The sequence below is a fragment of the Medicago truncatula genome, chromosome 7 (assembly GCF_003473485.1).
Source record: "Medicago truncatula cultivar Jemalong A17 chromosome 7, MtrunA17r5.0-ANR, whole genome shotgun sequence".
In the NCBI taxonomy this organism is placed as follows: Eukaryota; Viridiplantae; Streptophyta; class Magnoliopsida; order Fabales; family Fabaceae; genus Medicago; species Medicago truncatula.
This window is the reverse complement of record NC_053048.1, coordinates 39,367,697-39,438,581: the sequence shown is the minus strand read 5'-3', so window position 1 is coordinate 39,438,581 and position 70,885 is coordinate 39,367,697. Positions and strand designations below refer to the sequence as shown.

The following is a 70,885-nucleotide window of genomic DNA, read 5'->3' as shown; positions in this document are numbered from 1 at the left end:
TTATTTATCTTCTAGCCAAATTCCAAATTATCATGGTTCTTTTCTTTTATTTATCTCTCAATCAAACTTCAGATTATCACAATTCTTTTCTCCTGAAACTTAAAAAGAAAAAATTGATGGGTAAATTAAATATAATAATGAATGTGTTTTTTTTTTTGGTGTAGTGCTAATGAATGTGGTAGCAACACATCATAAACATAAAAACTTTGTTTTATTGTTTTTTCAAAAAAGAAACTTTATTTTTTTGTTATTGATACCGACATTTTTTTCTTTTTGGCAAAAAATACCTCTGTTGGTGGAATAAAATGAAACAAAATTAGAATGTTAGTGTACATACTCATCGTGAGAGAATTGTTTTGGTTATCTAAGTACATAATAATTAGTAAATTGTTGAAAACAAACAATTTATATTATCCTTGAATTTGCAATGTTTATTCCAAGCTTCTTCGTGGCAGCAACATATTTTAGCTGAAAAAGGAAAGTGCAAGAACCACTTAAAGAATTCATATAATTAGTCTTAATCCATAAGGAAGGGTTGTAGGGGAACATAATATTATTGGATAAACAAAGGTGACTGTTGTTAAAAGTGTATTATTTCTTAAATGTACCAATGAAGCTTCTATCTAATTTTCTTGTCCATTACTAGAAAAATGACAGAAACAATTGGGTCCCTTGTTGGCTGTTCCCTATTTTTGCCAGTTCATATTTTAGCCGTTGAACTATTCTTTTATAACAAGTCTTGTACATATACACGGTGTGTTGTAGCTGTACTTGAATTCAACACATCAACCAACTACTACATTTTAACACATTGTAACGTTAGCATTAATTTAATTCCATTAAAACCCCTCATTAATTATTTAATGTTTGATTTATAATTTTTAAAACGGATACTATTGGAATGCTTAGGAGCGTTTGTTGGGTCAAATTTGAAAAGTATACCTTTTTTCTTCATTTATGCTTTAAAAATTAAATAAAAGTGTGACAAAGAAAGCAAAAATAAATTAATGTACCACTATATAATTCCTCTACTCTTCACCACCTTTCACATTCTCACATTTTGGTTCTTGATCTTCTTCGAGGTCTAGTAACCTCGTAGAGACAAGAATTCCACCATTCAATTCTTAAGAAGAAAAAAAAATCTTTTTTCAATTTTATAAGTAGGGATTTTGTAGTTATTATTTTTATTATATAGTTTTGAGAAATGGAGGTACATTCATCAGTTGTAGCCAAAAGACTATGGAATGTGTTGAGGATCACATTCTTTATGATGAGAAAGAGTCTTGTATCAAAGAGAAAGATGATTATGGACATGAATTTGATGATGAAGAAAGGGAAAGTGCTAAGAAAATCTTTGAGCAATCTCATGTCATCCCATAATCGTCACCACCATCATTCATCGAAAAATGGTGGTGGTTTTATGGTACATGATTATGAATTCTCTTGTAGTAATAGTCCAAACCCTGCTTTTTTCAACATGTCAAAACGTAAGCACCATTTCAGTTTTCCTTGTATTAATGCTCCTAATGTTATTGATGAGGAACCTTTACCTTGTCAATATCAATTGTCACCAATTGAATTTGACATTGAAAATGTGTCTAAGGATGGTAAGGCTATGGTGCCCAAGACTCCTGAATACGCATTCAATTTTAAGTTTGATTCATCTGAAGAGAGAAAAAGCCCACTTCTCTCACCTTTTTCTGTGAGGGTCTCCAATTACTCAGCATTGGGGGATAATGATGAGATTGGAAATTGTCAAGTTGACGATGAGGCTGAGGATTTCATTAGAAGGTTTTATGAGCAGCTAAGAACACAAGGCCGTATGCAATTGCCTGGGTTTTAAAAAAACTTTGCGGCCACAATTTAGACGGTGATATCAAGGATCCCAAAGTTAGACGCGCTACATTTTATCGGGACTCTACAATATCAAGGATCACAACTTCACTGTAATTATTATTATTATGATCTCGATTTAAAACCTTGTAAAATTGGTAGTTACTACAATGCCAAGAGAAGAGATGTAAAGACAAATTGAATAATGATATATAAACTCCCTATCTGCATTTCTGAATGCTGATAAACATTGATCAACTAGCTTCTTGTATAGCATCTCTAAGAATATGTTCTTTAAAATTTTACATTTTATTTTGTGCATGTTTAAATTGTGTTGTACTGTTTATGATGCATAGTCAATTTTCATGCGAGTTCGTCTATGTGTGTGAATCTGTTATCAAATGGATCATTAACATTATTTATTTATTTCAAATTCATTGTCGATATTTACAATTTAATGTAATTCTGGTCATATACAAATCCAGGGACGAATTTGATTAAACTCTTACAATTTCATAAATCATTTTGAAATATATATCCTACATTTTCAATCAACAATTTGTGTATTTACATTGTCGAAAATAACAATTTGTGTATTTATCTATTTGGTTTCAGTAACACATGAGTATTCAGTATAATGAATGAATGAGATGCATAATGTTCTGTGTGCATCATTGGTGCACGTTTGGTGTTCTATGTTTTATTCTATTAACAAGTTTATCTGTATTCTTATTTTGCCCAATCATAGAAAAGTGTTTTGGGGATTTAAGACCCCACCCACAAGCTCTTGTATCTGAAAAATTCCAGCCAGCTACCATCAGTACTTTTCACGTGTTGGTAACTGCTGGTCTTCACTTTTTCTAATGAGAATGTTAGTCTTCAACTATTAGGTATGTGAAGTTCATCTGTTACAATGGCAGCAGTTCCGGGACAGCAAGTCTCGTATAGCAGGAGACGGACGGAACAAAAAATCAATAGCCAACCGAGGTTTAAGGCTGTGGAGAAAGCCAATAGCAGCCAATGTTAAATGTAATGTGGACGCGACTATTTTTAAGGAACAAGGTTGGTACAGTATGGGAATGTGTCTATGAGGGGAAAACGGAGAAAATTTGCGGCAAAAACAGCATGGTTTAAGGGCCCTCTACAGGTTTATGAGGTGGAAGCGAGATAATGGGGTTTGGTGACATAAGTTTAACTTCATCGTCGTTAAAACTTGCTGGTAAGGAATTGGTTGAGACCACAATTAAGTTATTCAAATTGGACGATGACAGTTTCATCTTAAATTGGGCAGTTTAAACCAGTTGAACAAGAATTAATTTCCAGTTGGATTTTGAAAAGTTGAAACAACAGTTGGAAGGCAATTAGCCGGTAATTGTGTAGTTGATGCAGCAGCAGGAGTGTAGGGAAATCGTACATCAGAGACACATAATGGGGGGAATTATTTTTCCTTTTGTTGGATTAGACCCAACCTTGCACTTGCACACTGCCCTTTCATTTTGTTATCTCATACTTCTACTACCTTTAGATCGAGACACACCATATGAAAGTATTTTTTTAGTGGAGATTCAAAACTTGTTGTTAGTCACAATCACATTATAAGAAGACTCATGATTAGTCAATACTGGACCCAAAATATACAAAAGCAAGCATACAAAATGTGAAAGAAACTATAAAATCATATCGTACAAACCAAACCATTACCACCTATTTTCAAAATACGGGCCTGACTGCCAATGATGGGCCTCCGGCTCAACAGGCGGAGGAGGATACACAGAGGGTTGCGGCGGTGGATAAAAATTATATTCATAATAATTACATCCTCCGATCAACGGATACGAAACAGACGGAGCCGGCCGCACCGCAAATGGTCCCTCACAAACCGGTGGATAACAATACGGGTACGGCCTCTCAATTTCCGGTACATGATATTGCACCGGAGCATAATCATCCGGTGTCAAAACAGGATACCCAGATATTCTCCCATCGAGAATCTGAGACGAGTTCGTATTTCCAATTCCTGTTAACCTATACGAAAAATGGAAGATCCCGTTGGATTTACCATCACAACGAATCTCGTAGCTAACAAACCTCTCAGCACCGTCGATATCACGAATCAGATCGGTTAAAGGAACACGGCATTCTCCAAGGAATTTATTGCCGAGGATGAGACCGTCGTGACGAAACTCGAAGGATAAGAAGAATTCGGATGGATCTGGGTGACTGGAGAGAAAGGAGAGATTGAAGCGTGTTTGGTGGTTCCATTCAGGGTTTGTTCCGTCGTCGTCGGTGTCCCTGTGAGTTGGTGTTCGTTGCTGTTGTTTTGTGAGTTTGGTTTTCGGGTTGGTGGTGGAGATTGAAACTTGTGCGTAGAGGGTTAGTTTTTGGAAGAAGTTGAATGCGTTTATGTCTTTGCATGAGATTATTTTTAGGTCTATGAAACTGTTTGGTTCCATTTTGTGTTGTGTTTGATTGATTGATTGATATGTTCTTTTTTTATTGTGAAAACTGGGCGTAGATGCATAGGTAAGAAATTAATGAATTTGAATGGAAGTTTCCTTTCCTTATTGATATGCACATGGTCCTGTTAGAGGTGAGAGTGATTCACAGCCGTCAATTACGAAGGTCGTATTGTATTACGACCGGTATCGGTACGTGGCTCAGTCTTATGATTGCTGTCCACAAAAATAATTAGGAGTAAAAATTATCCTCTTAAAAAAATCACTATAATTTCATTTTCAATAATTGTCGATGTTATTTTTTTAGACAAATTATATTGAGTGTACGGGTACACCAAATCATTAAATTCATATTGAAACGAGTTGTTTTTTCGAAGAAAATGAATTGTCGACGAAATAAAATTTTACATTTTTTAAATTTTTGTTACACATAACAAAGAATGTTTATTATTTTTTATAAGAAAATGTTAAAAATTTAATTTGATTCTTATAAACAATGAAATGATGTTTATTCTTATAAAATATAAATAATGATGTCTTATCATAGGCCTATTTTTTTTGTCTGGCCTGACCTGAAAGCCTATTTACAGGCATACTTAATATTAAAGTCACTAAACATTTTATTTTATCTACTTTTAAATAGGCTTAATAGGTCTCAAAGCCTATTTCAGTGTAAGACTTGTCTATCACTATAAGGCCTTAAAAGCCTATTTCACTATAAAGCTTTAAAGCCTATTTAAAAAAGTCAACTATGAAGCCTAACATGCATAAACAAGCCGGCCTATTAGGCTTCATAGGCTTTTTTGATAGCCTAAATCTGACCTATTTACTTAAATAGGTTTTTTAAAAAGCTTAAGCCTAGCCTTTTTAATAAACAGGTCAGGCCAGGCCAGACCAAGCTTAAACAGGCCAGGTCATAAGCCCCTGTAGGCCGACCTGGCCTATTCCCAGCCCTATTTATAGTTTTCTCTTCTATAATGATGGATCATTGGTTATTATATTTCAAGTTCATATTATGAGAGTTCAAAATCGAACCAATCTAATAGAAAACCCGTAAATTGAATTAATCTAAACCTAAACCAAAACTGTAAAAAATCGTATTTAGTTTGGATATATTTGAATCAATTTTTTTACTCAACCGCATGGTTTAGTTTAATTTATGGTTTTTTATTTTATCAACCGAACCAAACCGTAATATAAGAAAAATGTTAATTGAACCTATGTCACATAAACAAATACACATAGAAACTTTTAAAAATTGATATATATTTTTTTCTCTTAAGTTTTTTCTTTGTTTTTTATTTCAAAATTATATATATGTACTACTTGAATTTTTCTAAAATGATTAAATCTTAGTGTTTTACGTTTGTTGCGTAATAAAATTACTTTTTTACATTTTTAATTTCTTTTATATTGTTTGGTGAAAATAAAATTATTATAAAAAAATTATTTTTTTTATACAATTTTTTTTTTTTAAACATGCTAAACTATTTTTGAATTTTTTAATTTTGGATACTAAATTTAAAACATGTAAATGGATACCGGACTTCTATATTTCAAAAACTGAAAAAAGAACTATCGCAAACTCTTGTAAAAAAAAAAACTATTGCAAACAGGATCTTAATCTTCCTTCCCGCTGGTTCATTTAAAAAACCAAATCGCATTTCAACTTTCAATGCATTTCGCGCCGGTACCAAAACGATGTCCTTTCCCACCGCCGCCTCACCTCCAGCGGCGTCAGAAGCCGGAACCTTACATCACGACGACGGTGACTCTTACAACGTCAACGACGATGACGCTTCGTTCGATGCCATTCGACTCGACGACGAAGGCTTCCCCTCACAACAACTCCCAATCGAATCCCCTTCGCCAAACGGGTCGGAGAAAAGCAGTTTCGCCGCCGATTTCTACCGCTGCGGATCCGATTGTTCCTCTCTGTTGACGCCAGAACGAGATTCGTTATCTTCGGGGAAGAAACTGAAGCAGGCGAATTTGTTTCAGATTTGGGGATTCAAAAGAAATGTTGAATTTGAATCCCCAAATCAAGGTGGTTATTGTGATGTTGTTGGTGAAGGAAGTGTTTCTTCTGAGAAGAAGAGTGTGAAACGTGGAAATTGGGGTTCAATTTTGCGTGATACAGGGAAAGTTGTTGAGAATTCAAAATCTACTGGGAAGAGAAAGAGTTTTCATGGAGAGAAGAGGGTTACTCGTTCTTGTCCCTTTTATAAGAAAATGCCAGGTGAAATGAAATTTCTTCTATTTTATTGATGCATTTTAGTTACTTTCTAGTTGTAAATTTGTTTGAATACATATTTTCTGTTTTTGTAAGTTAGTAAAATTCAAACTTTAGGAATTAATCAAAAAGGGAATATCAATGTGTTTGAAAAGACTTTTCTTTTATAATTTCATCATAAAAAGAACCGACAAAGACACAAACATCAGACACGATATTGACATTGACACTATGTAGACATTGCTAAAAAAACATTTGAAAATAGACGTGATTGGATGTAACCACATGTGTTTGTGTAGTTTAAGTGTCGACACTGACACATGTAGGACACTCAGACGCAACATCACTCTAAAGGGTTTATGCTGTATAGCTTAAAAGTTTAATCTTGAGTGGTCGATTTTGGATTAGACTTGTGTAAATGCCAAAAGTCCAAATGCAATGAGTGATGAAGTAAATTGATTTGACAACTCAGATTGTCAATATATATATATATGTTGATTTTTCTTTTTCTGGTTTGTTATGATAAGAAAAAATTGTGTTGTTTATAAGTTTAGTCTATTTGCTAATGCAGGGACAAACTTCACAGTTGATGCTTTTCGTTATGGATGTGTTGAGGAGTGTTCAGCGTACTTTCTTAGTCATTTCCATGCTGATCACTATGGTGGTCTTAGCAAGAAATGGTCACATGGGCCTATTTATTGCTCTCCTCTTACGGGACGGCTAGTTCAAATGTGTCTCTATGTAAACCCTTCGTAAGAACTCAGAAACTCTTCTATCTTTTATACCTTCTGGCTAGATTACTCACTTACACGAATAAAAATTCCAAGTGCACTTGATCATGTCTTTTCCATTTCAATGAAGTGATTAGCTTTTTATGATATTTTTTGTATAGGTACATCTGCCCTTTGGAATTTGACACTGAATATGTGATTGATGGTATCAAAGTGACTTTGATAGATGCTAATCATTGCCCTGGTGCAGCTTTGATTCACTTTGAGCTCCCAAATGGACAATGTTATTTGCACACTGGGGACTTTAGAGCTTGTAAACTAATGCAAGACTATCATCTTTTTGTAAATAAACGTGTGAATGTACTTTATTTGGATACTACATATTGCAACCCAAAGTACAAGTAAGACATTGGTCGTGTTACAAAATTTGCACAGATTTGTCATCTGGTTACAACTATGATCATTGGCTCTTCTAACATAAATTGATGGTTCTTGGTAACAATTTTCTGCTTCAGGTTTCCTTCTAAGGATGATGTACTCAACTATGTTGTCAAAATTACAAATAATCACCTCAAAAAGTATCCCAGAACTTTAGTGGTTGTTGGAGCATACAGTATTGGTAAAGAATGTGTATATCTTGCAATTTCTAAGGCACTTGGGGTATGTGCGATTTTTTCCTCTAGGAAATTTCTGTGTAAATAGTTACTGGGCCTCTTCATGGGTTGTAAATTGTTTTTTCCCCCAAATAATATTAAAAGTGGCTTTCAGTTTTTAGGTTGTCTTCTCCTAGACTGTTTGTTTCATTCACACATATATGTGGCACTTTTCTGATTCAGGTAAAAATCCATGTGAATGCTTCAAGAAGAAGGATACTGCTAGCTTATGATTGCCCTGATTATTCAGATAGACTCTGTACAAATGGAAATAACACACTTCTCCATGTTCTGCCCATGTCATCTCTGAGAATTGAGGTTAAATTTTGTGCCGATATATTTTCCTCTCAAAAGTCTCTTTTTTTCTTACATTTCTATTCTGTCATCTCTTAAATCACCATCCATGTTTTTCTTGTTACATTAGACTTTGAAGGAATACTTGAAGACCTACAAGGAACAATTCACATCAGTATTAGCATTTCGTCCAACAGGTATTTTACCAGTACTTTTAATGAAATTTACTTTTTGATTATCTTTGTATATTTTCAAGATGTCTACAGAGAAGGTATTTGTGCTGATAGAGTAGTTATAAAGTTTGTGCTATTTATTTCGTATTATCAGGTTGGACTTTCAGTGAGAAGATAGGCAATGATCTGGCACTAATTAAACCTGTTTCCAATGGAAATATCACAACATATGGTAAGATTAGCTGCAGTTCAACTGCCACACTTGATATAAAATATGAACTTAGGTTTAGTGCTTTAGTTATATATCAACAATGCATAATTACTGAACTGCTTGGTAGGTCATGTTTCTGACTGAAAAAAGCTTATCTGTTGTTTACTCTCTGCTGGTCTTTCAGTACGTATTTATCTAGCTAGCAAACTACTAATATTGCTTATGAGTCCCTTTTCTCTTCTAGGGGTTCCCTACAGTGAGCACTCCAGCTTTACAGAACTGCGAGATTTTGTTCAGGTCCATAACTGAATAATGATTACTTTATTATGCACATTTGATAGGTTTTTTTTTTTTTATGGTATTTGTACATTTGCATTATTTTGTTAGTGAATTCATCTTTTTATCTTCCAACAGTTTTTGAGGCCTGACAAGATAATTCCTACTGTGAATGTTGGAAATGCTGCTAATCGAGAAAAGATGCAATCTTACTTTCGAGACTGGTTGAAGGGCTGAAGTCCTCAACTGTTCTTTAAAAAGATCCAGTTTGTAATATGAGCTTTTCATTGTAAAACCAATCTGTGGGGACTTCAAGTTTAGTGCGCTTGAAGGTTGTAATATGAGCTTTAACAAGAAATCCTCTTCCCGTACTTCATCAAATGACTGCTGTTTCCTAAACTTTTCTGGTTGAACTTCTGTATTCTCCCCAATTGTTCTCTCCGCTAAAAAAATTCTTGGAAGATCCTACTCTACAAGATATGCATCAATTTTTTGTCCACCAAAATAGGAAAATATAAAATGAAATGCTGTTCTTAGGCAGTTAGACAACTTTCCGGTTATGAACAAATATCTTCTTTTCACCATTTTATATCAAAGAAACGACAGCGTGGTGAAAAAGCTTGGGTAGTATTTATTGGAGTTACAACACGATTCCAATTATTTAATCCCAAATGAAGCTCAAGTAGTAAATGTAGGAGTTGTATTATGTAGAACTTTATTTATGTATCCCGCGGACCGTGGGAGCCTTTGCTAAAGTTATTGGTATTGTAATAGAATTTTGAGAAATACATACGCCATTGTACTTGTATGATTTATGGTATTGGATATGATGATGATTCACTTTTTTTTTTTTTTATATGTCGTGTATTCATATTTATCAAGCCAGTGAAGTAGTTCATCTTTTGCACATGTGAGGAAAACATCACCCAAATACAATGCAAATTTTGTTATTATTGATTTGCATCTTGTGAAATCTCCTTGGAAGGATTATCACAATCAACTCTCCCTACCAATTTTTATAATGTTTGTGAAGTTCTGTCAATAGGAATATATAGATGGCTGGAACATTTTAGAAAGCTAAATAAGGAGCAGATTGTCATGATTTTTTCAGGATAATTATAGTTTACTCTTTTGTGATTTGATCCTCTTGTAAAATTCTATCAGTAACATATATACTTGTTATATAACATTGAGCCTTCAATTACCCAGAAAGAGAGGAAACGAATGAAACCGTAGATAACAAAAATATCGGTTAACTATTAACGGATTTATGAAGTTATGAAACAACTTTTAACCTTGTTATAAAACAGAAAAAGTGGCATGCTTAATTACTTCAATGGCGATTTGACTAGTAAGAGATTCAGACTCAACCATGTAATGTTTATTCTAGAAAACAGATGAAAATAATATGAAGTGACATGGAACAAATCCATAAAATGATTGAGTCAAACCATGTGACTAAATTTTAGTTTATGATTAATTACTGTATCTATAATCTATATCCATAACAATAATATTACTTTAAGCTATCGCTTGATGAAAGTATTCTGTGAAAAGTATTCTCCTTGAGGGAAAGTCCAGGTATCAACATATGGTGCATTTGTTTCTTTTTTTTTTTTTTTTTTTTTTTTTTTTTTTTTATAAAAGGTGTGTTTGCTTCTTTTACAATTCTACTATGTGAAAGAAGTGCTTTATCCAAACATCTTCGAGAAAATGGGAGGAATGTTTGAAACTGCAAAAAGGGTGGATTGCATTCGAGGCCTTGGATTGATAATAAACATCTCGGAGAAAAATTCAAGTTTTGATTCATTGACTCAAAGAGAATGTAAGTTACATTGAAGCTATTTATAGAATAAGCTAGATAACTAGATTACTTGAATAGAAAGTAATCGGTTATAACTAACTTCTACTAAGGCTAAATTGTCTTCTCTATGCTTGATGAGTTGACTTGGTGACTTGCTATATCCAGACTCCGATGAAAGCTTCTCGTGAGTTGAATCAATAATATCCTTTAATTGACTATGAATGAAGGAAAGATAGGAAACTAAGATGAATTCTCAGTCTTATCACAACCAACCTAAGCTAAAATTATAGGAATTCTTATCCATGAATAAAAATTAATACACTACAAGAAACATTACCTTTTGTCAGGGGCAAAATCCTTGAGAAAAGGACAGAATCCCTGGGAAAAGGGACGTTTGTGAGGGAATTTGCTAGGGGCGGAAGCATGGGCAAAACCACTCGTCGCTAACTTTTTGCCAGGGGTTACACTGGCAAAACCATCTCGGTTGGGGTTCTTGAGAATTATAAAAGCACTACACTATAACAGGAAGATCATGAAGGCATGTTCAGTATAGAATTTCTATTTGCAAAAAATGATATTAGTATACGTTAGCAGATTAGCAAATACAAAATTACATACCATCCTGCACAATCAAAATTAGACCAGACAATCTCTTTATAAACAATTTGTCCTGCAATGTTCCGAATCACATTCACTATCACAATGCCTAACCTGCTCATAATCGCTAAAATCTGCAACTATAATGGGGGACAATGTTGGATTTTGTTTTAATGTCTCACCTGATATTTGCTTGAATGGGAGAGAAAGAAATAGCTGAGAATACACAGCAGAAAAAGATGTTAATGTGAGAACAGAGTTGAGAATGCAACAAAAAGTTGAGAAAAAGTTGCTTAAGAACCCCAACCGCAGCAAAACTTGCCAACTGCCACAAATCAAACATTGCAAACTTAAACATGAACTTATCTCGGTAATTGATAGATCCTGACATTGCAAACTTGAAATTTGTCTAATACACATGGTCATGGTTTTTCTTTTTATTGTATGAGTGTAAGAGACAAAAAGAACTTTAGGTCTAATTGTGCATTTATACTACAAAATGAAGCCATGACATATTGTTAAAGCTTAGTTCAACTTAATACTACCAGTAAGCAGAATAATTTCAATTTTAAACGCCTAAGATTTATAAAAAAATATTCAAGTAACAATAACATTCACGAAGGTATAAATTAAAGGAAGAAAAGCAAACTAATGTATCAGGAACCTGCCATTCTCAATTCAGGCTTAACCTTCCTTTATCACACAATCCAGGGAAAATAGTTTGCGAAAAAACACAAATAAGTGTTAGAGAGAGTAATAAAAAGGAAAGATATAAGTAATTTTAAGATAATGTGAATCATAATAAAACAAACGGTCCCTATTTATACATGAGAAGTCCTAAACAAGAGGGTAATGAATTCACGCATGCAACAATGATTGGGAAAAGAGTAAAACTGAATGAACAAACTCTATCGTACAAAACGGCTAAACATTAACACCAAAGGCAAACTTGAAACTGAAGTAGGAAAAAAAATTACATACCTAAAACACACGGCGCATCATAACACACACTAACAGAGCATCACCTTCTCATCAAAGTGCCACTCTCCATTATCTTCACATCAAAGTTATATACCTGCCACATTCTCAATCCCCTCCACTCTTTTTTCTCCCTAATTATATTGAAGTAATCAAGAACTACATCCAAAAACAGCCAATAAAGCATGAAAAACGATGAATATTATGATGAATACCGATCTAGATCAGCAACGATCATGACAATCACCTTCTAGTGAATGTTTTGAAATCTATCTAATTGCTTTTACGGATTGAACATTCACCTTCTGCATTGAAAAAAAAGATACATTGAAACAAAGTATATATTATGATTGTCATGAGATAAAATTAGAGTTAGTTGAGCAATAGAGATTTGAAGTATGTCATGAATTAGTTGGATGGAGGAAATATCAAAGTTACATAAAAAAGCGATGAAAAGAAAAGAATTAAAGAAAAGAAAAAGGTATGCTAACTAAGAGTTTTTCTACTTGCACCCTAGTTAATCATGGTTGCACCCCAAAATGACAAGATTACCTTTTCATAAAATTTGATTTTCAAAAAGTCTATTCCTTCTTTTTTGGTTACACCCCAAAACCCTTCTTCCAAAACCATAATTCTGCGAAGATTTTCAAAACCATACTTTCTCACGTCCATTCATGATTTCAAAGAAAATTCGAAGCAAATCATGTTAGCAAGTGTTGTTCTTCAATCAATTGTGTTTTTCCTGTTATGGGTTCTCAGTTCTGATTTTGTGTTTTCCTTGTTCTGCGATTCAAAGTTCTGCGATTTTGTAAACTCAATTTAAGTAGATTCATGTAAACTCAGTTTAAGTAGGTTCATGTAAACTCAGTTTAAGTATGTTCATGTAAACTCAGTTTAAATAGGTTCATGTTAACTCAATTTAAGTAGGTTCATGTAAACTCAGTTTAAGTAGGTTCATGTAAACTTAGTTTACATAAACTTAGTTTACATGAACCTGCTTAAACTGAATTTAAGTTAACCTTGCCAATGTAAATTAAAACCTTAATCGTACAAGGCATCAGTGCAGTTGAAGGAAAAAAATTGAAACTAGCAAATAGAAGAAGAAATTCACTTACTTATATCCAATTGAGTATGGATGAAAAATATTTTGATTCACTCTTTAATTTTCATGGAGATTGATATTGAACATCAAATTGTTTGATCGATCGCTTTGTGGGGTGAAAGAGGGTGAAACTCACTGACAATGAACAAAATTAGGCTTTTAAGAAAATTTATATAGAAGGGCAATTTTGGTATTATAAATTTTTTTTAAGAAAATTTGGGTGTAACCAGAAAAACATGGGGTGTAAATAGAAAAACTCGCTAACTAACCACATGATTATGTGAAATCAAAGTTACATAAAAAGCGATGAAAAGAAAAGAATAAAAAAAAAAAGGTATGCTAACAAACTAGATGATTATGTGAAATAAAGCAATTTAGGAGTGATGTACTATGCAGTATGTCGCGAACCAGGAAAAAAGCAAGAAATAAAGCGATTTGTTGAAATAACATTAGGGCCGATTTGTTTTGTTCAAGAAAATAGGAGATTAGGTGTGATGACCGATTTGTTTCAACAAAAAAATAGGGTTAATAGGGAAATAAGAGATTAGGTCGGATTTGTTTTAAAAAAAATAGGGTTAATAGGGAAATAGGAGATTAGGTCCGATTTGTTTCAACAAAAAATAGGATTAATAGAGTTAAACAAATCAGAATTAAGCATTAGGGTTAAAACAGTAAATTTAATCAATAGGGTTTAGGTTAAAATTAGGGCAAAAATAAGCTTTCGGGTTAACTTTTATAGATAACTAGATCGTCTACCCGTGCTGCCGCACGAGTCATATACATTGTAAGTGTAGTAGACAAAAGCAAAATTTTATAATACAGTGCCAACTTATAATTTTAATGTCATAATTTTAAATACAACTATAGAAGGAAATTGTATAATTGATTCAAAATATTTTTAGTGACAATAGGTTTAATAACAGGTTTAAAATAGTAAATTTATGCAATAGGTTTAGGTTAAAATTAGGGCTAAAATATGCTTCTGTGTAAACTTTAATATATAAGAAGGGAATTTAGCATCAGGGTTAAAATAGTAAATTTATGCAATAGATTTAGGTTAAAATTAGGGCTAAAATATGCTTCTGTGTTAACTTTAATATATAAGAAGATAAGAAGATGTATCGAGAAATTGAGAAGTGGGAAAATTCAATAAGGTTAAACAAAGGAATTTAGCATCAGGGTTAAAATAGCAAATTTATGCAATAGGTTTAGGTTAAAATTAGGGTTAAAATATGCTTATGTGTTAACTTTAACTAGACCATTGACCCGTGCTAACGCACGTGTCATTTAAAAAAGATAATATTCACTGAAAAATAAGACACTGTAGTTCGCGTGAATCTAAAAATTGTCGTGAATCAAAGCAAAATGTCAATACCAAAGACTTTGTTATTGTTCCATAATTCTAGCACGTAGTTCCTGTTACTATAAAATAACATATAATTTTGAAAGGGAAATTGAAGTTCGTTGACATGCAAATAGTTTCAATAAGTAAGAAAATGAACAGTACACAAAAAAGTCCTACACATTACGGAAAACTTCTCTGTAGACCACATTTGATGCAACATCGATATCGTCGTCGTCGTCATTAATCAATATTTTTAAACTACCCCTCGAAGTAACCCGTGATATTGCGACGTACAATTGTCCATGTGAAAAAATAGGAGACGGTAGGTAGACACCAACATGTTCTAGCGACTGACCATGACTCTTGTTAATAGTCATTGCAAATGAGACAGATATTGGAAACTGCCTTCGTTTAAATTTGAAAGGAATTCTATTATCAGATGGTGTTAGCGATGACCTTGGAATAAACACCTTCTCACCGATATTAGAACCAGATATTACCCGTCCTTCGAGCTGATATGTACCCCCTTCTTCAACCATGGACCTGAACTTTGCCACCAAATCTTTTCTAGCTGTGGCGTGAATACGTCCACCCTATTGACGAAAACAACAACATTAAACAGCTGGTTAAATTACATAACTAAAAAACAACGATGACATTAGTTTAATTTTAAAGCTAAGAGTGCAAACATGTAGAAACCTTTTCATCGACCAGTAACATGTTCATGAAAATGATGCTAGTGGGGACCTTCTTCTCTCGAATCAACCAAATGTGAGCAACTCGCACACACATCTTGAGATTCCTTCTTCCTCCAGAAACAGCTGAGATTGGAGTGTATTTGGCAGACATCATTGGCTTGTTTTTTCCTTTCCAAGAAAGAGGATGCTTATTTAGATTGAGATGGTTTGGCTAATAGGTTATGATATATTTATAGGAAAAAGGTGCAATACGTGTTAGTAGGATATGTCGGTTGAGCAATAAAGAGTATTAGTTATCAGGATAAACACAAAAAAGTGGAACAAAATTAGGAAGTGGCCAACATTTTAGGATAAAGATTAATATGAATAAAATGAAATTAATATTGTTGATGGGACACTTTGTTTTACTTAAGAATTGGCATGTAAATAGGGAAAGGGCGCAGAACAAAGGGATGTAGTTGAAGTGGAATAAAATTATGCTCAACATTTTTGGATAAAGATTAATATGAATAAAATGAAATTAATATTTTTGATGGGACATTTTTTTTTACTTAAGAATTACCATAGTTGACTCACCAAAACATATTTTAGAGATGTGGATTAAATCTCTTACTTACTTGAATGAGAGAAATTAGGATTAGGATTTTAATTTGTTTCCACCCAAAACATATTTTAGAGATGTGGATGAAATCTTTAGTAGTTACTTGAATGAGAGGAATTAAGATTTTTAGTTTATTTCCACCCAAAACATATTTTAGAGATGTGGATGAAATCCCCTAATTATTTGAATGAGAGAATTAAGGATTTTAGTTTGTTTGCACCAAAAAGTTACTTTAGAGATGTGGGTGAAATCTCTTAGTTACTTGAATGAGAGAAATTAGGATTAGGAATTTAGTTTGTTTCCACCCAAAACATATTTTAGAGATGTGGATGAAATCCCATACTTATTTGAATGAGAGAAATAAGGATTTTAGTTTGTTTCCACCAAAAAGTTACTTTAGAGATGTGGATGAAATCTCTTGGTTACTTGAATGAGAGAAATTAGGATTAGGATTTTAGTTTGTTTCCACCTAAAAAATATTTTAGAGGTGTGGATGAAATCTTTAGTAGTTACTTGAATGAGAGGAATTAGGATTTTTAGTTTGTTTCCACCCAAAACATATTTTAGAGATGTGAATGAAATCCCGTAATTATTTGAATGAGAGAAATAAGGATTTTAGTTTGTTTCCACCAAAAAGTTACTTTAGAGATGTGGATGAAATTTCTTAGTATTTGAATGAGAGAAATTATGATTAGGATTTTAGTTTGATTCCACCCAAAACATATTTTAGAGATTAGGATCAGTAATTGTTAGTAATAATGTTACTAAAAGTGTCACCAAAAGGTAGTAATTGTTACTAACAATGTTACCATAAGCTATGCTACTAAAATGCTTCAATAACACAGCAATGCTACTAAATATAGTTTGAGGAGCACAAACACAAATATATAAATCAAAAACCAAAGCAAGCAAGGCTAAATTATTTATGAAATTCAAGGGACATTTGCTAAATTCAAAGACAAAAAAATAGATGCTTCCAAAACTCTAAGAAACTAAAACTTAAAATTCAAAGTGGAAAGGTGTTGGACAATTTATCTAAACATGGACTAATTGTAAATAACATCAAGGTAGATGGTATCATGTGACCCAACCATCGAAGCACCCCCTCTGATCTTCACACCTTCACGGAGCCTGCGAGCTTCCACAAACCTATTCCAACGCCGTCCTATCTTGAAGTGTTCATAAGGAAAAGTTGCAAAAGTTAGCTCACACACCCATAAGTTACCGCAATCGTCGATAATATTCACAGTTGTCTTGAGTGTATCAAGCATCTGCGGAACATTGCCGGTGTAAAGTAGAATCTGCAAAAGTAGAAATCCATGTAACTTATATCAACTAAACGGAAAAGGAATAAAAGAAGTTAAGGTGGACACGAAAAGTGTATCATACCATGCAACCTTTAGTAACATCATACTCAGTTAATTTTTTTTCGAAATCAAGAACCATGTCAGTGATATTGTGACGATAAGCGAGAAGAGATGTTATTGGGGGGAGATAGTCATCGAAAGTTGCTTGCAAATTCATCTTGTCAAGAAGAAAATGCATAGGGGGATCAAAAACGGGTAGGGGATACTCTTGTGAAACCTATCAGTCAACTGTGTATCAAACTGTCCGTCACCAACAAAAACCAAGGTAATTTAGGCACCAAGATCGATTCCGTAAAAGTCACGAATCGCTTTCCATCCCTTTGTGAGAAAAAATGCTCCGTTTACTCTGTCGACCAATACTTCAAACTTGTTGGACTTAGGATCAGTCAATATTGCATAGCGCCCAATTTGATATCCAAAATCACCGCCAAACATGTTTGGCAAGCATATTGCACCCTAAAAAAATAACAAACAAAAACATCACAAACGTTGAAAAAATAGAATGCAAATAATTAAGAATAGGTATATTTCGCAAAAAACACATACAACATCAATGTCATATTCAACGATATATGATCTGTATTCAGTCTCAGCTTGTTGATTGCTTTGTCAAGATCAGAAAGAGGGTTTTTCACCAACAGACCTACAAAAGATTAAAAGGGATTGAAAGAATGATTTATACTTTACAACAGCGAGGAATAAGAGCAAAAGTCTATATATTTAGTATAAACCAGAGTGGAATGAAGATATGGTTATCAGTGAGGCAGTGGTATGACAGCAAAGTCTGAATGTTTCTGGAAGCCATGTTGATTAAGAAATTTCGGTTTAAGAGAAAGGTATGGTTTTAGAAAGAGATTTCGGTTTAGGAGAAATGATTAAAATATATTGGTGAGGGTTTGGAGGAGGGGAGTTAGGAGATATGGTTTATGGAAATCAATTAGATAGGTTTTAGGAGGAGTGAAGTTAGGAAATCATGGTTAGGGTTTGGAGGAGGTGAATTAGGGAATATGGTTAGGTTTTGAATGAGGGAAAAGTTGCTAAAATAGTTTTAGGAGGAGTGAAGTTAGGAAATCATGGTTAGGGTTTGGAGGAGGTGAATTAGGGAATATGGTTAGGTTTTGAAGGAGGGAAAAGTTGCTAAAATATTAAGTTAAAATATTAGGTTAAAATTAGGGCAACAAAGCTTTGTTTAGGAATAAGAAGATAAGAAGATATATAAGATGTATCGAGAAATTGAGAAGGGGGAAATTCAATAAGGTTAAACAAAGGAATTTAGCATCAGGGTTAAAATAGAAAATTTATGCAATAGGTTTAGGTTAAAATTAGAGCTAAAATATACTTCTGTGTTAACTTTAATATATAAGAAGATGATCTGGCCGATTTGTTTCAACAAAAAAATAGGGTTAATAGGGAAATAAGAGATTAGGTCGGATTTGTTTCAACAAAAAAAAAAAAAAAAAGGGTTAATAGGGAAATAGGAGATTAAGTTCGATTTGTTTCAACAAAAAATAGGATTAATAGGGTTAAACAAATCGGAATTAAGCATTAGGGTTAAAACAGTAAATTTAATCAATATGATTTAGGTTAAAATTAGGGTAAAATTTAACTTTCGAGTTAACTTTTATAGATAATAAGAAACAACGATCATGAAAATCACATTCTAGTGAATGTTTTGAAATCTATCTAATTGCTTTTTATGGATTGAACATTCACCTTCTGCATTGAAAAAAAAGATACATTGAAACAAAGTATATGTCATGAGATAAAATTAGAGTTAGTTGAACAATAGAGATTTGAAGTATGTCATGATCTTGCCATGTGAAGTTTGTTTGTGTTGTTGTTCATTATGTTTGTTCAAGGTTGCAGTGAATGATCTTGCCATGTGAAGTTTGTTTGTGTTGTTGTTCATTATATCGTTGTATCCAATTCTCTACTGGTGTGTTTGTTGTGCGACACTGTTTGTTCAAGGTGTATGAAGGATTTTTCAAAGTGATAACTATACTCTGCCGAATAATAATAATTTTTGGTGATATGATGAGTCTGCTTGAGAGTCAATTTTGTAGTTATCTTATTCATTATATCGTTATATACAATTCTCTACTGGTGTGTTCTGGATTGTTGTGCAACACTGTTTGTTCAAGGTTGCTATGTGAATGATCTTGCCATGTGAAGTTTTTCTTTGTAAACACATATTGTCCTGGTTGTTATGATTTTGCCATAGTCCACAAGCATGAAGGATTTTTCAAAGTGATAACTCTACTCTGCCGAATAATAATAATTTTTGGTAATATGATGAGTCAATTTGGTAGTTATCTTAGAGTGCTTTCTCATATCTTTAGAAGTTCTAGCAAGACTTGTTGGTTTTGTATACTCTAATCAAATTGTTTTTCTGGATTTTTTTTTTAAGGAAAAATCTTGTTTTCAGAGACACACTGGCCGAAGCTTTGGATCAACTTGTTAATAATCCGGCTGCAATACTTAGCGATGAACGCTATAAAGATACTTTTTATAGTGTCTTGGAGGATATACTAAAGAGTGAAATCCAAAAATTCGAATCCTGTTACGACTACATTTGCAAAGAACCTTCTTGGAAGAGAAGGCCGGGGGGTCAACTGGAGGGACCTAGTGCTACACGGCCCAGGCTGATTGGAGAGGGGTCTTCCTCGCAGGCAGCCCAAGCCCAAGCCCAAGGGGCGCTAAAGGAAAAGATTCGACAGATGTTCAATACGGCTTTTGAAAGGATTCTTCCAATCCTAAGCCAAGCCCAAGCCCAAGCCCAAGGGGCGTCTTCCCAACAGCCAGCCCAAGCCCAAGGAACAGATTCAACAGGCGTTTGATACGGCTCTTGAACGTATTCTTCCAATCCAAAAAGACCTTCTGGACCGTTGTCCCCCCAACAACGATAATGACAATCTTCAGTAATAGGTATCTTGTCATCTCTGACGAGGAAGATTACCAAGTCAGCATTGAAGAAGAATTGAATTGTGCAGGGATGATCTATCTAGGGAAGTCGCTATTACAATAAATGGTCGTTCATCTGTAGTATGTCTATTTCTCGTCTAGTATACTTGTTTGGCTGGTTAAGCGTGAAATCTGCAACATCATCTTGCAGCTTGCTTCTAGATGACGGTGGCAGGGCCATTTCTTTTTTATTTTGTTTTTATGCTATGTGATTACTGTGTCTAATAGTGCTAATACTTGGATTTTGTAAGCAGCAAGTTTCCAGACCTGCCTATTTCCTTTTGAATATCATCAACTCTATTTTTGTGTTTATTCCTTGGTGTGATATTTTAAGTCTTTGCCTGGTCATGCATCTGATTGTTCCAGGCAATATAGTTTGCCGTGAATGTCAGGAGCATTTTTTAGTGTCACTTTTATGTTGTTATCTGCAACTTAGTTTAGAATTTCTGTTTGCCTTTTGGACCGTCTATCATCTTGTAGTATCTATTTTTCTCTTATAGGCAAGGCAGTCAAACTTGTGTTTTATATACTTTGGGATTGCCATTTTTATGATTTTTTTGCTTAGATTACGAACCAGTGGAATCGCTGTGAAAATTTAAAATCAGAGAATTCTCTCTATTTTTTGTGTTTTTTTTTTTTGGCTTACAACATCCAAGTTGCAAAATCATTTTCAATGATTACAATTCTCAGACAACCCCTTCTCCCTGTTGCGTCTCTCCTTTGCGACACATCTTTTCCAATTCTCTCCTTTGCGACACATCTTTTCCAATTCTCTCCTTTGCTTAAAAATGTACAAACAATTTAATTATTATATTAAAGTTAATTCCTTTATGACATTTAGGCCCCGAAAGGGTTGGCCCCGAAAGGTTTGTTCAAGATAATGCAACTGCCTCAAAGCCACAACTTGAATAGAAAGAAAAAAAAATGTTGTTAGTCTTGTGTCCAAAACACAGGTTAGTTGATATCTGTTATCCAAGTATCCGGATTGATACATCTTGTCTTCTTATGGTGATGAGTTTACATCTTGTCTCCTAGTTCGGCATCTCTCACAATAGATTCCTATATATATTATATTTAAATTTGAGCTTAATTGGACATTTGGTCCCCTAAATAATTATGTATTTACATTTTGGTCCCATATTTTGGTCCCCATATATTGAGGAAGAAGAAGAGATAATTAGATGATGAAAAACAAAAAAATTAGGTGCTGACAGTTCACTGTAGGTATAATGGACATGCAATCAAACGGTTAAAATGATATCAAAAATTTTAGTCATTAAAAAACTAACGGATGGGACCATTCTGACCGACGGAGCAAAACCAAGGGGACCGAAATGTGAGTTTTACAATTTATGAGACCAAAATGTAAACGCATAATTATTTAAGGGACTAAATATCCAATTAAGCCAAATTTGTATTATGCTCTCGAACTAGTCTTGTCTTGGTTCCCTGGCCTGGACCCTTGCATCAGCGAGCCTGGATCTGCTCCAGTACTCAATATGTCCAGTTTCCCGATGTGTGATACAGATGCATGACAAGTGGCAATTAAAATTTCAACGGTTCAGATTAAAAAGTATAAACAATACACCTTTCAGTTTTCAAACTAATAACAGTGTTACGCTGACCATTCCGCAACCCAGTTACTCGCTCCGCCGCAGAACCTTGAGTCGCTCTGCAGCAACACCTTGATAACTTCATCTTTTTATATAAAATTAAGTTAAATTCCTGCGATTCCTTTTGAAACTGTGTGTTTGAGGAAAGATTGTGAGATGCTTCCAATCAAAGACTTAGAATTGCAAAACCCAACCCACGACCACACCATTCTGGTAATGAATTGACAAAGGAGATAGAGTGATTGGAATTAGGAAATTGGTTTTCAGTGGAGACGACAAGATGGTGAGGCAAATCGAGAATTTGTTTAAATTTTAATCTGAACCGTGGAAATTATAATTAGCACGTGTCATGCATCTGCGATACTAACTGGGAAACTGGACAGGTTGGGTAATGGAGCAGATCCGGACTCTGCATCAGCCATCAAGGTTCAAATATAGTAAAAATAAATAATAAACCATCAATTTGGTTGGATGAAAATGCACACAGCATAGCATTCAGTGGAACAGATGTACCGCTAGCAATTTCATTCCTCAAACAGGCACTCAATTGCTCGGAAAAAAATGCATTTCATTATGTCATGAGACTTATGACAATGGATCACAAATAAGATATTGATTATTGAACACATGGCCTCACATGAAACAGAAGCAGAATAATTGCACGTCTCTTCAATGGTGATGCTAGCTTATACTATCAGAAATACAAAAAACAAAGTAGGCTGCTGGTCAACCTTGCACTTCTACTAGAACATTAAAACAAATTACTCAATAAAAATTAATGTATTTGGTTCAAAGTTTGTACCAAATACACCAATTTATGTTGACTTATTTTTACTTACATTTTGAGACGCAGAAAATATTTTTTATAAACATTATTTTCATTAGTGACATTCATTTGTCTCGTGCATGTATGTTTTTATAATAAATTATAATTTGTATATCATAATTATTTTCTTTTTTATCTTGAAAATATAAAATAAATAAATAAATAAATTTATGTACCTTCAAAACAATATTCTTTGGTGAAAAGAATAAAATGACATACTAAAATAAAGATGAAGTTGACAAATAACAGTTTTTCACTTTTCATATTGAATGAAAATAGGTAAGAGGTTTTTTATATTAAAAAAAGTTTTGTTTAAAAAAAATAATGTAATTGACACATAAAAAAGAATGGTGGAGGTAATATAAGAGATCATTTTCATGGAATAATTATTATAGGAAAATGTTAATAAGTGCTCCCGGGACACCGGTTAAGGAAACCAAATATAGTATAAGTGTCTTGAAACTTGTGTAGTCAAAGTTTAAAAAGTATAAATAATGATGTTTTCAATGCAAATATTTCTTTTTTTGTTTCCTTAACTAGTGCTCCGGGGCACTAGTTAACAAGACCCTCACTTTCAACGTAATTGAATGACATAGTGATGATCATCATAGTTTGGTTCTGAATATGTGCGTAAAATTGTGAGTATTAACGTTCGTAAATTTGAAGCTGATTTGACTTTGTATAATTTAAATATTTATCTAGCGAATATGAGAATTTAAGATGACGACACTTCAAAATTCCAAACCAAAACCACAAAACCAATTCAAATGGATTTTTTATTTCGCTATAATTAATTGATTGGGACAAACAAACATTTGTGTCACCGATTTTTTTTTTTTTTTGAAAGGATTTGTGTCACCGATAAATATTCAAAGTTCAAACATAGCCCAATTAAAGTTGCTTAGTCCCTTTCAAAAAAAGTTGCTTGGTCGGTCATCAACGAAAGAAAAAAAATTGCTTATTCGGTTGGTCCACACACACACACAACCTCAATATAGTTCTATAAATGCTAATAAACGTTGGCTTTACCCTTATTGTTACGGTAGTGTCTTCTGTAGCATCTATATCCCATTTCTTTTTCTTCTTTTGGCTAATATTCTACATTCAATTTCTTAATCTTAATTATGGCAACGGAAGGAATCCTTCACATGAAGGGTGGTGTGGGGGAAACAAGCTATGAAAATAACTCCTCACTCCAGGTATAATTTTATTCTTTTATCTATATTTTAACATAAAATGAGATGAGAGTGTAATTCATGTATTTGTTCTTGCTAATAATTTTTTTTTTAGGCTAAAAGAGAACAATAATAAATAGACTCTTACTAATAGTAGGTATGTGATATTCAAATAAACTAAGAGTGAGTTTGGATGAGGTAATTGGGAAATCTTAAAGAATTCAGAATCCTAGGCAATTTAAATGATGTAATTAAATTACCTTTCGTTTTTCAATACCTTTGTTTGGATGGTGTAATAAAAAATTTCATTGTCATATTTTTGGGCAAATTTTATAATTATTAATTTTTGTGGGCCAAATTTGGGGTCAATTTGTAAATTTCAAAAATTTTGTGGGGCCAAATTATAATTTTTGAAAAAAAATAGGGGTCAATTTATAATTTTTTGGAAATTTATTGGGGTCAAATTGAAAATTTGAGGACCAAAATGCAAAATTTGAAAAATTATAACAATGAAGAATTTTGAAATTATCTAAATTTAACTTGAAAAAAATACTTCATAAATTTCCATCATTTTGAAAATTCTTCAAATTATTATCCAAACAATAAAATTCACCTCAAAGTATTTGAATTCCCTCAAAACATTCCTCCATCGAAACACACTCTAAGACTTTGTTTGCGAGTTTGGAGGGGAAGAGAGGAGAAAGTTTGGGAAAAAAAGAATGAGCAAGTGGAAGAAATAGAGGAAAATGGGAGAGAGGGTTAACTTTTCTTCATTATTCAAAACCCTCCTCATTTGGAGGAACTAAAAAATTGCATTGGAGGAGGATTTTGGGGGGTTTTGGAGAGTTAATAATAATTCTTTAAATTTAATTTATGTTGTTATAATATTTTTAAAATTAAAAATAAAATAATCATATGCATTAATTTATCATTCTCTAAAAAACTACTCTTTCAAAAATTTTGTAAGATTTATCTATTTTTCTTCATATTTTGCACCCCTCAAAGTCTTTCCTTTCCTTCCCCTTCAAACTCGCAAACAAAGCCTAAGGATCATGCTAACTTGGGCACAAGATAAGAAACTAAATATAGAAATTTGATCTTGGAAATTGTGCATGCATAATCTTAAAAACTTAAAAATTTATCTTTTCAATACAACATTTATTTTTTAATTCCACTTTTAGATCCTTATCATGTGCCCTTTATGCATAAGTTAGCATTTTTCATAAACTAATTATTAATTTTGTGCAGAGAAAAGTGATAATGGAAGTGAAAACCATACTTGAAGAAAATATGATATCGATAGTGTCCAACAAAAGTATAATTAAGGGTTGTTGGAAAATAGCCGATTTAGGTTGTTCTTCAGGACCAAATACACTAATGGCCATCTCTAATATCTTGAACATCATCAATAAAACTAGCTTGAAGTTAAACAATGGGATATCACCTGTATTTCAAATTTATCTCAATGATCTTTTTGAAAATGATTTTAATACCATCTTCAAGTTACTTCCTGATTTCTACCAACAAAAAAAAGGAGAGAATGTTGGAGAATGCTTTATATGTGCAACACCAGGAAACTTTTATGGAAGGCTCTTTCCAAATAATTACATCAACTTTTTTCATTCCTCATACAGTCTTCATTGGCTTTCTCAGGTTAGTCTCCCCATGGAAATCATGACAAGAAATATGACACCCATATTTCTATATGCTAAGAAATATGGCACCCATGGAAACAAAAGAGAAAAGAATAAAAATTTATTGTATTAATGAATGTAGAAATGACATACAAATAAAAATAGTATTAATGGCCTCTTTGCATTGCTGGTGCTATATTTCGAATGATATGCAATAGGTCTCTTTGCATGTACACATAATTTTATCTACAAGAAAAATGTATAAACAATTTAACCATATTTAAGTTAATTCCTTTATGACATTTAGGCCCCGAAAGATTTAACCAAGAATGGAGAACCACTAAACAAGGGAAATATTTACATATCAAGAACTAGTCCTCCATCGGTTTATGAAGCATATTTTAAGCAATTTGAAAGAGATTTCAAGTATTTTCTCAAGTCACGCTTCGAGGAATTAACATCGGATGGGGTGATGGCACTAACATTTATTGGCAGAGAAACAACTATCACTTCTGCTCAAGGGGTAATTGGCATGGTACTCAACGAGATGGTCAAAGAGGTAATGTGTTGGTGGGGTTTGATAATCAATAAGAAAAATATATTGAAAACCCTAAAATAAAAAATCTTACCGGTCTCAAAATGGAATGTTGTTGTTTTTTAATCAATAGTTTAGAAACATGAAAATGACCAAAAAAACTTCAGTGGCAACTACTGTTGGCTTCAAAACAGAAAATTGACGGTAATCAACTATTGTTGGGTTTTTTTTGTCATTTTCATGTGATTCTAAGAAACTAAAATTGTTTGGTACATTAAAGTTTCCGCATAAGGATTTGGAAAGGTGTTCCACCATTTAGTGTATTATTTGATGTATTGCACACGATCTTACCTTGTTTTCATACAAGTGGTTGTTTGTAAGATTTGAATCCGAGACATTTCAGTTACTTGACAACAACCTTACCGTTACGTCAAACCTTCCTTTTCTTTTACATGATAGAAACTATAACTAAATACATCATAGTTTTGTTTATTTATTTATTTAAGTTCTATAGTATTCTATAATGACTATAACAACTTATCCTAACTTTTAAAGCAATAATTATCCTTTTTAAGTTTAATATTTGCTTTAGACAATTACTATAATAACTTATGTCACCATATTCCCAATTTTTCTGTTACTAATAATATTTTAGAGTCATGGCAAATGATCGAGTTAGTTATAGGTGTTAAATTAGTTGGGATGTCATAATTCTTGGATGATGCTTTGCACTCTATTTGCCTTTTGTATTAAGATTCATTATAATTTGTAGGGTTTGGTTGAAGAGGAGAAATTGGACTTATTTGATTTTCCTGCATACCATCCTACTGTAAAGGAAGTAAGTCAACTCATTGAGGCAGAAGGATCTTTTACCCTTCAAACAATTAAGACTTTTAAAATGGGTTGGGATGCAAACCTTGAGAAAGATAATGTTGATTATGTTGTAGATAGCAAAATGAGAGGGGAATTCATAGCCAAGTATCACAGAGCTGTTTATGAACCTCTTTTAATAGCTGGATTTGGAGAAAACATTATGGATGAATTGTTCTCAAGGTTTGCAAAGCTGATAGCTCAACTCATTGAGATAGAGACATTGGAGTTTACTAATATTGTATTGTTCATGACCAAGAATCCTTAATATTGTAAGATGAAGGTTGTACTTTATCCAAGAAGAATATCATTAATATGAACAAAATTTAGAATAAGATGGTAAAATAAGGCTGCCATAGTTTGATGTTTGTCCTTTTGATTCTCGTATTGTCTTATTATATGGTTTGATTGTTTTCTCTATATCTTATTTTGTATTATTTGGCTTCTGTTATGCTGTACTACATCCCACTCTTACCTTGTGTTTGGGGTTCAGCCAATCACTAATACATGTTTTAATCGGGGTTAGATTAGATATAGGGATACAAATACTTGGTTAGTAACACTGCCAAAATTAACGTGTGAATGTGTGGGGATCAAGAGGTTCGAACTTTTTTTTTTTTAAGAGGTTCGAACTTTATAAGGTCAACTTATAATTATAGTCGTATATACAATCGAACAACAAAAACAACAATTAAGCATCACAAAATATCAACAAACAGCTAACTAGGTGAATTTACATGTTGTCTCCTAGTTCAGCATCTCTGACAATAGACTCATTTATTTAAATTTGTATTATGCTCTCTTGTCTCGGTTCACTGGCATCAAGGCTTAAACTACATCTGTTTTACGTCCCTCAAATCTAGTAAAAATAAATAATAAACCATCAAATTAGTTGGATGAAAATGCACACAACATAGCATTCAGTGGAAAAGATGTATCAGACAAATTTAATATGAGACCCTTTACTAAAATCTATATTCGACTAGAATCTATATTCTAAAATCTTAGATCATGCTCTACAGGTCATGCTCTACTTCCATGTTTTGTGAAGGATAAACAATTTCCAAGCCAAGAATCTATATTCTAAAATCTTAGATCATGCTCTACAGGTCAGTTAAACAATCCAGTACCTTAACACTAGGTGCATAGTGCCATATATCCCTCGAAAAAGGCATTTCATGTCATGAGACTCGTGACCGTGGATAAAAAATGAGATGTTGAACACATGGAACAGAGGCCGAATGATTGCATGTCTCTGTTCCATGTGATGCTAGCTTATACCTTCAGAAATACAAAAAACAAGCAGACAGGTCAAGACTCTACCAAAAAAAAAAAAAAACTACAATAGACAAACTTTTCCCCAAATTCGTGTACCAATTTCACGTCTCCAACTTAACTTGAGAATCAATCAAAGAACAAATAAGCTGAATGGTCTACATTGTACACTAATCAACTGTAAAATAGAGGACAAAGTACAAACATTGAACATAGCTATAAACTTAGGCCCGGCAGTTGTCTACAACTATAGGCACCTCCATGCTCAACAACTGAAGGCAAAATATCTTTAAGCTATAATGAAAAATTATATGGTGTGAACTTATCTTACTATCATGTAATGAGTACATAATCAAATTTTTTATATATTTTTTTCGACCCTTCACTAGCTACCGTACCCAGTACTACATAAAACTTATGAGGGATTGTCATGCTATCAAATAAATAACTTGGAGAGTGTATAAAAAGACTGCAAGCTAGGACTCCAAAACAACCTCAGACCAAATTGAAAACAATGGCAGAAAGGACTTTAACCTGGATAAATCACTAATGTATTTGGTCCGACATTTCGAATTCCAAACCATAGTTTGGGATATTTGAAATGCAAAACTAAACATGTACTGATTTCATGCCCTCAATTTGACTTGAAAGTCCATGAAAGAATTGCCAGAGTTATTCGTCTGAAAATGTAGTCAAAGAACACAGCCCATGAAATTTGATTATGTTCATTTACTGTCAACATTGTATGTGTTGTTTATCAATATTTGTTGTCTATGAAGCAGTCATATACCAAGCTAGCCCAATCTAGATTCTATAGCATGAGCTTTTCAAACACTACTGGATTGTACTTTTTTATCTTCACCCACATCACACATCATATATTTTCTTCCAACAAAAGCAGAAATAGATTGGACACAATCACACATTTACGCTATTGTGAGTCTTAACCGTCCGGTCTTTATCAAGAAGTAAACATTTTAACTACGTGTTTTGAATCCATTTTGTCAAGTCAAAATATGAACCATCCAATTAAGAGTGAACAGCCTAGACAGCATGACTGTGTGAATGTGGGATAATCCCAACTACAGGGAATCCAAGTCCCACAAATACATTAAATCTTAACTCTAATGACAAGATTAGTGAGACACATGGAAATAATATAGCCATTTCAGAAATGCACAGTTGATTGAATTCAAAAGCATCAATGCAAAACTGGTAAGCCATGATACACAAATGTAAAACAAATAATCCAGCAAATGAACTATCCAATCCAAGTCCATCGAGAAAATGAGAAGAGCAACACAGTATAATTGGTGAAACTATATCTCACTACACTATATCAAGTACAGTCAAGCTAATCGGCTCCATATCAACCAACCAAAATGTCTAAGTAACAAGCAACTAGACTGTGATCTCACTGATTAATTATCATTAAATAAGCATTTGATGTATATTCACAAAGTCCCTACATTTCTTAACGATGATAACAATTAAAAACAAATTGGAAGTAACTCTGTTCACAGTCACAAATCATAACCTAATACAAAAATAGGCACCAAATAAAACTCAAAATAACAAAAAGAACCTCCTACTCAAGCCTGTGTACCAGCCAAAGCTTTCATCTGAATATGATTAGAATCCGTAGGCGACGAAGAACCAGCAGTGGGCAAAGACTCGTAAGATCCCACTCTTCTAACACCACCAACCGCGGACGCAACAACAGCATAAACAACCAACACAACAATCATAACCAACATAACATAAACCACAAAAGCAAGATCAAGAATAGCAAGCGCTCTAAACTTGGACTCATCAAGATCACATTTAGTAGAACCTTCAACACCATTAACAACATCAAGAAGTCTATGACACCCCTCAGGAATAAAAGGGTCTGCATAGAGGGTTAAGCCAGTTTGCAGAGCCCAAAATCCACGCAGACAAAGGGAGGCAGCGAGTCCGACGTCTGCGGGGAAAAGACGAGGAAAGAGTGTAAGAAGTAAACACATAAAGGAAGCAAGAGCTGAGAGGTTTGATGAAACGGAGTCGCATTTGGCTTCAAGGGAGGAGGTTTGAAGAGAGGAGAGATTGGTTTGAAGAGAGGAGTGGAGAAGAAAGAGAAGAGAGAGGAGAGAGAAGGAGAATTCATGAGGGAGACGGAGGGGGAGGAGGAGAGAGAGGGAGAGGAGGAGGAAGAGGAAGAGGAGGGAAGCGGATTGGAGAGAAGTGAGACGGTGTACAGGGGTGGAGCCTTTGATTAAGGGATCGTTGTCGGTGGCGAGGATGAGGTGGTGGAGGATGGCGATGGAGAGAGAGAAGATGATGAAGTAGAGTTGAATAGGGCGGAGACGAGGGTGGGAGGTGGTGGGAAGTGGGTGGTAGGGTTTGGATGTGTAGTTGTGTGGGGATTTGAGATAGTTTAGGGTTGTGAAGATTAGGTGGTAAAGACCTAATAGAATCAGTGATGAGGATGTAAGTGCTTGGTATAATAAGCTACCCATTTTCTGATTTTGATTTCTGAAATGGGTTTTTGGTGATGATGCAGTGTTTGAAGAAGTTATTATGATTGGTGGATTTTTATTATTTTCTCCTTTCTTTTTCAAGAGATCATCGGAAAGAGATGGATCATTCTTTTGGATCCTGATTCGTGATTCCGATCTTCATTTCTTTCTGTCTCACTCAATTTCTTCTCGTTTTAGGTTTTTCACAAAATGGACAATATTTACGAATCTCGGTGTTTCTTAGGAAAAATATTTATTTATTCTTAAATATTTACAAAATATGGAAATAAAGAAATAGTGGTATAACTAATTTATTTTTTTTATTAGTCTTTAAAAAAACTAATTAAATTTTAATACTTTTCGATTACTATCCTTGTGTTAGTATTCTTTCTCTTTATTTATTTTGACCAATAAAAAACGAGAATAAGAAATTTGTCTCAAAAGTTATACTATTGTACAAAATTCATTACATTGGTAGAATAACAAATTTTTTCGTCATAAAAAAAATGGGACACTAGTAATTCAGAATTTGATTATCACATAAATATATTGTCCTTTTGTGCAGTTCATTAATCATTTGAGTGGTATAACAAATTAGTTGAAACTTATTCATTACTTTATAACCATATTCAATCACTCTAAAGAATTACTACCTCCGTTCCTAATTATAAGACCCTTTTGAGAAGAAAAAAATTGTCCCTTTTTATAAGACATATTTGGTATTTCCAAGTACATTAATTATTTCTTTACCAACATACCCTTATTTATTTTACATCTTTTTCTTAAGGATAAAATTGTAAAAACAATAGTAATTATATATAAATTTAATACTACAACCAACTTTCTTAATCTCCGTAATTTTTGCAAAAGACTCCTATATTTAGGGACTGAGGTAGTAATTAGTTAAAGATGAATAATGGTTTTCAGCGGACTTTTGTGCTACTTTAAGCACAATATCACCCCATTCAAACTATATACGTAGGTATGACTTTTTTTTTTCTTTTTTTACAATAAACGATATTCATTCATTCAAGTTGATAGAGTACACCGATACAATATAAATCCAAATTCGTTAAAAACAAAAAGGATGAATCTATGAACAAACTCACATCTTCCATGTTAATAGCATAAAACGGCAAGATACTTATGCCTACAAATATGACTAATATGATTATATTCAAGTCTCCGGAATCCTCATGTCTCCGGATCTGCAACGTGGACGACGCCAAAGTCATTGTCATTGATCGGATCTGCACTTGCTTAAAGCTAATCAAACAAACACGCACTAAGATGGGAAATCAAAACAATCAGAGTCTTTCAGAGACGACGAAATCACAAAAACAAACAAAAGAAAACAGAAAATATGTGAAATCACTTGTTCAATTAAGGTAGAAGAAAAAACGAATCAAAGGGATTATTTTTGGGTCACCTCGATCATCATCTCAATTGTTGTATTTAAACGTTAGTGTTTGTAGATACACATCATCTCCATTATGGATTTCGGCCAAACGTTATCATTCACATAGCGTTTTTCATCGATTTAAGTTCTTCTATCTTTTTTTACGTAACTTTCATGTTTCTTTCAAGACAAATACCATGAAGGTCACTTAGATCATAACCTTCTATTAAAAGGTGGGATAATGAGAGTTTACAATGAAATAAAAGAAAATAGGAGATTTAAAGATGAAGATTTGAGAATATTATACAGAAAAATATATGAGGTAATCCAATCCCAATAATCCCATACATATTCTCATGACAATGTATAATATTATTTTGTTTTGAAAGATGCACAGTATAAAATTGTAATTTTTTTTTTAAAGACGTATAACCTTGCAAGTTGTATCCATACTTGAGCTTGATCATATTATAAATCTTTGACAAATGTATAATTAAATTATCTTATGTATTATATCATAGTATTTCATTATCTTAAGAAATGGATTGTTCCTGCTCAACTTAGACACTTACTATTGACTGATGCTCTATGCGTGACTCACATAAGGCCTTGGTGCTGTTAGTTTATCCTGTTTTCTAGTTGCTTGTTTTTCAATTCATTCGATCAAAAAATATAGTATGTCATTATAAATATCTTAATAAACTTATATTAACAAAACAAGACTACATTTTGGTCAAGTTTTTTTCCTATTAAATTGGAAGTGTCTTGAGCATGGATGTTAAAAATACACACAAGCAGTTTCCTGTTAAGAATTTGATAACTTTGCAATATGTTTCAATAACAACTACAAATTTTACAAATATATATACTAAAATACAGTACAGAACAAATTTCCCTAAAATTGCTTTACATAAAGTTACTTCTTCCAACTTCCACCTGCTAATGCTCACTTAAGACATCAAACTGCTGGCTGCTGGATGTGGAGAGCCACAATACACTCTTTTAACACATTTCTTTTGGCCCAAACACTCTTCACACCACAAGACACTTACACACCAACAAAATATTAGAAGATTCGTCGATTTAAATTAATCTTGAAGATGTAATAACAATGGAGTAAAAAAATTTGTCCAACTTATATGACATTCCAAACTAAATAAGGAGTACAATGAGGAAGATGACCAGCACAGCCACAAAAATTAAAAGCACCCACCAACACTGCAATGTAAGAAAAGTTCAATTTCGGTTATATATTGCTAGTGTTTATGATATTACTACCGAAAAAAATAGTGTCATTTGTATGATATTAGATAAACCAATCAGATTCTGGAAATAATTTGCAATATCAAGTATGACAACGAAAGCATTACATTCCAATCTTTATGACTCACCCATTTATTTTTGGATTTCACACTTTTGTTAGCTTTGGCTAGCTGGGCCTTAGTTTGAACTGTTGCACCAGCAGAAGTATCTATATTTGATTGAATGTCATCTGCCAGAATGACGAAAACGATATAAACAAAAGGAATAGCTAAATTTTGTAGCAAAAAGAAGCAAGCTATATATGTTTCTATTCTGTAGTATGATGATTTTACTTACCAATAACAATCCCCTGATCATGAACCAAAACAGCAAGGTCCTTGAATATTTCATTTGCTTCTCCAATTTGCTCTTCTATCTCTCTAAGACCTTGATCTCTTTCTTCAATCATGGCCTCATTGAAGGATATTTCATTATCCAGTAGATGTAACTCTTGCCTGCAATTTATTTCACTGATCAAACAAATCCAAACCATACAAAAACATTCCACAAATCTTTCTTAAATCAAGAGTTAACTAAGGACTAAGCCAATAATAAGCTATGCATCTCTGCATTACAAATTTACGATAATAATAAGATGAAGATTGAATAGAATTCAATTGGTCAGTGAAAATAGCTGAAATGTTGCAGACTAACCTCATCTGCCCTCTGACCAAAGGTTGGCTTTCGGGGTCTATCTCAATTGATTGTTCACCAGGGCCAGAGCTGTTTACAAACACACAAATGATAAAGGAGCGCTCAATATTTGTTAATGAAGAATTGAAGATAAATAAGGTAATCTGAAGCAAATACGGATAACGAAAGTACGTATAATTTGATGTTTTTAGTCCTTATAAAACCACACTCGTCAACATTAGACCCTATATATCGAGTCTCAACTTAAGTCTCCACCGGCAATTAAAACACACTACTTTTATCAGATACAGAAATTAAAAATCAAAAACGATTTTATAGTAATCGAAGTTGAACAATTGTGATTTTTATGGACTAAAAACATAATTTGTGAAATTCTTTTTACTAATATACAAAGAATGGTTGACCTTGTTGGTAAAGAAGAAGCAGGGGCAGCAGGAGTATAAGCTGATTCACGCTCAGAAGCAAGCTGTTGAACTTTCTGAAATTCTTGCAATGTGGTTTGGAAATCTCTTGCCAACTTAGCATCTTCAATTTTCTTATTTGCCTGCTTAAACAAAGCACAACAAATTCAAGTTTAGCTAGCAATCTTAATTTTCAATCATGAAAACAAAACAGCAAGTTGGACCACAAAACACAAACACATAGCTAAAACCAAAAGCTCAATTACAAGAGTAGAAAAACAACATAGAAGGTATCATCAATTTGCTATAATCCACTGGTTTCTTATGGTTTGGAATTTTCCAAAGACAAACTAGGGCCAAATTCTTTTCTTATATTTTATAAGTAATGATATAATCAATTGTCTGTAATCAAAATTCAAAGTTATTCGTGAAAAATAAAAAAGAGCACTGTAACACGGACACCTCCAATCGAAGGTGCATGTTGGATGTCTGACATGTGTCAGTATCACCGACACATGTGATTACATTCAACAATTAATTCATTTTCTTAAATTACTACAGGTGTTGACATATGAGTATGATGTCCGTGTCTGAGTCGGTGCTTCATAAAAAAAGACAAATTAATGAAATAAACCAATGAAGCACAAACACTCAACGAATTAGGTGTAGGACACGTGTCTAACACCGATAAATAAGATTACATTAAATTATATAATTTTGTTAGATTATTATCGGTGTTGACGTCCGTGTCTTTATGTGTGCTTCGTGGAAATAAACAAATATGCAAGAATTAATAATAAGTGAAGCACGGCATAACATACATTGGCATTAGAATCCCGATTAGATTCAGACAAAGATTTAAGCTTAGCAGAAGTATCCTTCACAAGCTGCGATATCCTCTGTCTTGTATTATGCCTACCAAACCAAACACAGCAACGACAATAACAACAAAATCAAACAAACGACATAAAAAAAAAAAAAAAAAAAAAAAAAGAAACGTAAATAACTATACAGTTTCTGACGATGTTCTGGAGTATCTTTAACAGTTCCAACGGAATCAACGAGTCGTCGGAAAGTAGCAACGGCGGTATTGATCTGAAAAATTCCGGCAGCGACGGCTTGTGACGGGGACTGAGTTCGACGAGAAGGAGGATTGGAGCCATGTTGAATATCTTGAAAGCTCATGGATGGTTGAAGTGAAGTGTGAAGTGAATGAATGAAGTTGAAGAATTATATGAAATGAAAAGTGAATTTATTATTATTTGAGCGAATTGAGTAATGGCACCTTAACTCAAAAGTGACGACGACTCCCCACACCCACCTGTCTTTGGAAAGCAATAATAAATTATGAATGATTTCAAAAGTAGTTTGATTCAGAGAAAACTTTTTTTATTTTAAATTATTACTTACTTTTATATATATTATTATTAATTGCATTCAAAAATTTATTAATTGATGTGTTTCTTTTGTATGGTGATCTTCCTAAAATATTTTTCAAGATAAATTAGTATGTTTATGAAAAAGATAATAAATCCAGATTTATATATAAGAACAAACAAAATATCTTCAAAAGTGGTTTAAAATATATCACTCGGGTGAATAAAAAAGTTTAATTTTGAGTTTTCATCATTTTTCTACAGACAAATTTTTTTTAAATATTACTACAATTTAATAGCTAAAATATGAATATATAGGAAACGAGTACTAAATTTTTAATCTGATTTTATTTATAGAGAGCGCTTGGTTGAGCTCCAAACGTACTGGTTGTCTTTTTCTTTCTTTTTTATGCTATTTTTTTTAAAAGAGGTTGTGCTTATTTTTCAGTTATTTTGATGTTCTTTCCTTTTTGCTGTGTAAGTATTTAATTTTCTTATTATGTTGGTCCTCCTCCTCCACGTGTTCCTCGAGGGAGTGTTCTTCAATTTCATTTCCATATATATTTTTCTCATAATGTGACGTACTAGAGGTTAAAATTATAACATTTATAATTATTTAGACGCCGGTAAACATACAAATTGACCTCTGAAATTTAGATTGGTATTTTTTCCCAAGTAATTTAGTATTCAAATTTTACTTTCTAATATGAATAAATGGAAAGTTCCAAATTTAAATATCAACCAATGTATATTGCAATGTTTAAAATTTAGTTTCGAGTTCTAATCAGGTATTTGATCAATGTAATAAAGCTTAAATCCAGCTAGAGTTAATTTTGAGTTCAGATTTGCTCTATTTATATATCCTCTATTCACAACCTCCCAACCAAATGACAATTTGTGATAATTTTATTCTGATAACAATACTTAAAATTATTATGGAGGACGAACCGAAATAAAATTATGAAATTTTGAAACCCTGTGTTAGGAAACTTGTTGCACACCCTTAGGTCCAACAAGATCAACGTACTAATACTATGCCACATTATGCCGTATTGTAATGCTTTTTTTATCTTCTTTTTTACGTGTAAGAATTGAACACCACACAAATTTCGTGTAAGTGGTTGATGAATATTGTATAAGTATTGTAAACTATGAAGTATTGAATATGAACTAGGTATTCCAAAATTTAGAATACTAACATGCTTTACTAATCAGCTGCATTAGGCATGGTGGTTCTGTTTTCTTATTTTTAAGTATAATATTAGTTTTAAATTTAATATGTGCATGCTACATAACATTCATGGTTAATGTGAGATCACGTTTAACTAAAAAAAAAGGTTCAAGCATATTAGAATTAGACGTGGAAGCGACCTCTCTGCACAATCTAATTTGATCTGCACTGCAGACAGCAACTATTTCACTCATTCAATCTGCATAGTCCCTCCTCCCGTATGATTAAAACTTTTAAATATTTCATCTCTCATTCAAATATTTGAGAGTGTATGATAAATTTGAGATATTAAAAAGTTTAGATTTTTAAATTTTGGATGAAATTTATATTTCGGTCGGTGAGTTTTGAACAAAATACAGTTTCAAACAACTTAATCAATTCAATTTACTAGACAAAAAAAAATTACGAAGTTTTTAATAAATGTTGAAACTTTGTTAGTTTTATGTAAAAAAGCAATAGAAATATATTTAATTATAACAATGACATTTTTTTTTTACTGGAACAATGAAAAAAATTCAGATATGCTAATAAAAGTATGATTAAAATCACACTTATGTTAGAACTTTTTTTAAGAAACCAAAATAATCCACATAAATTAACACACTCCAAGGTCCCTACCTAGCCAACTTCAACAAATCAACTCAAGTGGGTTTACGTTAGAGTAAATACAAGTGCTCTTTGAACCTTCAGATCTTCCCTGCCATAGACTTAGACACCATCTCATCACCCTAAATTTCTTTCATAAAAAAATATTTTTAATAATGAGTATTTAAAAAAGAATGCTTAAGTATGCATCCTTTGTTATTATCGGTTAGTGAATACAAATTTCATTTATATGAGGTATCATTGGATTAACTTGGTATTTCACTAGCTAAAAGAATATATTAACATGTTCACATTAGTCTAGTAGATAATTTTTTTTGTCATTTGATTTTATATAGAGGTCGATTCAATTTATTTGCAGGAAGTAATGTGATGTAGAAGAGAAATATTTTAAAGCAATGATTTCTGCGAGAAAAAGAAATGCCATTTGAACTGTATATCAGAATTTGCATAGAACTTATAAAAACATGTGGTATGGTATTGTTTACAACATAACATGCAGTGGCGGAGCATGTGGGGTTCAACATAACATGCAGTGGCGGAGCCAGACAAAAAAATTTGGGACTAAAATATATAAATCATATTGTTTATAACACACTTATTATATTGTATTCAATAACGGCAATTTAATATATGGAATCATGTAGTTGGATGAGAGATAGAACAGAGAGCATTCCAGTTTAAAACCTTTCAAACGATATCTCAGATGGTATTATGGGGTCACAAGTCACGATACATAGAGTTTTTTTTTTCTTCTAAAGAAGCAAAAGATAATTTTATTAAAATAAACAACATCACTAAGCATAAGAAATGTTGATCAGATGCTAGAACAAAACTGTACTAATAAAATGACATAAGGATAAACCCTCAATAAGCCTCCACAAACAATAGGAACCTTAACAGGAAATCACCTAAATGCAAAGTATAAAGCTAGAGTAAATGGTGATATCACCCCTTGTCCAACTAGGAAAACCTCACCCAATATCCACTAAAATAAAGAGCAGCTACCAGGACACCAAGATAGCACATTAAGAAACAAATCTTTAACTGTCTTGCTGCACTTGAATTGCTCCTAGCAGAGACAAAAACAAACACGATAAGCCCTCCATCTCAATTTTGAAACCACCAAAATATCGACCACAAATCTAAGCTACACAACAACCAAAGTCCGGAAGATTCTATCATTCGGAAGCTGCTAATAATCACCACACAATCCAAAAGCAAAAAAAACCAAAAACTAACAACCTATTTCTAGAATTATCACTGTATAGCTGACTAAAAAGATCACAAGCAAGTTATTAAAAAAAAGCACATTGTCTAAGAACACAAAACAAATAGTAGTAAACAATCCATAATAATTAGAATCAAGCCAAGAATTAGAGCTGTTAGTAAAAAATTGATCAATTAACCCTCATATTAGCAAAAAAAATCCATCTGATAATACAAGAAAAACATTGAATAGAATTAGAGCTGTTAGTCACTGAGTCACATAAGATTCTGATTCCTCATATTAACCCTCACATTAGCAAATTAAAAAAGGAAAAATTAGAAACAGTTAAAATTTATTCATGGGTATCATGGAATTAAGCCATTTTGCTTTCAACAAACGAAATAATGGAAGCAAGGGTTCAAGTTTCCTACAATTGAATCAAACAACATTGGAAATAAAGGGTTCAAGTTTCTCCCAATTTTTTATTTCTAGGGTTCAAACAACATAGAATAATTGAACCAAACGATAATTTTAAAGAACAAATTATTAGCATACAATAACAACAACAACAAACCAACACATTGTCTCTCAAATCGAAATGAAAAAAGGGAAATCAAATGTTAAGATTGAAAAAATAACTTACAATTAGGGTTTTTGGTTGTGCAACTGTGACGGACGGAGAGAGATGGATAGAGAGAGAAGATGAATAAGTGTCAGGTGAGCTTCAACAGAGAGATAGAAAGCGCCGCCGCGCCGGATTAGTCCAGAGAGAAGAAGAGTGAACTTGCGTGGTCGTCGCCAGAGTGGAGAGATGAGCGCGTTTCAGGAAAAGTGAGGGTGGCATGGTTGTAAATTTCATATTAACTCAAGGGTATTTTGGTAATTTCTCATAAATAATGGGATGGGCATCCCCACGTGGCTCCGCCACTGATAACATGCATTTAGAGTTGCAACACCTTAATCATTATTTCTTAGGGTTATCGTCACCAAGCTTGAAATGCTCCCTCAGATGATGTTCAATACCATAATCATCCTATAAGAAATACAAGGTATATGGGAGGCAACTAAAATAAACTTTGTAACAATCAAACCTCTTGGCTCTGTGGTTGAAAGGCCAACCCTGTGATACACCGGGGTCGATCTAGCGCTCCCATGACACTTTCAATTTTGGCCAGCAACAGCCATACATCGCAATAGTAATTCTTCTTCAGCTGAAAATTTCGGGATATACTAAATTTTGAATAAAAAATGAACACACGATAGCAAGAACTATAACCAATAGGACATTTCTTAATAATAATACAACAAAATTGCACCATTCAGCAGTGTATTAGCTAGACTGTGACTCCAAATCTTTACACAGAATTTCTCTAGATCAGGTAACTAATGAAACCTTACGACGACAAAAATGAGGAAAAGAATGTGTGTGGTCATATACAAAAGATAAATTATAGTCATTTTGATTCTAAGTTTTACTAGATGAGAGCTTTAGGTCATTGTATGTAGCTCTTGAAAGTGAAGTTGTTTTAAGAGTGCAAAATTGAAGCTAATCAGATTAATAACCATTTGCCTTCTTGTATCTTCATGCCTATGTCTTTGTATAATGCATGCAAACCAGAAGCACAATTTTGCAGCTTGTAACTAACCATATTGTGGCTCCGTGCTCTGATTTTATATCATGATAAAAAGAAGATCACTGTCACTAGTGTCGACTGATTGTCTCAATTTGTTCTGATGCCCTGCACTGCAAAGATGATCATGCAATACAAATCTTGTTTTGCGTCCGCCGTGGTTAGTTTGCAGCCTTTCAACATAGTAAATTCGCCTAATGTTTATAATTGTGATGTAGGCAGTGAATCAAGTTTCCAACTTACATGTTGGTTGAATCAAACAGGCAAAGAACCTAGCTAGTACTTTATGAGGGCTGCTAGTGAAGCATGAAGTTCAGCCATGCAGTTAAATATCCAATTAAGAAGCTGTTCTTTTGGTAGCTCTAATAGAAGTTCAGCCTGCACCAGAAAAATCATTATGAAAAATGTTAGACCCATGACTAATAATACTAGGCTCGTGGATTTGGATTGTGTGCAATCACAACCTCGTGAGTGCATGCAGTCCGCCACATCTCGACCGTTCGATCAAGATCGGAGAATCCAAATATCAAGCTCGGAATCTTAGGTTTAAATAAAAATAAAAATTTGCATTGAAATCTAACTGCCAGATCTCGATCAAATGGTTTATATGTGGCTGACTGTGCGTGTTCACACTGCACACAATCCATAACAAGATGGATTTTCATAAATTATAAGCAATAAATGACCATATTAACTATATAGACTTGTCCGTCCTTTGGCCGGATACCGAGTTTTCAACCAAAAAAAAACTATATATACCAGTCAATATTTTGTGTAGTAATGTCTTCGAAGATGAAAGAACAATATTGTGTCCGAACAGAATAGCAGACAAAATACAAGTGATAAACGATGATCACTGACTAAAGAAATTGAAAAAGGAAAGGAGAAAGTTACCTTAATTTGGTCACCCTCAAGAACCAATGAATCTTTATATATATCCGATGTCATCGACTCTGTCATCATCTTGAAAACCTTTTTATTCATGTTTGTTTTCATAAACACCGTCTTCCCTGAAGAGTAAATTCTGGTTACCCCTATATCAGCCGCCATTCTCCTCAAGTAAAGCTTCTTTAAGATAAGCTCCATTGGGCGAGGTTCTTTGCCATATTGGCGGCGGAAGTTCTCTGTAAATTGCATTAAACTCCAGATGTCTTCCCCAGCAACTCGCTCAGCTTCATTTATTATTTCCATAGGGTTCTCGAGATGATTTATGTATTCAGAAGAGAGGTGAGGATTGATGTTTAAGTCAACCTAAATAATAAAGAAGTATACAATGCATCAGCTGCAACATCTCTAGTATTTCATAATTATGTTCTATAATTCTGAGTTGGTCCATATCCGGCAGATTGTTTAGTTGAATCAATGTATACCTATTCATTTAACTAATAGAGTAATAATTAATCCTAAGTTTTGTTCAGTTACAATTTACGAATCCTAACACCACAAATAATAAATTCTACACAGCAAGATTCACTCTTATAGAGGATTAGATGTAATATTTGAGAATATGGATCATCAGAAACCCTTTACATTTGTCTATATCAGTCCGGCTTGCAGAGAACAGATGCTAAAAATAACAAAATCATTTCACTTACAAACTCAATGAGACCAATAATAATCGAGTAATTACTTTTGTGTGCAACATCATTATATTATTAGAACTTAGAAGAATTATGATATATGACCCAATGTTAATTTCCCACAAAAAAAGTAGGCTACAGTGTGAACTAGATAACACTCTATTTTCTGAATTTTCAAAGAAAATATTTAGCTGGAATATGATTTCAGTACTATTTTGTTTCGCCTCAACCAAGAGAAAACAATGTCAGATTTTACTTATGGGGATCATTTTTTAGTTGGCATTCAGATACACATGTATTAACCATTAAGTATGCTTGTTTCTTTAATCCACTGAGGTACATTTTTCTCAAACATGCATACCTGCACCGAGTGATAAGGAACTGAAACAACACGGTGATCTTCAACCTGAAAGTCAAAAAGAATAGGATGAGCTCTGTTAGAATGTAAACCGCCATTAGTATTGTAGTTCAATTTTATATTATAAGCTCTATATTCATCATTCTTCTTCTAACTATTAAGTATTAGTATTAGGATATGTACCATATAGGAACTATCTTTTTTTTACGGTGAATTTGCGAACTTGATGTTTTTATGAATATGATATGCTAAGATTATTTAAATTTATTGAACGTTGTACTTTAGCATGGCATCATTTTCCAAGCTTTGAAAGAAAAGTTAACGTGTTATCATATTTCCCTTCTTGTCATGGTGATTATCAAGCCTTTATTGAGACTGTGAGACTTACCTTTTTTTCTTCTTCTTATTTTTCTATTCGGATTCCAAAGACGGCAAAATAACAAGCTGCTAGCTGTTTCATATGGTTTTATCACCATCCTTGTTTTTTGGTAAACTTCTTTCAATTTGGTCGCACTTGATATTATTTTGAAACTTGTAGATTCTGAAGGGAGACTAGTGTCGAATTTATTTTGATTTATGAAAATAGCAGCAATGTGTAATTATATTTATCAGCTTTCCTAGAATAGATTAGACAATCGGTAGCTCAGTAGTAGAGCGGTCGGCGGTTAACCAATTGGTCATAGGTTCTTGAGGAATTGATTTATTCCCCTTAATTTGTAATTATTAGCTGTAAATGTGTACCATTATATATAATATATTGAATGAAATGCAACAGAGAAAGGCATCAAGCCAAAATTCCTGACATGGTATCATATCAAACAAAAACTCACTAAAACACACTTACAACAACAACAACAACCAAGCCTTATCCCACTAAGTGGGGTCGGCTACATAGATCAAATGACGCCATAGCGTTCTATCAAAAACCATATTTGGATCCAACTCATTGACCTCTAAATCTTTTCTAATGGTTTTCTTAGGTCTTCCTCTACCTCTTTTAACCTGACTATCCTCCATTTGATCCACTCTTCTAACAACGGCATCTACGGGTCTTCTCTCTACATGTCCAAACCATCTAAGGAGGGTGTATTGGATTGAGATTTTGAAAGACTATTTTGGCAAAAAAAGTCATGAAGATTTTAAAAAATTGTGTAGGAATGCATTAACTTTCAAGATTTTTTGAGATTTTGAGGGATTTTAACTCAAAGACTTTTAAAGATTTGAAAGTACTTTATGAGAATTCCTAAGATTTGAAATGACTCTATTAAATTTTAGAAAAAATTCAAAATTACAAGAGTGGATGCCTCTATTGAACTAAAAAATTCAAAAAGTCTTAGAGAACTGAAAAATCTAATATTTGCATAAAAAAATCAAAATTTACATGATAAAAATAAAATTAATACAAAAAGTCTTAGGAAGAACTGAAAAACAATAAAAATAAACATGTAGTAACGTGATCATGAGTAAAAAAAAATAATAATGTGAATGACGACGACAAATAAAATAAACTATGACGAAAACCACAAAATTAGAATCTGAAAAAAAGAAAAAAAAAGAACCCAAAATATAAAGACTCAAAGAAAAACAAAAAAGTGAAATGAGGATATCAACACTCAACAGTAACGTATGTAGTGAAGTGGGAGAAAAAGAAAGAACATATAAATAATGGAAATAAAAAGAGTCTTAAGAAATCTCAGGTCCTTATATGAGATTGTTAGTTTTAAAATTTTTAACTAAAAAGTCTCACAAAATCCATTATATCAAGGAATCCATTAAAATCTATACATTTTTTATTACCAAAGGACAATTTTTAAGTTGAGAAAAATCTTGATATAATACCACCAGATTTTGTTGGACTCTTTAAAAGTGCCTGAAAATCCTAATTGAATACCACTGAAATTATTTCTAATCTTTTAAAAGCTTGATTGAATACCTCAAGATTTTTTTATAAGCAAAAAGTCATTTAAAATCCTTCAAAATCTTGATTGAATACCTCAAGATTTTTTTATAACCAAAACGTCATTTAAAATCCTTCAAAATCTCAATTGAATATACCCTTAAGCCTATTTTCTACCAACTTTTCTACTATAGGTGCTACCCCCACTCTCTCTCCAATGGTATCATCCTAATCCTATCATGTCTAGTCTTACCACTCATCCAGCTCAACATCCTCATCTCCGCTACACTTACTTTACTCTCGTGTTGGTTCTTAACCGCCCAGCACTCCGTACCATACAACATTGTCGGTCTGATTGATGTCCGATAGAACTTTCCTTTCAGCTTAAGTGATACTTTCTTATCGCACAAAACACTCGAGGCTCTTCTCCATTTCAACTACCCAGCTTGAATACGATGATGTAATTCTCCATCATTTTGTAATATGGACCCAAGATATTTAAACCGTGTAACTTGGGGTATGATATGATCTCCAACTTTCACCTCCAAGGTAGACCCACTTCTCCTTTTGCTGAAGTTACATTCCATATACTCCGTCTTGCTTCTACTCAGGCGGAAACCATACGCTTCTAAGGCTTGCCTCCAGGTCTCTAGCCTCCATTTAACTCCTCCCTAGACTCACCTAGCAAGACTACATCATCTGCAAAAAGCATACATCTCGGTGCTAACTCTTGGATGTGTTCCGTTAGTACATCCAAAACTAGAGTAAAAAGATAAGGACTTAGGGTTGACCCTTGGTGCAGTCCTATTGTTATGGGAAAATCTACGGTATCCCCATCCTGCGTCCTCACACAGGTCGAAGCTCCCTCATACATATCCTGGATAGCTTTAATATAGGCAATCCTCACCCCTTTCTTCTTCAGGGCTTTCCACAAAATCTCTCTAGGTACTCTATCATACGCCTTCTCCAAATCAATGAAAACTAAGTGTAAGTCTTTTTTATCCGTCCGATATCTCTCCATCACGCGTCGAAGTAGATCGCTTCCATAGTCGACCTTCCAGGCATAAAGCCAAATTGGTTATCCGTAACGTGAGTCTCTTTTCTTAGTCTTCGTTCAATTACCCTTTCCCATAACTTCATGGTATGACTCATTAGCTTAATTCCCCTGTAATTCGCGCAATGTTGTATATCCCCCTTGTTCTTATAGATTGGAATTAAGGTGCTTCTTCTCCACTCGTCAAGCATTTTCTTCGTTTTCATAATCTCGTTGAAAAGTTTTGTGAGCCACACAATTCCTCTATCGCCAAGACTTTTCCACACTTCGATAGGTATGTTGTCCGGCCCAACTGCCTTACCATTACTCATCCTTTTCAACGCTTCTTTCACCTCGTGCTCCTGAATCCGACGATAATAGTTATAGTTTTGGTCCTCCTCTCTGATGTCTAACATGTTAGAGTCTGGTAAGATCTCATATCCTTCATTAAATAAGTTGTGGAAATACTTCTTCCATCTATCCTTAATATCTCTTTCTTGAACCAAAACTCTACCCTCTTCATCCTTAATACACTTCACTTGGTCTAGGTCTCTTGTCTTTCGTTCTCGTCCCTTCGCAAGCTTGTGTATAGATTTCTCTCCCTCCTTGGTGCCTAAAGATTAGTATAATCCTTCAAATGCTTGAGTTCTCGCTTCGCTCACCGCCTTCTTTGCCTCTTTCCTAGCTATCTTATATTTATCCCAATTTTCGGCATTTTTACACCTAGACCAATCTTTAAACAATCTCTTTTGATCTGAACTTTACTCTGAACACTGTCATTACACCACCAAGATTCTTTACCCCTAGGTCCAAAACCTCTAGATTTTTACACTAAAACACACTTCCGTACTCAATTTCACTCGTTATCAATCCCAAAACCAAAACGAAGATTATCAAAAACTAACTAAAAAACAAAAATGCTAAGGGAGGAAATTTACACTTTTCAGCCAACAGTTCATGTAAAATAAACAAAAGAATACTTCTATTTTAATTAGAACTGGTGATGTAACGCCCTAGTTGTTTATTTAATTAATTTGATTTATGCGGAGTATATATATATATATATATATATATATATATGTGATTTTTGAGTGTTTTATGTGGTGTATTATTTTATTATATAGTTTATTTAATAATAATTAGAATAAGTATGAAATATTAGTTATTTTGGAGTTTGGGGAGTTATTTAATAATTATTAAAATTAATGGGGAGCTAATGAAAATATAGGGAGTTAAGTAATGGGAAGTTAGGAAAAGAAAGATTAGAAGCAGTTGTACGTAAGAACTGACAAGTTAGGAGAAAAAGGGGAGAAGACCAAGTTAGAGCCAAGAGAGAATTTGCTGCACATTTCTTCTTCAATTTCTAAGGTAAGGGTGAGGTTTACTTTAATAGTGTAGACTTTAAATTCTGATTTTGAGTTTAACAGGTTTTGGTGAAAATTGAGGATTTTGGGTTTTATGTTGAAATTGTGGATTTTTGGAGTTGTGAGTGTGAATTTGATGTTAGAAATAGATTCTAAGTACATACAGAAAGTTAATTTGTATCTGTGTAAACTGATTTGGGAAGTGTTTGGAAGAAAAATGGGATTTTGGGGAAAAACCAGTTTTCTGCCCGTACTGATGTTCATCGCTCGCCTCGCGAGCATTCATGTCTCGCCTCGCGAGTGAACAACATCATCACTCGCCTCGCAAGCAGTCCAACTCGTCATGGCGAGTAGCCCATAATAAAACTTGATTTTTGAAAAGTTGTTATAAGATGTTTTGGGGATGGTTTAAGGTACCTAGATGATTTTAATGATGATGGGTGGAAGTTTTAGGTTAAAAAGATGAATAGGGAACTTAGAATTTGGATTCGAGTGAGAAAATGGCATTTTTCCCGAGAGCACCTGATTTTGCACTCGCCTCGAGTTCGCCTTGAACTCGCCACGGCGAGCTACTGTTTTTGTGAACTCGCCATGGCGAGCAGATGTGCTCGCGAGGGCGAGTTGCACTGTTTCTGTTTCTGAGTGTTGACTTGCTTGCATGATTAGTAGTGGTTGATGTCGTTGTATTTAGGCATGGTTATATATAATTATGCATTATTTTGGTTGTTTGAATTGCTGGATCGATGATTATTGATGATGGTTGAATGTATGTTATTTATTGAATCATACATATTATTATAGTGGAGTCACATGGAGTTGCATTGCATGGTCAGTTGTATGTAGATATACACAAGTAGGTCCATTGCATATGCATAAAACAGCGGTGAGGGCTTCGGTTCTGGAGTACTAGTTGCTCAACAGCGGTGAGGGCTTCGGTCCTGATGAATGCTTTAACCATTCAAAAGCGGTGAGGGCCTCGGTCCTGTTTGGTACCACATGCATATTGCATTTCATTAAGAAGTCTAAGATGGTGTCTTAACAGTGGTCATGTCATTTGCATGAGTCTTGGTTGTTGATGTCAGTTATTTTCTGATGGATGATGTTGGTGTTGAATAAGCATTTATATATATATTCATTGTGATCATGATGTATTGTTGATGTTGTTGTTACTTGTGACTTATACATATATTTGTTTACAAGATAAAATGTTGTTGGTTAGGGTGTTAGATTCAATTGATGATTTTAATATCTATATTTATTGTTGTGAATCTCACCCCTTCTGCTTGAAAATGTTGCCCTTCCTATGGGTAACTTGCAGGTGATCCTGAGTAGTAGGTGGTGGCTCAAAGTCGTGTTTAGGGCTCTGATACGTGGGATGGGATTTATCATTTTTATTATTGTTGCTTTTCCTTTCCATGTATCAAATTTTGGAACTTATGGTGTGGAGCCTTTTGTCGTCTTTTGAACTATGATGTTGAATTATGTTAAGGCCTTTAATGCCTTAGACTATTGTTGGATGTTCATGAGGTTATGGATTTTGAAAACTATTCCGCTGCTATGTTTTCATAAATAATAAGTTGCTTGATTAAATAGTTTTATTTTCTATTTAAGAAATTTTGAAATGACGTGTAGCATGCCCGTTGTGGAACTACTCTGATGTATATTTGCTATTTAATTGCTTTTGGGTAACGGGGTGTTACTGGTGACACATAGGAAGAAACATATCAGAAATCAAAGTTTACCTTGGATAAACTCTCAAAGAGCATCTCAAAGAAAAGATCAATGCCAACGTTTCCAACATCTCCTGTTTGTTGCTCGCCGAAAATAGTACCAAAACCTCTTATACCCATGTCTCTCTCAGCTAGTTGGAAGCCTTGACCAAGTTCACGACATTCTTCAAGAGCTGCAAGCCTTTCCTATAGGAAATCACTAACGAAAATGTTAGTTTTAGGCATAATTTCTCAATAGTCCTCAATATTTCAAATGAAAAGAATAAATTGAAGTTTAGAAATAATACGTTAGTAGTATGGAATACACTGTTGTTTGACGTTCATTTATCATATCTGATTAATTAAGAAATACTTCATGCTTCAGAAATAAAAGGTATAGATTGATCAGAAACATACCAATGCTTGATCAGTTAGCAGACTCTTGTCAGGATAAAATAAGTATGCATAAGCTTCCTTGTCTGCCCGCCCAACCCTTCCTCGCAACTACCAGTATTGAAAAAAGAAAAAATTGTCAATATTAGTGAAACATAAATAAATGATCTAGTCTACCTTCCTTTGTTCCAACAAAAATCCAAGAAAGTTTAACAAATGCATATAGGTACTTTTCTCTTTTGATTTAGATAACAAATTTGGAAATATTCATTCATTGCAAAGAGCTACAACATATTGTCAAGCATCAATTATCATCATTTCAAAATACTTAAATTATTAGGTGAAGGCGCAAGATGGTTTTATATCTTTAGCATGCCTCTTCAATCTCATAGTATGTCCTCTGAACTTTAAGCGCGTTAAAAAAGCATAGATCCGTGCTACCTTGTGCAAAGTTATACTTTTTATATAGATGGGTAGAGTAGCAAGGATCAAACTTTGAACCACTTGGACAGAGTCTCTCTCATACCATGCCAAGGACATACTCTCCCAAGAAGTTAAGCTTTTATGTTAAGGCTTAGCTGCTCAAGAATGGTTTTGCATCTCTAACAATATTGTGTATGTCAATGATGACAAGTTTCTTCCACATATGACACCTATTTATTATTCTTAGGGCTCTCACATTATACTTTTTAAGTTGGAAAACACACAGAGGTGGTAGGATGCGAGTCATACATCAACTATCATTAATTTGGTAAACATTTAACCTCGTTATTGAAAATACTGTATTTCGTAAGGAAATAGCACAAGCTAAACAATATTTCTCAGAAAAGAAATACTAACACATACATCACTTGTAATATGAGGACCAACAAGCCCAAAGAATAGTAAGGAATTTCCAACCGTGAACTGCTTGGACAATGGAAAATGCAGTTCAAGAGAGATCCATATATCATTTTGCATCACCTTCAACATACACCCCCAGAAGAACTTTTATGATAAAATATCTAGATTATATAACATGATATGATTTGTTATTGAGCCATCCGTATTAACCATGCACCAATCCCAATAAAGTCTAAATAGATAGTAAAATGCCTAAGCAATCCTCACCTTACAAGTCAATTTTGTGAGGTTGAATTAGGACTTAAAGCCCAGATAATATTAGAGGTTATCCTATTTTTGTTATTGGACCAGGGTCTTTGTTATACCACCGACATTTGTCCATGCTTCAGATGTCTAGTTTTGAGTGAGGGGGTAATGAGATCATTGTTATTCTACTTACATTAATAGGTGCTTCACATGTCTAGTCCTGAGCATGAAGAGGGGTGCTAAGAGTCTTAAAGCAACTAGAGATATCGCCTAGATACTACTTATAAGGCTTGGGCAGTTTTCACTATACAAACCAGTTTTGAGGATTCGAGTTAGGCCCTAAGCCAAAGTTCTAAGAGAAACAATATCAAGTTGGATACGAAATATGAAAGCCAAACTGCTGGATGGTATACTACTGATCTGTATCTGCTCAGCCATCCATGGACTGAAACAGTGCAATCTGTTGAGATCCTATATCGAACAAAGATATAGTCAAATTAGTCTGGCAAAACTTGAGTATCTTTGTCTCCTCGCTGGGATTGTGTTAGGAATATCCCAAATTCCAACACATACATCATGGTACATAACAACTATACTAACGAAAATCAGTTCTAAGCAATGTATGGAGTCAACAACAGAAAATATGACCAATATCTAAACCAAAAAATATATATAATCAGAGTTAATAAGGAAAAAAACCTGGTACAACTGTGCAAGGCCAAATTGTTGAACATCCTGAATGATGATGGTGTTTGCATTTTGAATGTCAAGCCCACTTTCAACTATATTTGTACTGATAAGGATTTTTATTTCACCTAGAGTAAACTTCTCCATGGTATCCTCTAATTGTTTTGAGAATTGCTGCACCAGAAATAAAGTCAAATTTACACAGACAAATATCTTATTTGTAAACTAAGTATGTTATAGCGTATACACTTTTGATAGAAGGCAATCAAATTCTGGAGTTGGTAAAGCCAAACAATCACATATCTTCAACTTAAGAGTAATGACTTTGTGAACTTAGTATGTATATGACGCATGAGAGCCCTCAAAAGATCCAGGATTTGTGGGGTAAATATGCAACTTCAGACATCAAAATAACTATGAAATTGGTCGAGTAATTTTAAGATGCAAAATGACTATGCACTTTTTAGTATAAAAGCTTCAGGTCTAAGCTTGTCAATCACAATGGCTCATGTGACACAGAAACAGACTCATAAAAGGAGTAAATACCTTCCCATGGGCAACGGCTATTTCCACATCGGGGAATGCCTCTTCAAGAAATTCCATTGCTTCTTCCAGTCCTGTAAGAAAAACAATTGTTAAGAAACCAAAGTCAATACTGTAACAGAGGCATATTAGTTAATATGCTTAATGGAATCACTTTTTTGTGTGATTTGACAACAATGATCAGACTTAGATTACAAATCAATTAATACATGGATCTACATTCAGAAATGATTAGTTGAGATGAATCACCTTTAATACGTGGCAGAACATAAAAAACTTGGCCACTACGATCCAGCTCATACTTGATGGCTGAAATTACTTTGTCCTTACTGAATGATGAAAGCTGAGTCTTGATAGGAACTCTTTCTGGAGGTGGAGTTGAAATTAAACTGAAATATAAATTAAGGATACAGATTAAAATAGTATCTCGCCTAAGCTCAGACGTTAGTTGCACTTAAATGAATGTGTGACTAGCCTTACGCTTCATAAAAACACGAACCATGCAACTCGAATATTTTGATTTTTTTCAATACGAAAGTGCAATACAATACAAATTTGTTTGATTTTTTATTTAATACTAGGGGAAGGATCATCATACACAGCAAATTTTCCTTCGTAATTTGTGGAAGGGCTTTTACCTAGCATCACGAAATCCTGTCAATGCTAAATAAAGAGTCCGTGGTATAGGCGTTGCAGATAAAGTAAGTACGTCCACAGAAGTTTTAAAAGAAGCAATCCTCTCCTTCTGTTTGACACCAAACCTCTGCAATGCAATAAATCATTGGATTGCTTAGTGGAGAGGGGGAGTTGCACTACAATCACAAGGAAAACATTTATTGCAGATATTTAGTAAACCTGCTCCTCATCAACAACAAGCAGGCCAAGATTGTTATAAACAACGCGGTTTCCTAAGAGCGAGTGAGTTCCAACAATAATATCCAAGTCACCATTCTTAATCATTTCCAAGTATGCTTCCTTCTCTGATCTGGTCTGCAAGTAGGGTGGGATACGTGAAATGACTGTAGTAGATATAAAAATGAAAATTACTCCTAAATATTCACCTAGAAGCATGTAGCTCGTATTTATTAAACCATAATTAATCAATTATGTTGCCAAAACTATGGCTAAAATGGGGGAAATAATCAGTCATACCTGAAACCTGCTTAGCAGTCCAACTTTAATATCAGGATATACAGAAAAGCGCTCTGAAATAACATCAAAATGTTGTTTTGCTAGAACTATTGTCGGTGCAAGAACCATTGCTTGCTTTTTAGCTGCGACAACACAGTGGATGGCACGCATCGCAACCTCAGTTTTACCAAAACCAACATCTCCACAAATTAACCTGTCCATTGGAGTTTCTCGCTCCGTCAAATCCTTCTCAACATCAATAAAAGCCTACAAGAGCATGCATTTGTAAGAGATGAAATAACTAAATAATCAAAACATAAACAATATTGAAACAAGCAATATCAACATGTGAGCTTTGATGTTTTGGTGCTTAAAATTAAAACTAGACCATACAAAAACATATATTAATCAATCCCCTTCGACAAAAATACACCATTTACAATAACACACCTGTTTCTGATCCGGCGTAGGTTCATAAGGAAATTTAGCTGCGAATTCAGCCACGACAGGGCTCATAGGATAGGGAGGCCTTCTTTGTTTAAGCCTATGCAGATAGAGCTCCATCAAGTCAACAACCATCTTCTGTATGGCAACCTTCCCTTTAGTCTTTCTTTTCTCCCATGCACTGGTATCATTCAACTTGCTCAATGCCCTAGGCTTTTTGTTTTCATTTGGACTGTAAAAGCACACCCCAAAATCCACAAAACAATTAACAAAGCCATTTCATATTTCAATGAAGCAATTCAAACTCCTATTTCATCATACTCTAAAGTTCAACAAATATAAAAGAAGTAAAAAGTAAGTTTGGTCCCTAAATGTGTACCGCACTGTCACTATAGGCCTCAAATGTATCAAAATTACAAACACATCCCCATGTATCTCTTTTGTTAAAGCATCTTTATGAACTAAATTGACCAACGAAAGACACATTTGACTACTAAATTAACTAACAAAAGATACATTTGAGAATCAAAATGATTAACATAAGACATATTTAGGTATGTTTTTGTAATCTTCATACATTCAAGGACTATTATTGTAACCGTGCTTCACACATTTAAGCATCAAAATAACTATATACTAGAAGAAAAAAAACTAGTTTAAGGGTGCAAAAGAAAACTCACAGACTATATCTATAGAGCATTTTAGAAGCCTGTTTAACAGGAAGCTTAGCCATTCCATCAGCATACTCAATAAAAACATACTCAGTAGGTTCTATCGAATTCTTCGAAACATCGAATTTAATCCCAACAAATCTCCCAATACCAACTTTCTTATGCACAACATAGTCCCCAGAACGAAGTGTGTAAGGGTCTACCTTATAACTAAAGGTACCATCTTTACCCTCTCTATCACCCTTAAGCTTCTGCAACCCCCTTTGCTGTTGTTCCTTGACCATTTGTATATACTTATCAGCTTCTTCAGAGTCCATTACATTCCTAGAAACCTTTCTTTTGCCATATTCCTGACGAATGCGTTGGTTAAGGGTTGAGATAGGGTCATTTTCAGGGTCAAGTTTGTCAGTTTTGGAGGGTGAAGAAGGGGCATAGAGTCCTTGTGTGTGGACTGCATTGAGGGGGTAAAAGGGTGGTGTAAAAAGTAGTTTTTTAATGGTTTTGTGGTGAAAAGGGTGGTTGAGGAAGAAGAGGTGACGTGGTTTTAGGGGGGAGGTGAGTTTGGTGAAGGGGTGTGTGGAAATGAGTTGTGGAGATGGGAGAAGAGAAGTCATTGAATTGAGGAGATGGGTTTTAAGGTGACATTGGAAAGTTTGAATCTTTGGAGAGGATAATACAGAGAGAGATGAAAATTAAGGGGATTTTCGGAGAGGTTTGGACCAAGAATGAAAGTAGAAATATCTTAAGAACAGAAAAATGGATAGGCCACGTCTTTCCTGCACAATCACAATGGCTGGACACAATAGGGGAAATTATTGCAATTTAGTCCTTAAATTTTATTAATTTATTATTTTCAACTTGTGTTTCACACTAATTCTTTTATTTGTCTTGAGACGAGACAAAGTAACGAGCATCATCTAAAACTTATGTACAAAACGGTGAGATCTAAAGTTTGAACACATGTGACGGTGTTTAGCTTAATATCAGCATTGTTAGTTGAGTTAGATCTTCCGAATTATTTGTCTCGGAAGCACTAGTTAAGAAAGTAAAAAATAAAAATTTGATTTTCAAAACAACAAACTTTTGACTTCCAAAAAGTTGAACACGCTACTTTTTAACAATTTCCAATACAAAATTTATGTATTAATCTCCTTAACTATTGTTGTCTCAGGACACTAATGAGTATATTCAATAACATGTTATATGATTTACTTGTAATAGCCATGAATTAAAATATTGTTTGAAAGTACATTTATCAAAACATGTATGATTCTTTAAAAATGTGGCATAGAGGGGAAAAAGTTCCTCACTAACGTGATGATATCTACAAACTAAGTGGTGTTGTGCATGGAAATGATTGAGATCGTGAGTATTGAAATGTTTGGAAAATGTATAAGAGTTTGATTTTGATTTTGGCAAGTAAATATAAAATGTTTAATTAAGCAATTGTATTTGTTTTGAAACTTAGAAATATCATACTTGAAGTATGTTAAAAGCGTCCTCAATCTAAACACCAAACTACCACATCATGCAAAATGTATGATACCTGTTTTAGTCATGAAAATAACCACCACCTTCTCCATATCAAGTATATAAACGTTGATAGCTTCAATATCTTTCATTCACAAACAACTAGCTTAGAGAAACTTGTGAAACAAACCAACAAAAGCAAGCCTAGTTTAACAATGACTCTACAAAGCAAGCAAATGATCCTAATTCTTGGAATGCTTATGCTGATTTCATTAGCAACTGCCGAAGAGGTTGGCCTAAAAGCCAATCTGGTACAATGTCTTAGCAAATGTGGGGATGATGTTATTTCTTGTGTCACTGGCTGTTACAGTAGGAAAGTTGAGAATTTCTTGGGTTGTGCCATGAATTGTGAAGGAGCTGATGCACTGTGCATGACCAGTTGCGCAAGCACCCTTATGCCTCCATCTGCTCGTCTGGTTCCACTGCCATAATCTGCTCCCCTCTGCTTCTATTATGATCTATCTATCTATACATCTTTCTAATATATTAAAGAATAATTTCACTGAAAGTTGTTGAATCATATTCATAACACTGATGTAAGCATCTTGTGGCTTGCTTAGCCATTGTAATTTGCCTTTAGGCATTTAATAATTGTATTATGGCAGTAAAAAATAGTTAATGTTGATATACTAGTACCTTTTTACAAGAATGTGTGCGTAACCAATGTCTTAATGACACTGACAAAAAAAAATCAATATGATTGTTTAAAAACAATATTATTTTTTTTTGTCAAGTAGCCTAGTGGCTAGAGCTCACACAATTTAATTGTGGAGAAGTGGAGTGTCCGGGGTTCGAACCCCGGCTCCTACATATAATATGCAATATCCTTAACAACTGAGTTAAGCTCACGGGGATGTTTAAAAACAATATTTAATACAGTACATTCTTAACTTCAAATATTACACCTTTCAATAAAAAAAATCCATTTCATATTTTAACCAATTTCTTGATAATTATTTATGTTTTCACCATAATAAATAGTCTCTTCTCTTATAATATACTCCCTCCGTCCCTAAATAAATGACTTAGTTGACTCTGACACACATATCAATGCATATGTTTTATTTTTGATATCTTCAATTCTCTACTAAAAAAAATTATAAAAATTTAATATTTTAAAAATACTCATCGAGACGAATCCAACAACATCTTACATGATATTATTTATCTTTGTGAATTAGTAGAAAAGTATGATCAAAGTATATAAAGTCAATAATGCATATTGTCAATTAGGTCATTTATTAAGGGACGGAAGGAGTAAGAAAGTAGTGCACGCTCAATAAGAGCTTGACATTTGGCTCCTTCTATGTATGTCATTTGGGTGCTGTGCTTGACAAGTGGGCAGCTCTTTTATTGGACACGTGGCCTCTGCGTTTTTGAAAATATGCTTCATGAAGAGAAAGGTCATTTTGTATCATCGGCAGAGAAATGATTTAAAAAGTGGTATTGAAACAAGTGCACATATATCTAAGTGGAAGTCTAAAATTACTTTTTCTAACTAATGATATCATCTAACTATTATTACTACATGGTTTCCAATTTTAACACCAATCCCTCTAATGACTAGTCTGAATCTAACTAATCTTTTCTAATAGTTTTACTTTTTAAACATTTCCCATTTTTCAATGCCACTATACCAATGTCAGCCTGCACTTACATTTTTTCATATCACACAATTCAAATTTCAAAACTTCTCCTTAAATTTTAAAACACCAACCTTTTGAAACCATATATTCAAACGCACTTTCCTTATATTTTTCATTATCACTTTTCTGTATCCAAACAGAAAACTTCACAAGATAAATATTTAAAATTATTTTGGTACAAGAGATGTGAATGTTAACAAGTGAGGGAAGAGGAAGATCAAGGCCTGTATTTTTTCTTTTTTGTTCCAAACTTTCTAATCCCCATCTTCTTCTCTTCAATTTATTTTGTAGGTTTTCAAACTTTCTAATCTCTATCTTCTCCTCTTCAATTGTATTTTGCAGAAAACTTGAAGTGCTGTAAAAAAAAACAATCATGAACAACTTTTCAAATATACAAGTTCATTTGATGTTTAAAGTGTCTAAAATTTACTCTTTTCTTTATCTGACATGTACCTTTTCATTATTTGTATTTACATTCAACTACAATTTTTTTATCTAGAAATGTTGTTGCATGAAAGTTGAATGGAGTTTTTGTCCCTTCATCGATCTGAAAACAAAGAAAAGAGACACAGGTATGTAAACTATGGGAATTACTAAATCTCTAATTGGTTTAATACATCAATCCTCAACAAAATAAATGACTCATTTCAGTATTAATTTCTTGCAGGAAACAGAATATGGTGATAGTTTGCAGCAAAGTCAAATGATGTTCATGTCTCTTTAACAAACTACAAAGAAAGACATTATTATGAAGAAATAAACTGATACCTTGATTTTACTTTGCAGAGTTCTTATTTTATATCTGGAAAAAAATATCTATTATGTCAAACATGCTCTTTTAATCTATAGATTAATATATTTAACAAAGGTAAAAGAAAAACATGTATTGTTCTTTAAATTAAGAATATGATGAAGAAACATAGATCCAAAAACATTTTCAAGAATAAAATCTTACACTTCTCTCAATAAGAGCTTTTGTTCACTTTATCCTCTTATACGTTTTACTAAGCTTCATATAATGTTCTTCCATTTTATTTTGCAGGAGATCTACAAGTTGCTCATTCTCCAGTCAATAGTAGAAGTCGATGTTCTGCAAAATAAAATCAATTTTTTTTAATTATTTTGTTTACTAGGCAACAAAATAAATACCACTTGAAATATGGATAAACATACTTTTTCGAGATAAAAAATATAAACAGAATAATAAATAACAAATTTTAAAATGAATTATTTATTTTTTTCATAAATGTATTTTGAAAAATGAGTTAAAATCTGATGTTTAACTATGCAATTGTATTAACGAAGGATGTTTTTGAAACTTAGAAATAGCCTAATTCAAACATGTTAAAAAAGCCTCCTTTGTTTAATTACCAAATACTATGTCATGCAGCATGTATGATACCTGTTTCAGTCGTGAAGATGACCACCACCTTCTCCATAACAAGTATATAAATGTAGAGAGCATCAATATCTTTCATTCACAAACAATTAGCTTAGAGTAACTTGTGAAACTAACCAACAAAAGCAAGCTTAGTTTAACAATGACTCTACAAAGCAAGCAAATGATCCTAATTTTTGGAATGCTTATGCTGATTTCATTAGCAACTGCCGAAGAGGTTGGCCTAAAAGCCAATCTAGTACAATGTCTTGGCAAATGTGGGGATGATGTTCTTTCTTGTGTCACTGGCTGTTACAGTTGGAAAGTTGGGAATTTCTTGGGTTGTGCCATAAGTTGTGAAGGAGCTGATGTACTGTGCATGACCAGTTGTGCAAGTACCATTATGCCTCCATCTGCTCGTCCGGTTCCACTGACATAATCTGCTCCCCGCTGCTTCTATCATGATCGGCCTATCTATCCATATTTCTTTCTAATATTTTTAAGAATAATTTCAGTGAAAGTTGTTGAATCATATTCATGACATTGATGTAAGCATCTGGTGGCTTGCTTGGCCATTGTAATTTGCCTTTAGGCATTTAATAATTGTATTATGGCAATAAAAAAAAATAGTTAATGTTGATATACTATTACTCCTATCTTTTTATTTTATAAGATGTGTGTGTAACCAGTGCCTTAATGACACTTGAGAAAAAAAAAAAAATCAATATGATTGTTTAAAAACAACATTTAATACATTCTTAACTTCAAATACTACACCTTTCAATAAAAAAAATCCATTTATAATATTTTAACCATTTTCTTGATAATTATTTTCTGTTTTCGCCATAATAAATAGTTATCATAATATTATTCTATGCTTATTCAACAAAAATCACATTGTATTCACTTAATTCTTGTGATGATAGGATGGAATCAAACAAGAGTCAAAGCTAAAATCAATAAACTGACCACATTACAAGAGGATACGGGTTCCAAATATCTAAGTTAGGCAAATGATGACTAACAGGACAGAGAGAATAAATACTATAGAATTGTAGTTTGCTATATGTGCCAGAGTTGCCCCCTACTCACAGTAACAACTCGTCTTGTACATCTGGCTATGACACCAGAAACTAAATATGTTGTTTGAAATATTAGACTTGACAAAAAACATTCAATTTTCCACCGATTTCTGGGTTGGGCGACTTCTCTTTTCCTCAATACCAGACTTGGAAAATCGCTGCCGCAGAACCTGCAAAACTTCTTCTACTTTGACATCTTTCAGTGCCAACAGAACCATGGCATGATAGAGTACATCAGCCATCTCTGAAGCAGTGCGTGACTTGTCCTCATTATTCTCTAGTGTTTCACACAACTCATTTGCCTCTTCTCTGCAAGTAGAAAGATACAGTTACAATCTGAAGTCATAGTGAGAGGTGTTAAATATAAAGTCCATCTGTTTTCTTCATGCGTCTATATTATTAAAATAAAATTAATGTTTCCAGGAAATACTTTTATATAGAGGCAACTTTATAACAAGGCTTTGCACTGACTGAAAACCATGAAGAATATTATTTTTTGGGTGGAAAAAAGGGACTTCTTTTGATCAAACTCAGTAGAATAAAATCGTACACCCAACCTGATTTTAGAGCACAGCAACTTATCATTAAGCAATAACCGCTTTGTCCATGAAGGCTTTCCATTTTCTTCTACTACCTCTGCCTTGCGCTGGGATATTGTTGACTCTAATGCATACAGAGAGGTTAATGCCAATTTGTTTCCTTCAACCTGTAGCAGATAACAAACCAATTTAAACGTTGCTGGCCTTTCTCTACAGGAAACCAAGACAATAAAATGTCTGTTTTAATTGATTGAAGCTAACCTCTTCTTCTTTCAACAAGTCAAAGACTGGTGTATAGTAGCATGTTTCTGCCCCTGTGTGGCAGGTAGGCCCATCAGGTTTCCCAAGGTATATTATCTAAGTTGTCAACGAATAAGAAAAAGTGCTTAATATTCCATAAGATACAAAGAATAACAAAAAAACAGAAAATGTAAATAAAAAATCAATGCAGAAAAACGGCAAGAGCTTACAGAATCACGGTCACAATCAAGAAAGACATCATGGACATTGATGAAATTATTGGAGGTCTCTCCTTTGGTCCACAACGATGATCGTGACCGACTATAGAATGTGGCCTTGCGAGAAGATATGGTTGTAGCCACGGCTTCTCTATTTGCAAAGCCTTGCATCAGTATTGCCCCTGTGTCAACATTCTGAGCTATTGCCACAGCCAAACCTTTATTGTCCCATTTTACACTGTCCAACAATGAGTCTACCTGACAAAAGTTTAGCTTTTTAATGCGAAACAGAAAACAAGGATTTATATCATCAAAAAGACACAAAAGAGAGAAGGAATGAAACAACAAATGCCATGGCATTTCATAAGCAATCAAAGAATGAACTAACGAACTTTCTTGTGAGTATTATTAACAGCATATTTACGGTCACTCTAAAAATGTAAAAGAATTTGAGGACTTGTGTAATGATTGAGGATATCATTGGAAATGGAATCAAAACCACAACAGATTTTATTAATAACAAAGAGCAGCTGGCGATCAAAGGACAGATGGCAAATAATCCCGTTGATCAGGAGTTGGGTAGAGGCGAGAGAAAATGCATTCCTAACAAAAAATATCTTTACCTCATGCCTATATAAAGGCACCTGTGATGAGTAGAAAGGCAGGCATTGAATTGAGGATTCTCTTCTCCCCTTTTGATTTCTTCTGTACGTTCCATTTTTAATTCCTTCAAATGGATTTAATTCCATAGTATTGTTGTATTATTCCCTTACAACTTGATGCCACAAAACTAAATGCTTACCCCATTTGAACCAAGAAATACAAATTGGACTTACATGAGGTTATTATCACAATTTCAATAGGAAATTTAACAACTAAAACAGCACCAAGGCTCTGAAGATACTAGAAGGCAACAATGATAAAGTTGCTAAATAAAAATGATTTGTTCGAGATAAAAATGTACTTCTGATCTACCACATTATCAGTATCATGATGAATGGGAAAAGCTACTAGTTGATTCTCAATCATGCGATCAACTCCATTTACGAATAAGCATGAGTTCTGTCATAGATACTTATGCAACCAATAATTTTTCAAAACAAGAGCAAAGAGGATGCTTGCACCCAATACTTGTACACAGTCAAATTGACAATTAAACGGAATGCAGAATCAAATTGCATGTCCACTGCCACTACATAACTTATAATAGGAAATTCTAGACCTAATACATCTGGAAGAAATAGTAAAAAAGTGGTAATTCCTCTATGTTAGCATGCTTTGGTGTTTAAATGACCTTGTCTATCTATAAAATAACAATATCTCTCAGACAGGAACGTCTATGACCAGAATAGTGGAGGTCACATGTTAGCAGTCTATACAATCTATTTCAAGGACGCAGAGAACAATTCCAACAAGAAAACTGTCATTTAACATCAAGCCCAAACATCGCCGTAAGGAGTTTTCACTGTGATTGGACAATAAAAAAAGTTGGTCCCTTTGTTTTGTTTATTTTGATTTTTTGCTGATAATTATAAAAATATCAATTCATTTTCATTTTGTTTTGCGTGTTCAAAATTTTGTGAATGAAATTGAAGAAAAGTAAAAACATATCAACTGAAAATGAAAGCAAAAAACAAACCACACGTCCCCTTATTTTCCCAAGGGCTCTCATTGGCCGTTGTCTGAATAACCTGCTAATCAAAGCAACCAATTGTCCAAATCTAAGAAAGAAACTAGTTAGATAGTTGACATGGAAATACCTTAGGGTCAGATGTGTGCATAGAAGCAAAAGCTAAGTGGTTGGTCCTGTAACCGCGTCTGGGATAGCCATGGCTGGAAAATGAGAGATTGCACTTCTGGAAACCTCTGGCGGATTGAAGCATGTGAACGTTGGAAAGAGCCATTGAATTGAAACGCCTCTTAGACCCACTTGACTTTGCAACTGTAAAGAAACAATGGTTTGATAAGAATCAACTTATAGAACCTCAATATGAGCTGACCCACCCTTCTTGACCGTAGCCCATATGGTAAAAAAGTTCACAGGGACAAAAGGTCAATAAACGGTGTTCATTAAGGCTGGCCCATGTGCCTTAAGTTATAAAAAAAAACATTTTAAATGTGATTGCCTACCCCACTCTATGGGTCAATCAACCTTTATTAACAAGTAATTTTTTTTCAATAAAAATATTATGAATATATTCATTCCAACATCTAATAATGAGATTGTGCTGCAAGCTATCCACATTCTATGACCAAAGCTCTTTGACCTAAGGGAAAGCATATGAATTTCATTTTAATGTCCAGTTTCCCTTGCTGCACTTTCATTCCTATTATTTATATCTTCTTATTCCTATCTCTCTAACCATAACTAACTAACACTGTGGGTCTCCAAACAGTATGATGCCGACAAAAATTGCTTTCGTTATGGTTTTAATAACAGAATTTCAGCAGTGAAGTCGCATACAATATAGTGAATTCTAGTCAACTCTTTCAATAATGTTGAGGAGGCATTTGTCTTAATCTTTTCGTCAAACCAATAAGAATGCCTTATATAAACCAATGTTGTTAAATAATGGCGATATAGATAGAGCTATAGTTCCAGCGATACGCTATTTAGTACAAAATATTGTGAAGTACCGGCTATGGTGGCGCTATAGCACTGTTGTGTAGCGGAATTTGACTAAACCGCTATTTTCTGCGATCCGCAATTACAACATTGATATAAACTAAAAAACCATGCCAACTGTTCATTTTTTATTCCTGACAATAGTTGTACTCAACAAAATGCATAAACTTTGAACAAAGATGATTAATAAATATAAGACAATTATATTTTCTAAAACACAAAACCAAGAAGAATCCAGCTTAATGACATTTCAGCATTCCAATCCCAACTTAATTAGAAAAAAAATAGAAATAAAAAATCAACAGTAGCCGTTGAATAATTTCATCAAATATATGGCGTGCAAGTCATAAAATATGGTCAAAACGCAAATTTGAAAACAAAAGGAAGTCATGCAATCAGTTAGTAAATGAATAGTGATGAGATTTATACATACCTGAATGAATAGCAGCGATGAAGGGATAGGTGTGGTGTTGGTTTGATTTGGGATTGAAGATGTGAAATGGGGTTGTGAGGAAGAAGAGTTGAGTTGGGTTAGAGAGTGAAGATGTAGAAAGAGAGGTGAAAAAGTTACGTTCTAAAAGCTTTGTTTAATTGGAAAATATCTATCATATTAAATGAAATAGATTTTTGGATTAATTTTTTTTTTTTTAAGAATGGATTAAATATGTTTTTTTTTGTCTATGTAAATTTACAAATTTTTATTTTAGTTTCTTTAAAATTTTCTTTCGACTTTTAGTCCATATAAAATTTTCAATTACTATTTTTTGTTCTTGTTTTTAAGCCAATTCATATATTTTTTAATGAAATGTGTAATATATTGTAAAAATCTCTTAAAAAAATATATTTTTTTAACAAAACATGAATTAAATATGAATACTTAACCGCCAAAAATATAAAAATTCATATTTAATTTATGTTTTGTTAAAAATTCTAATATTATTTGCGAGAGGTTCGTATAGTATTATAAACTTTTTTACAAATTTTTATTCAAAAATATGAATTATACATATGAATTTACTACTTAAAAGGAAAAACCAAAAGTGAAAATGAAATTTTTTTAAAAGAATAAGAGTGGAACAAAATAATTAAACCAACTTTTTCAAATGCTTCTCTAAACATAAACTTTTTTAAGTTCCGATGGTAATTAGAATAAAACAGTTGAGTGATTAGGTGAATTTTTTTTTGTTGACCCTTAGTTTCAAGGGCATAGGGACATAATAATCCAAAGTTCGGATGAGAAGTAAATAAAATCTGATTAATAATTGCTATAATAAGGAATCAAACTCGAAATCTTCTGAATAATTCGTTATAAGGGGAGTCATTAACAACTTGGGCCTAATTGTGTGGTTAGTGATAAGGTGAACTTGCTAATTTGTTTTATTAAAATGAGAATAATTTGGCGGGATCCGTGTAAGTTTTTTATTTTGGATTGCAACATGGCCGATGCCTAAAAAAACTACAAATAAATTAAGTGAAGAGACAAATTTATTACTTCAACAAAATACTAAAGTGAATAAATTTGTTTTTATTGTTCATTTTACGGTTTAATACATGTTTTGGTCCCTTGACTTATTTTTGAATTTCATTTTGGTCCCTTAACTTTAAACCGTCTCAATTTGGTCCCATAACTTTGCCTCTGTTTACCTAAGTGGTCCCTTCTGTTAAAAAAACTAACATAAGGGACCACTTAGGTAAACAGAGGCAAAGTTATGGGACCAAATTGAGACGGTTTAAAGTTAAGGGATCAAAATGAAATTCAAAAATAAGTTAAGGGACCAAAGCATGTATTAAGCCTTTTTTTATATAATAATTAAGAAGCAAATGATATGTTATATACTATGTAACATATAACACTTTAGATTGAAAGGTTGTTCAGTTTCCAACAAATCAAAACATATGTTTCTATTCAATAAATTAATTTTTTTCTCGAGTTATTAATCGTGTTGATATGTATCCGCATCAATATTTATCCGCATCAATATTTTGTGTCTATGTTAGTGTTTCATAGATTATATTATATGCACATGCAGATTCTGAAGCAGAAGTGATATCTTATCACCAGTATATTAAAATTTAGGCTAAAGTGCAATTTTCCCCCTTAACTTTCAAAAACTTGCAATTTTGACCCCTTAAGTACAAAAACTACAATTTTGGCCCCCTAAGCTTTAGCCCCTTTGCAACTTTGATCCTTTTTGTCAATTTTGACCGGTCAATGCCTACGTGGCATGCCACGTGTGTAATTAATGAATTAAAAAATAAAAAAAAACAATATAATCATTTTTTAAATTAAATAAATGAAAAATGAAATTAAAAAATTAAAAGAATCAGGAAAAAAAAAATTAAAAATACATTAAAAATCCTTGGGCTTCTTTTCTCGCTGGATTTGTTGAGATCAGTCACATTCCTCAAGTTTGGTAGAATGAATTCAGGGACAAAAAAAACTGTACCCTCATTTCTAGTGGTTGTTTTCTTTATGGACTTTATTTTGTCTTGATACAGCTTTTTAAGGCTCTCTTCGTCGGTGGTTGACATCTTATATATCCAAGTTGAAAAGAATCTGTGCTTGTTAATAAAAATAAATCATGATAACGCCTCAACAATTCAAGATCCATGGGCAGATTATTGCAGTGGCAGGAGTTTACTGTCTATAGTTTGGACATGTTTGGGTTCTAACAATATCACTCTTATAACTTGTCTAATTACAGGAACATTAATTTCATTTCAGAGTGTGGAGGTAGACATGGAGATCAGAGATTGGCGCGGAGTCGACGGAGATGGAGGAGGGAGATTCCAGCGGGGTGATGGTGTCGGGGAGGAGACGGAGGATGACGTTTGCGGTGGAGGCATTGTTGAATAAGAAGGAGGTGTCACCGGCGGTGGTGGTCGGAGAGTGACGGTGGGTATTTTGAGAGGAAGAGATGAAGAAGAAGAAGAAATAAAAAATTGAGGGATTTTAATTTTATTTTTTTTTCCTGATTTTTTTAATTTTTTAATTACATTTTTAATTTATTTAATTTAAAAAATGATTATATGGATTTTTTTATTTTTTTAATTCATTAATTACACACGTGGCATGCCACGTATGCATTGACCAGTCAAAATTGGCAAAAAGGATCAAAGTTGCAAAGGAGCTAAATCTTAGGGGATCAAAATTGTAATTTTTGTACTTAGGGGGTCAAAATTGCAAATTTTTGAAAATTAATGGTGGAAAAGTGCACTTTAGCTTAAAATTTATTCTTATCATAAGCATATTAAAATTTCAAAGCTAATTAATAATTACAGGAAAAAGAAAATCAGAAATAAGTTCAAAATTACAACATTTATTTTTGAATTTCATTTTGGTCTCTTAACTTTAAACTGTCTCAATTTGGTCCCATAACTTTACTTCCGTTTACCTAAGTAGTCCCTTCTGTTAAAAAAACTAACAGAAGGGACTACTTAGGTAAACGGAGGTAAAGTTATGGGACCAAATTGAGACGGTTTAAAGTTAAGGGACCAAAATGAAATTCAAAAATAAGTTAAGGGACCAAAGCATATATTAAGCCTTCATTTTACTCATCATTCTCGATCAGGCAAATACCATGGTTTTCCATGCTATCTGGTAGGAAGATTGGATGGGTGGATGGAGTAAATAGAAGATTTGATTGTTGTAAGATCAAACTCCTTAGTCGAGCGTGCAAAGTTTACGTAGGTATAAACCTAAATCAAATTTTTTAGGCACACAAACATGAATAATAAAATTTGAAAAAACTTAATATTAAATGATGTGACTTAATTATTTTTTTTAAAATTTTATTATTTTTGTGTGTGCCTAATTTTTATTTTTTTTTATATATTTAGAGTTGTGTTCATCTAACTATTTCTCTAGTCGAGCAATGAGTGTGACATTAACCCAATTTAAATGTGCATTGGAAAATTAATTGCTTACAACAACTCAATAACCGTAGAGTGAATGAATGTTGTGGAAAAATTGTGAACTGTGTGTACTTGATGTGATCCAACTCAATATGAGTAGGATTTCGTTTTAACATTTGCAATTTCAAAGATGTAACAATGTTTTAGTGCCTCTTCTCTAACGTGATGTGTATGTTCCCCATTTTTCGTCTTGTAACTTTAATTTATATTTTAGATGATAACTACATGTTAATTTGGTACTTGGTTTTGTTAATGTTATATTCACATGGAAAAAGTTAATCTTTTTTTTTTTAACAAACATGGGAAAGGTTAATCTTTTCCTACCATGGAAAAGTTTTTTGTACCATTAAATTAAAATAGACGCATAGATTTTACGATGGTCTGCCTACACTATATATTTTCCCTCATCATCTTCAACCTCATGAGAATGCAAATCTGTTGTTCACTACCACCAAGAGACTATAACTCATCTTAATCAAGTTGTTCCTAAAAAAAACCCATAAAGTTAAAATCAAAGTACAATCCAAAATCAATCTTCATGTAATTAAAAGATCAATCAACAACAATGCTAAACCCTTTCTGTTTTCTTTCTTATTTACACCTGAATCACACCAATTTTCTCTAATTATCTCAAGTTCCAATTTTTTTAGGACCCTTTGATTTATTTTCAAGCTTTCTGTCTAAAATTTACTGACTTGAGAACTCATACATGCAAGAGTATTGTTGTTGACACATTTGGTTTGGCTGAGAAACACGAGTAAATTACTCAAATGTCCCTCGGCAGTTAACTGCCGAGGAATTTTAAACCTGAAATTAAATAAGGAAATACACCTAAATTTTCCTTAATTAAATTTAATTCTTTAATCCTTTTAAGGAATTATACATAATTATTTTTATGATTTCATTCATATGATTTTGTTGCCATAAATGAAGAAATATGAGAGATGAATAATATTTGCAATCGGTAGTTAATAGACCTAAAATGATGATTCAATAAAAAAAATGCAACAACAAAAACGTTACAAATGATAGAATAATTATATTTGTAATTATTAGTAATTAATTTCATTGATGTCTGTCATTATTCATAGGTTTGACTAACCTATTATTACTTTATACTAATATTTCAGATATTATTACTTTAATTAATTAACATGAAAAACGCAACAACAAAAAATAAAAATGTTTGTCATCGGTAATTAATGGATTTAAAATGGTGATTCAATACAAAAAATGCAACAACAAAAAACATTATAAATAAAAAGAGCATTTAAGTCCTCAAAAAACATTTCAATAAGTGTAAAAATTAAGCATTTGAATATTGTTTTGCAAATTACTTAAATAAAAAAAAATCTTTGTGCACAATTATTTTAATGTAGAAAATATAACAACATATTATACCTTAAAAAAAATCGTTGTGCACAATCATTTTAACGATTTTTTTTTATTATTTTTATTTAAGTAATGTGCAAAACAATATTCAAATGCTTAATTTTTACACTGATTTAAATGTTATTTTTATTAAGATATATACACATAAGTATAATATTGCAATTGTTTGAAACGTACCAAAATAATGATTTAAACATTCAAAATCAATAAATATTATTAATGACAATTTATGGTTTTTGTTAAAAAAAAAAAAAAAAACAGGTTTGAGGTTTCCTCGGCAGTTAACTGCCGAAGTTTTCAGTTTTCCTCGACAGTTTACTGCAGAAGTTTTCCTCGGGAGTTAACTGCCGAAGGACATTTGGGTAAATTACCAGTGTTTCTCAGCCAATGGCAATGTGTCAACAACAATACTCTACATTTGGGTATCACGAAGATTGAACTTTGAAAGTTCATTTTTGAAGAAAATTATGATTGAAGTGATTTTGGGGTTACCTTAGTTCTTTGACAAGTTAACATGTATACTTGTTGTTAATTGTTTACTGTTTCAATCAATTTTGGTTCCATACGAAAATGAAAGAGCTCCTTGATCTTCTTCTGATTTCTATGATGGGAAAGGAATCACATTTCCCATGTGAAACTCCATCAATTAGTTATGATATAAATTTTCAGTGGTAAAGTGGTGTAAGTTTTGTCTAGAAGTTCTAACTCAACTGACAAATACCGAAATTGCAAGGCCGGACGTCGTGACCCAGGTTCGAACCCGAGACCTTACAGTTTTATGTGAATTTAATTTCAGTGAATTACCAATTCATCTAAGACAAAAAAAAAAAAGTGGCGTAAGTTTAAGTAGCCTTCGTTCCTTTTACACCTTTGTTTGATCCAATTTCACTATAGGCCAAAAATAAGAAAGAGAGCATCAGTGACGGACCAACATGTCTTTCTTGTTGAGGATAATCTCAATTTTGATTTCTCATAGCTTTTTTCCGGTTACAATTTTAAGCTCCAAACCCAACAACTTCACGCTGCAACACTGCTCTGTAGTCATAGTCTTGTTACAAAAATTTTGTCATTTTTCTTATACCTAACACTAATCTTTGAGTATAAATAGAAGTATGAAAATTCAGTGAAAAGGGGAGGCAAAGAAAGAGAGAACCGAAAAATTGAGAGGAGAAAAATGTAGAGAAGCTAAATTTATACACAAACCTTCATTCAACCTAGCAGCACCTTCTAAAAAAAATTCATATCAACCCAAAAAGAGAGAGAAAAGAAGAAGAAAAAACCAATCAAAACAGAGAGCCAAGTGTAGGGATTTAAGGTATGATATAATATATTTGATTTGTATTTTTAAGACAATTTTTTTTTTATTCATCATTCTTTAAACATTGCTCTTAAAATACTATTTTTTTTTTTTGAATAATATACTCTTAGAATAATTGTTAACAAAATTTTAGTCTTTTTGGTATAAATGTTTAAAAAAAAGAATAAATAATTTACCAAAAAATTGTTATCTTGTATTACAAACAAGCTAAAAGATTAAAAGTTAAATATTCATGATTTGAATCTACCGGAAAGGAAATACTAGAATAATAATGAACATACTAACAATTATCATTCAAAAATAATTCAGATCTAGAGTTATGGTAACAACATTCTCTTTTGAACAACTTCTTTAATATTTACCCTCTTATTAATTTAAATCATTGTGAGCCTACACTTTAAAAATTGAATCCACACAAAGTAATGAGACATACATTGATTTCATCCATAAAAGAATGAGTGCTAAAAAGAGTGTTGAAAAGCAAGTGTTGCTAACATTTCTCTTTAGACCTAATATTACTTGCGAAAAACTCCAAAATCCAACCTAACTGTGGAGTGTAATATCCTTTTGTTTCTTGTGTGTGTTTTTTATGGTGACTATTGCTATCATATCTAGTTCACACCCAACAAAATTTTTCAAATTTTTTCTTGTAGACTGTTTTTTAGTTTTGGATTTTAAGCAATCAAAATGCACAATCTTGTGTTTTGTAAAGATATTAAAATCCATCTTTCTCTACCTCTTTTCCATCTTTTTTTTCCTCTTTCTCACTTTGGAATCCACTTCGACAACTTTAAAGGCTTCCTTCGTAGGACAACTGATCACTTTCAAAATTTTAAAAATCTTTTCAATGGTAATCTGTTTGCTCAGTGGCATAGCCTTCTCCATGAATGCAACAAAAATTTCAACAATGAGATAATTCACATAAATGGTTTTGGAGTATAATTCACAGAAACCATTTCCAAAGCAAAATGGTTTTGGCATAATTGAGATGAGATTTATGCAGAGTGCTGAAAACCATTAAGTACATCTAATGGTTTTGGAGTACAACTCACAGAAACCATTTCTGAATTTATGCAGGGTGCATAAAGATTTTCTTATGCACCATAAACGCAGCCTGGGGAAAGTGGCAGAATGGCCTATAGTTGTCATAGCAAATGCATGATTGAGTGTTTTGGTTGCTTAAAGCCCAAAACCAAATAACGACTAACAAGAAGAAATGTGAGAATGTAACCGAGTGATGATGGGGAAAGTGGCATAATGACCTATAGTTGCCATAAAAAATACAAAAAATGGGTTATTATGCTCCACATTTGGGTTGTGTTTTTAAGTCATGTGAGTATAATGAGTTTTTTTTAAGAAGTCTTCGAGCATCTTCAAAAATCATAAGTGAATATTGGGTTGTCTCATGGCGAGATTTACTTGGTGAATGCAAAAGACAATGAGAACATGATTTTGGGCTTGAATGCCGTGAAACAGTTCTTTCAATAAAAAAGACCGAGAAATTGTTGCAAATTACACATATATACATTTTTCTCATTCATGATGTGATAGATACA

General features: G+C 33.2%; 8 protein-coding genes and 2 long non-coding RNA genes across 15 annotated transcripts; 4 read left to right on the top strand and 6 right to left on the bottom strand.

Annotated features, from left to right (window-relative positions):
- The first annotated feature begins 1,053 nt into the window (after positions 1–1,053).
- LOC11427618 (uncharacterized) lies at positions 1,054–2,213 on the top strand. The gene has a single exon (XM_003624493.4). It carries the CDS (start codon positions 1,205–1,207, stop codon positions 1,841–1,843), a length of 639 nt encoding a protein of 212 aa, XP_003624541.1. The 5' UTR covers positions 1,054–1,204; the 3' UTR covers positions 1,844–2,213.
- Positions 2,214–3,530: 1,317 nt separating this feature from the next.
- On the bottom strand, positions 3,531–4,286 carry LOC11437255 (protein SRC2). The gene has a single exon (XM_003624492.3). It carries the CDS (start codon positions 4,284–4,286, stop codon positions 3,531–3,533), a length of 756 nt encoding a protein of 251 aa, XP_003624540.2.
- Positions 4,287–5,902: 1,616 nt separating this feature from the next.
- Positions 5,903–9,711, top strand: LOC11439525 (DNA cross-link repair protein SNM1). 5 transcript variants are annotated; one of them, XM_039828320.1, is made up of 10 exons: positions 5,903–6,528; positions 7,094–7,274; positions 7,415–7,654; positions 7,769–7,913; positions 8,090–8,224; positions 8,331–8,397; positions 8,528–8,605; positions 8,829–8,881; positions 8,999–9,112; positions 9,147–9,711. In XM_039828320.1, the coding sequence occupies exons 1-9, from the start codon at positions 5,991–5,993 to the stop codon at positions 9,095–9,097; spliced, it is 1,536 nt and encodes a 511-aa protein (XP_039684254.1). In that variant the 5' UTR covers positions 5,903–5,990; the 3' UTR covers positions 9,098–9,112; positions 9,147–9,711. The 5 variants fall into 5 exon arrangements, 4 of the variants coding, with proteins under 4 accessions (XP_039684254.1, XP_039684255.1, XP_039684253.1 ...); XM_039828319.1 differs by having other exon boundaries at positions 5,904–6,528; positions 8,999–9,109; positions 9,144–9,711; XR_005643258.1 differs by lacking the exon at positions 8,829–8,881 and having other exon boundaries at positions 8,999–9,109; positions 9,144–9,711.
- An 834-nt stretch (positions 9,712–10,545) lies between these two features.
- Positions 10,546–12,584, bottom strand: LOC25498969 (uncharacterized). Of its 2 annotated transcripts, XR_003007024.2 has the most exons (4): positions 11,444–12,584; positions 11,283–11,334; positions 11,002–11,180; positions 10,546–10,879 (listed from the first exon to the last, which is right to left on the bottom strand). It is a non-coding gene; the product is annotated as an uncharacterized lncRNA (long non-coding RNA). The 2 variants fall into 2 exon arrangements; XR_003007023.2 differs by having other exon boundaries at positions 11,283–12,584.
- An 11,173-nt stretch (positions 12,585–23,757) lies between these two features.
- On the top strand, positions 23,758–27,386 carry LOC11437529 (probable caffeine synthase MTL2). Its single transcript, XM_003624487.2, has 4 exons — positions 23,758–23,951; positions 25,176–25,580; positions 25,869–26,120; positions 26,869–27,386. The coding sequence occupies exons 1-4, from the start codon at positions 23,877–23,879 to the stop codon at positions 27,232–27,234; spliced, it is 1,098 nt and encodes a 365-aa protein (XP_003624535.1). The 5' UTR covers positions 23,758–23,876; the 3' UTR covers positions 27,235–27,386.
- A 2,240-nt stretch (positions 27,387–29,626) lies between these two features.
- On the bottom strand, positions 29,627–30,959 carry LOC11427084 (uncharacterized). Its single transcript, XM_003624486.4, has one exon. The coding sequence runs from the start codon at positions 30,737–30,739 to the stop codon at positions 29,834–29,836; it is 906 nt and encodes a 301-aa protein (XP_003624534.1). The 5' UTR covers positions 30,740–30,959; the 3' UTR covers positions 29,627–29,833.
- A 1,957-nt stretch (positions 30,960–32,916) lies between these two features.
- Positions 32,917–35,855, bottom strand: LOC11427617 (syntaxin-22). Its single transcript, XM_003624484.3, has 7 exons — positions 35,508–35,855; positions 35,317–35,410; positions 34,499–34,638; positions 34,095–34,163; positions 33,738–33,895; positions 33,530–33,630; positions 32,917–33,356 (listed from the first exon to the last, which is right to left on the bottom strand). Exons 1-7 carry the CDS (start codon positions 35,678–35,680, stop codon positions 33,291–33,293), a joined length of 801 nt encoding a protein of 266 aa, XP_003624532.1. The 5' UTR covers positions 35,681–35,855; the 3' UTR covers positions 32,917–33,290.
- Positions 35,856–40,177: 4,322 nt separating this feature from the next.
- On the bottom strand, positions 40,178–54,200 carry LOC11437254 (ATP-dependent DNA helicase At3g02060, chloroplastic). Its single transcript, XM_024770733.2, has 13 exons — positions 53,455–54,200; positions 52,781–53,006; positions 52,352–52,597; positions 52,055–52,189; positions 51,838–51,962; positions 51,449–51,588; positions 51,203–51,273; positions 50,669–50,830; positions 48,905–48,991; positions 48,521–48,694; positions 42,488–42,532; positions 41,441–41,797; positions 40,178–40,924 (listed from the first exon to the last, which is right to left on the bottom strand). Exons 1-13 carry the CDS (start codon positions 54,057–54,059, stop codon positions 40,823–40,825), a joined length of 2,475 nt encoding a protein of 824 aa, XP_024626501.1. The 5' UTR covers positions 54,060–54,200; the 3' UTR covers positions 40,178–40,822.
- A 2,775-nt stretch (positions 54,201–56,975) lies between these two features.
- Positions 56,976–58,649, top strand: LOC112416788 (uncharacterized). The gene is made up of 2 exons (XR_003007276.2): positions 56,976–57,193; positions 57,289–58,649. It is a non-coding gene; the product is annotated as an uncharacterized lncRNA (long non-coding RNA).
- A 228-nt stretch (positions 58,650–58,877) lies between these two features.
- Positions 58,878–63,293, bottom strand: LOC25498966 (histidine biosynthesis bifunctional protein hisIE, chloroplastic). The gene is made up of 6 exons (XM_013594021.3): positions 63,138–63,293; positions 61,839–62,020; positions 60,091–60,336; positions 59,882–59,977; positions 59,639–59,787; positions 58,878–59,390 (listed from the first exon to the last, which is right to left on the bottom strand). The coding sequence occupies exons 2-6, from the start codon at positions 61,980–61,982 to the stop codon at positions 59,174–59,176; spliced, it is 852 nt and encodes a 283-aa protein (XP_013449475.1). The 5' UTR covers positions 61,983–62,020; positions 63,138–63,293; the 3' UTR covers positions 58,878–59,173.
- Positions 63,294–70,885: the final 7,592 nt, after the last annotated feature.

Coding starts and splice junctions, on each gene's coding strand:
- LOC11427618 (XM_003624493.4), top strand. CDS start 1,205: ATGGAGGTACATTCATCAGTTGTAGCCAAAAGACTATGGAATGTGTTG.
- LOC11437255 (XM_003624492.3), bottom strand. CDS start 4,286: ATGGAACCAAACAGTTTCATAGACCTAAAAATAATCTCATGCAAAGAC.
- LOC11439525 (XM_039828320.1), top strand. CDS start 5,991: ATGTCCTTTCCCACCGCCGCCTCACCTCCAGCGGCGTCAGAAGCCGGA. Junction 8,225..8,330: donor TGTCATCTCTGAGAATTGAG/GTTAAATTTTGT, acceptor TTGTTACATTAG/ACTTTGAAGGAATACTTGAA. Junction 8,398..8,527: donor ATTAGCATTTCGTCCAACAG/GTATTTTACCAG, acceptor TCGTATTATCAG/GTTGGACTTTCAGTGAGAAG.
- LOC11437529 (XM_003624487.2), top strand. CDS start 23,877: ATGGCAACGGAAGGAATCCTTCACATGAAGGGTGGTGTGGGGGAAACA. Junction 23,952..25,175: donor AAAATAACTCCTCACTCCAG/GTATAATTTTAT, acceptor AATTTTGTGCAG/AGAAAAGTGATAATGGAAGT. Junction 25,581..25,868: donor GTCTTCATTGGCTTTCTCAG/GTTAGTCTCCCC, acceptor TATGACATTTAG/GCCCCGAAAGATTTAACCAA.
- LOC11427084 (XM_003624486.4), bottom strand. CDS start 30,739: ATGGGTAGCTTATTATACCAAGCACTTACATCCTCATCACTGATTCTA.
- LOC11427617 (XM_003624484.3), bottom strand. CDS start 35,680: ATGAGCTTTCAAGATATTCAACATGGCTCCAATCCTCCTTCTCGTCGA. Junction 33,631..33,737: donor TGATCAGGGGATTGTTATTG/GTAAGTAAAATC, acceptor TCATTCTGGCAG/ATGACATTCAATCAAATATA. Junction 33,357..33,529: donor TGAAATCCAAAAATAAATGG/GTGAGTCATAAA, acceptor CTTACATTGCAG/TGTTGGTGGGTGCTTTTAAT.
- LOC11437254 (XM_024770733.2), bottom strand. CDS start 54,059: ATGACTTCTCTTCTCCCATCTCCACAACTCATTTCCACACACCCCTTC. Junction 52,598..52,780: donor CTACGCCGGATCAGAAACAG/GTGTGTTATTGT, acceptor ATGCTCTTGTAG/GCTTTTATTGATGTTGAGAA. Junction 41,798..42,487: donor TTCCTTATCACTCGGTGCAG/GTATGCATGTTT, acceptor TTTATTATTTAG/GTTGACTTAAACATCAATCC.
- LOC25498966 (XM_013594021.3), bottom strand. CDS start 61,982: ATGGCTCTTTCCAACGTTCACATGCTTCAATCCGCCAGAGGTTTCCAG. Junction 59,978..60,090: donor TTGATTGTGACCGTGATTCT/GTAAGCTCTTGC, acceptor TTGACAACTTAG/ATAATATACCTTGGGAAACC. Junction 59,788..59,881: donor ACTTGTTGAAAGAAGAAGAG/GTTAGCTTCAAT, acceptor TATCTGCTACAG/GTTGAAGGAAACAAATTGGC.